Here is a 71,357-nt window from a genome sequence, read left to right as displayed (position 1 = left end):
GGATCATCAAGAACTTCAAGGAGAGAGGTTCAATTGTTGTGAAGAAGGCTTCAGGGCGCCCAAGAAAGTCCAGCTAGCGCCAGGACCGTCTCCTAAAGTTGATTCAGCTGCGGGATCGGGGCACCACCAGTGCAGAGCTTGCTCAGGAATGGCAGCAGGCAGGTGTGAGTGCATCTGCACGCACAGTGAGGCAAAGACTTTTGGAGGATGGCCTGGTGTCAAGAAGGGCAGCGAGGAAGCCACTTCTCTCCAGGAAAAACATCAGGGACAGACTGATACTCTGCAAAAGATACAGGGATTGGACTGCTGAGGACTGGGGTTAAGTCATTTTCTCTGATGAATCCCCTTTCCGATTGTTTGGGGCATCTGGAAAACAGTTTGTCCGGAGAAGACAAGGTGAGCGCTACCATCAGTCCTGTGTCATGCCAACAGTAAAGCATCCTGAGACCATTCATGTGTGGGGTTGCTTCTCAGCCAAGGGAGTGGGCTCACTCACACTTTTGGTACCAACACATCCTCCGAGGGCAACTTCTCCCAACCATCCAAGAACAGTTTGGTGATGACCAATGCCTTTTCCAGCATGACGGAGCACCTTGCCATAAGGCAAACGTGATAACTAAGTGGCTCCGGGAACAAAACATCGACATTTTGGGTCCATGGCCAGGAAACTCCACAGACCTTAATCCCATTGAGAACGTGTGGTCAATCCTCAAGAGGCGGGTGGACAAACAAAAACCCACAAATTCTGACAAACTCCAAGCATTGATTATGCAAGAATGGGCTGCCATCAGTCAGGATGTGGCCCAGAAGTTAATTGACCAGCATGCCAGGGCGGATTGCAGAGGTCTTGAAAAAGAAGGGTCAACACTGCAAATATTGACTCTTTGCATAAACGTAATGTAATTGTCAATAAAAGCCTTTGACACTTTTGGAATGCTTGTAATTATACTTCAATATACCATAGTAACATCTGAGAAAAATATCTAAAAACACTGAAGCAGCAAAACTTTGTGAAGACCAATACTTGTGTCATTCTCAAAACTTTTGACCACGACTGTAGATATATAGGAGGGAGTCTGCGACTGTCCTCGTCTTGGCGTGTGCGTGTGCGTGTGCGTGTGCGTGCAGTAAAACGGAAAGTGAGATGTTCCGTTGATTACTGTCATTACTCTTCAACACATCAGACTTCATCTTCATATCTCTTTGTCCCTTGGAAGACAGATGACTAGTGATGTTTAATGCAGGACTATAGTTGAGTATCCCCCCCTGGTGTTAGCTCTACAGTACTACATGCAGATGGCTGCTGAACATCACGGTGGGATGAAGTGGTGCTGCAGACCAGTGTTTCTCAAACCTGGTCTTTGGGGGACCCAAAGGGGTGACATTTTGTTTTTTGTCCTAGCACTCGCACAACTGATTTAGTGTTGATTAGTGGAATCAGATGTGTAGTGAAATAGCACCCTATTTACAGTTCAGACTCTGCAATGCCACACCAGTCAAGTGGATGGATTATCTTGGCAAATTTGTACACAAGATGTTAGAGAAATAAGCTTTTTGTGCATATGGAAAATTTCTGGGATCTTTTAATTCAGCTCATGAAACATGGGACCAACACTTTACGTGTTGCGTTTATATTTTTGTTCAGTATAAATAGACTAATCTCCCCTCTATCTGTTCCTTTCTTTCTTTCTCTCTTTCTTTCTCTCTTTTTTTTCTCTCTTTCTCCCCTCCTCCTCTGCCAGGTACATCCGCACCATGTACCTGGGCGTCCAGAGTCGTCGTCAGAAGGAGAACCACAGGCGGTTCTACTGGGCCATGATGTACGAGTACGCTGACGTCAACATGCTGCGTCTGCTGGAGACCTTCCTGGAGTCAGCTCCTCAGCTGGTCCTGCAGCTCTGTATCATGATCCAGAGGAACCGGGTCGAGACCCTGCAGTGTAAGAGACAGTGGTTCCCCAGGGCTCCGTATTGCGACCGCTCCGGTTTTGGTTTGACCTCTTCCACCGTTTTTGTTACAAAAAAAAAAAAAAAACTTTAAAACAAGTCAGTTCCTTGTTGATATTTGTACCATAAGCAACTGTCATCACATTTGTCTGATTTTGTAGATTTTTTGTTATGTGCTCTTGGAGTTTCGTTTCTCAGTTTGACGCGAAACTTGCATTTCGATATTTAATTGTTACAAGAGTTTTGAAACATTTTGAATCAAAAGTGTTTCATGTGTGAAAATAGTATGTGAATATTACAACAAATGACAAAATGTTGAGTCTTCTCTATGTGAAGGCAACTATATCACAGCAGTGTATTTGTTGAGATGCAGTATTGTGCAGCGTGGTTGATGGAGCTATAATGCTGGACCCATTTCTCACATTGCAGGTGATGTGAGAGCATAGGCTGTACTGCTGATGTCTCGATCAACATGGACTGTCTTAGGGAAGCAGGACTGGTGTAGTAAACAATATAATGCTGAGACTGAGGATGTCCTAATATGGACACCGTAGTAGTGTGATTCAACCAATCATAATATATCTGAATATCACACTATTTTAGAGCTTATTAACCCCAAAAAAAAATCACTTTATCACCGCACTGTACATGGATATGCACATTAAACATGTTATATTTGAATATTTAATTTAACAGTTTAGTTTAGCTAAAATTAAATGTGGTTAGTTGGATTGTCCTTTGGGTCAGGTTAGGAATTAATGTTAATGTGTCTAGATTAATTATTCATTATGAGTGGAAAACAGATTGACTGTCCTGCAGACACTTCATGCTCCCAGCTCTCTGCTCGGCTCCAGACATTCTTACTGGACTTACAGAACAACACGTTTCACACAGAAATAATCACCTTTTATTCTCTCCATCTTTTTCTATCTACCTTCTGGTGCTCCCTCTTCCTCCCCTCTCTCTCTCTCCCTCTTCCTCCTCTCTCTCTCTCTTCCTCTTCCTCCTCTCTCTCTCTCTTCCTCCTCTCTCTCTCTCTCTCTCTCTCTCTCTCTCTCTCTCTCTCTCTCTCTCTCTCTCTCTCTCTCTCTCTCTCTCTCTCTTCCTCCTCTCGCTATCTCTCTCTCTCTCTCTCTCTCTCTCTCTCTCTATCCCTCTTCCTCCTCTCTCTCTCTCTCGCACTCTCTCTCTTCCTCCTCTCTCTCTCTTCCTCCTCTCTCTTTCTCTCTCACTCTCCCTCGCTCTCTCTCCAACACATTCTTTCTGCTCCCCTGCATTCTCTCTCTCTCTATTTTCCCCTCCTTTTCTTCCTCTCTCTCTCTCTCTCTCTCTGTCTCTCTCTCGCTCTCCTCCTCTCATCCTCCTCCTTTTTCCCCAGGTATGTCTGCGATGGCCTCTCTCCTGTCCCTGTCCTGGGTGCTGGCCTCCTACCACAAGCTCCTGCGTGACTCCCGTGACGACAAGATGAGTATGAGCTACCGTGGGGCCCTGGTACACCTGTTCTGGCGCCTCTTCACCATCTCCTCCCGGGTCCTCTCCTTCGCCCTGTTCGCCTCCGTGTTCCATCTCTACTTCGGCATCTTCGTGGTGATGCACTGGTGCGCCATGGCGTTCTGGGTAATCCACGGCGGGACCGACTTCTGCATGTCCAAGTGGGAGGAGGTTCTGTTCAACATGGTGGTGGGCGTGGTCTACGTGTTCTGCTGGTTGAACGTGCGGGAGGGCCGGACGCGCTACCGTATGGTCACCTACTACACCGTGGTGCTGCTGGAGAACGCCGTGCTCACCGCGCTCTGGTACGCCTACCGCGACCCCGCCACCACCGATGCCTACGCCGGCTCCGCCCTCTGCAGCGTCTTCCTGTGCTTCGCCTCGGGCGTGGCCTGCATGGTTCTCTATTACGGGGTGTTGCACCCAATGGGCCCCGGGCTCCGGGTCCTGGCCTCCTCCTGCTGTGCTGAGCTGCTGTGGGGCCTCCCCCTGCCCCCCGAGGCCGAACCCATGGCCCCCACCCCGGGCCCCCGAGGCTCCCAGGCCACCCCGACACGGGCCTTTGCGGGAGATTACAACGGGCAGGATGAGGAGGCTACGGATACCTGCCTGCCCGTGTTCCAGGTGAGGTCCACAGAGCCGGTGGATGCGGCCGGGAGACCCACCCGGCCAGAGGGGCCCCTCATCAAGATAGACATGCCCAGAAAGCGCTACCCGGCCTGGGACGCACACTTTGTGGACCGCCGGCTGCGCAGGACCATAAACGTGCTGCAGTACATCAGCCCCAACGCGGTGGGCATCAGGTATAGGGATGGGCCCCTTCTCTATGAGCTACTGCAGTACGAGTCCTCTCTCTGAAGGAATGCTCTCCATCCTTCTCCCTCCCTCTCTCTCCCTCTCTCTCTCTCTCTCTCTCTCTCTCTCTCTCTCTCTCTCTCTCTCTCTCTCTCTCTCTCTCTCTCTCTCTCTCTCTCTCTCTCTCTCTCTCTCTCTCTCTCTCTCTCTCTCTCTCTCTCTCTCTCTCTCTCTCTCTCTCTCTCTCTTTCTGTTCTTCCTCTCGCTGGATCTTCTCCTCCGTCTACATCTGGTGCTCTTTCTTTCACCTCCCTCTCAGTCATCCAGTCCCCCTATAGGAGACCTGTGTGTGTGTGTGTGTGTGTGTATGTGTGTGTGTGGGTGTGTGTGTGTGTGTTGTCAACTCTACCAAGAAGCTGTCAAGACTATATACATACATTACTTTATTTTGGGAAAATAAAACATACAGAAAAATGATTAATCTAATATAAAAGATACATAGATTTTTTTTGGAGTGAGATATATAATCCTCTTGGGGCATTATCTGTCCATCTGTGTGTCTGTCTGAGTGTGTATATAAAGTATGACTGTGTAACTATGATGTATGTTCATATACTGTGTTGGTGATGATGAAGATGAAGATGATATTTGCGGGGGGGATTTGTTGTTCCTGTCATGTGACCGATGCAATGCCTGATGGGAATGATGGAGGAGGATTGACGCTGTGGCAGTTCTTTGCACCCAGAGACCAAACTAACTGCCGTATCTTTGCAGAATTGAATTCTTAAAATGGCTGAACACAAATGACAGACTATCAGAGCCAAATAAAGAAGCATCAGACCTACAGTTGAGAAGCACACAGGTATCAGATTACAAAAGGAACGCATGGATACATTTAGGCATTTAAAATGTCTGCACAACATGCGACTAGACTATGAATGTTGATCACCTCCTCCCCAGCCCTGGAAATGTGTCGTATCGTTTCATACTCTCTGCAGAGGTTATCCCTAAGCACAGGTCTAGGACCAGCTCTCTATACACCAATCCACATTTCAACAGTTTGAGGAAAAAATAAGCCAAACTGACCTTGAATCAGAGCTTATAGGCACAAGTTCCCCATAGTGTAACAAACAATGTCCTCTGCTGGTAGCATTCTGTAACAGCATGCTATATGTGGTTATTCTATAGGATGGTTGACAATAAATTCAGTTAAATCCAGTTGAAATTCAAACTGGGTCACATGAGACAAGCATTAGCTTAGACACAACCCTTCTCTCCACTGACATGTCTTTCACCAGTAAGAAAAACAAATAACTTTACATTTCTCTAGCCAAGAAGACAGCACAATGTTTAGAGGTGTTTCTACACAACCGTTGTAGGGTGAAATGTGTTCTGTTTTATAAACGAACAACTGAAATTCTGAATATAGTCAAATATTTAAATAAATCAAATACGTTTAGAGGTCACATGGTGGCTGTTGAAAAGCAACCATCAAACAGCACACTGTGACATGATAATGCACAGAACAGAGGTGTGGTGCAAAGGCTGTCTTTCACTGTTCCTCCAACAACCATGCTGCTAGAGAGAGTCTAGTCTTTCCTCCTCCTCCTCCTCCTCCTCCTCCTCCTCTTTCTCCCTCCTCCTCCTCCCCCACCTGCACATCTTTCATTTCCCTCCTGTTTTCTATTCCTGTCTTTCTTTATGTGCTTTTAACCACGAGGTCGTAGGTTGATCAATAACCACGAGGTCGTAGGTTGAACAATAACCACGAGGTCGTAGGTTGAACAATAACCACGAGGTCGTAGGTTGAACAATAACCACGAGGTCGTAGGGAGAACAATAACCACGAGGTCGTAGGTTGAACAATAACCACGAGGTCGTAGGGAGAACAATAAGCTCATCGGTTTTTCAAACAGAAACCTTGACCAGCATGTGTTGATATGTCATATTGTATTATACTTCAGTCTCATTGTTGTACCCTTTTATTTTGAACTGTTCACATGGTGATGATGATGATGGTGATGATGATGATGGTGGGGGTGATGATGGTGGTGGTGATGATGGTGGTGGTGATAATGATGATACTTTGCCTGAGTGTACCTGTATTTTTGTAAGTTTTTTTTTACTCAACATGTGTGCTCTGAAAGAGAATACTGTATAGCACAGGAGGTTAGTGCCACCTTAATTTTGGGGAACGGGCTCGTGGTAACGGCTGGAGCGGAATCAGTGGAATGGTATCAAATACATCAAAATAAATTCTTTCCATGTGTTTGATGCCATTCCATTCGCGCCGTTCCAGCCATTATTATGAGCCGTCCTCCCCTCAGCAGCCTCCACTGCGTTATAAGGAGGACAGGTCGAGAGAGAGAGAGAGAGAGAGAGGGAGGGAGAGACTGACGGGGCGAGAGGGTCTTGCCAGGGGTGGAAAAGAACACAAGGACAGACTGTGTGGCAGAGAAAGGTATGTGTGTTATTCCCTCACCCAGTCACACAGCCCTGTTGTCTTGCCAACAGTTTGGCTCCATCCCTGGTTGCTGCTCTGCCCTCTCCCCCATCCCATGGTGCCGTTCCCATGACAACCTTCACTTCCTGTTCCTGGGTGCAGAACAGAGTGGTTGCCACGCCAACCTTCACTTCCTGGTTACTAAGGGGCGGGGGGTGGGGGGCGGGGCTGAATGATTGGAGATACTGAAGTGAGGACATCCAATGAGGTGCACTGCCATGCCGAGGTGCTGAAACCTCTGGGTGTAGGCTATAAGACTACAACCATTTAGTCTAGCAATGTTTATCCCATCAAGGTGGTTAGGGCTAAAACTACATACATTCACCATCTTGTTGTGTAGGCTAAGACTAGAAGCATTCAGCCCTGATTATTGGGAGTGACTGGATCAGTTCCAGTGGAACATCGGACTCAGTAATCATCTGTAGAATAGTCCTTCCTGTCGGAATGCAACTTCTTCTTCTACGTTTTCTGACACAGTCAGTGATCCTTTTAGTTTTTATTTTGTATGAAATAAATCAAATGAACAATAAAATGGCACAGTAAAAAAAACACACAAATAAATAAATAAACAGGCCAAACCAGGGATTGGTTCCTCAGGACCAATAGGATCATGTCCACTGAACCAGCTGACTCAGGGGTCTCTCGACGCGGTCATGGGCTATTTAGTGCACTACTTTTGACCAGGCCCCATAGGGCTCTAGTCGAGTCGGTCTAAAGTAGTGCACTACGTAGGGAATAGAGTGCTGTTTGGGACCCGGCCACGGCATGTCCTCACGGAGCTCCATTCGTCCTCATACTGCAATGCATTCTGGTAAACTGTTGTCTTCTCGGATACCGCCAATTGTTTCTGTTTGATTTTATTTTCCCTCACGTGTGCGAGGTCACAGTATGTGCTCTTCGGTGTTTCGGTGGGCAGGTGTGTTTCGTGTGAGTTGGCTGCCTGGTAGGCATCGATTCTATGGTGCATCATTCCCCTCTAAAAAAACATAGACGCTCTCTCTTTACCTATAGATATGGTATATATTGAGGTGTATATTGAGGTATATACTGTATGGATATACTGAGGTATATATTGAGGAATATACAGTAGGGATATACTGAGGTATATATTGATATATATATATTGAGGTATATATTGATTTATATATTGAGGTATAAATTGAGGTATATATTGAGGTATAAATTGAGGTATATATTGAGGTATAAATTGAGGTATATATTGAGGTATAAATTGAGGTATAAATTGAGGTATATACTGTAGGGATACATGATATGATATGTTTAGGCATATTATATAAACTAGGGATATACATCAAAGTCAGGTGCAGATAGCAGATACACTGTGATTCCCTCCATAGGTCATCATCATAGCCTTGTCACGCAGCGGACCAAGGCGCAGCGTGATATGCGTACATACTTTTAATGAGTACTTATTACCAAACACAAAACAACAAAACGATACGTGAAGTCCTAGGTAAATACACCAACACAAACCTACACGGAACAAGATCCCACAATACACTGTGCCAAACAGGCTGCCTAAGTATGGTCCCAATCAGAGACAACAAGCAACAGCTGATTCCCGTTGCCTCTGATTGAGAACCACACCGGCCAACATAGATACACATGAACTAGATCCTAACATAGAAACACAAACACATAGAATCTACACACCCTGGCTCAACATATAAGAGTCCCAGAGCCAGGGCGTGACACCCTCACACCAAACCAGTATATTTCAATCATTATGTATAACTCATACAGCTCCACATACAGATCTTCTCATGGCACATTTCGGCTTTATCTCAGTAGTCGCTACTAACTTCAACCCAAGTACAGAGAAAACAGTTGAGACCCCCCCCACCTTCACCCACCACCTTCACCCTCCCAACTCCACCCCACAGTCACTACACACACACAGGGTGGACAGAGAGGACGAAACAGCAGCGGTCGGTTGGCTTGCTTCTCCTGGTTGTGGTGTTTCTCCAGGTGCTGTTGTCCAGCCAACTACTACTCCAGGTACCAGTGTCTTTCTGTACCTGGGTTTCATGTGCCAGTACAGTAACCAAGGGTGATCACAAATAGCATCCTATTCTCTATGTAGTGCACTACTCTGACCAGGGCCCAGACACTAGTACACTATATAGGCCCGTGGTGTAAAGTAGTGCACTATATAGGGAATAGGGTGCCATTTGGGACTCAACCCAAAGATGACTAGACACCAAACAACGTATCAGACATTGGCCAAAAACAACATAAAGAGGGAAGCTGGTATAACATAATAATAATAATAATAATAATAATAATAATAATAATAATAATAATAATAATAATAATAATAATATTGGAGTTACTGTGCCAATGAAGCTGATTCCAGAACCAGAACCAGAGGTTGGGTTGGCTGTACCCGAGCCTGGGTGAGGTGGATTGGTTCACCCTCAGCTGGATCCAAAACATCCTAGTTGATTCAGCCAGCCGGTTGGTTGGTTTGGAATCTGATCAAGAGAGAATAGATACTGCAGAGAATGTTCCGGTACTCAATACTATTATCAGGTTGGAGAGCTACATCCCAAATGGCACTGTAAAGTAGTGCCCTGTGGAGGGAATAGGATCCATAAAGTAGTGCCCTGTGGAGGGAATAGGATCCATAAAGTAGTGCCCTGTGGAGGGAATAGGATCCATAAAGTAGTGCCCTGTGGAGGGAATAGGATCCATAAAGTAGTGCCCTGTGGAGGGAATAGGATCCATAAAGTAGTGCCCTGTGGAGGGAATAGGATCCATAAAGTAGTGCCCTGTGGAGGGAATAGGATCCATAAAGTAGTGCCCTGTGGAGGGAATAGGATCCATAAAGTAGTGCCCTGTGGAGGGAATAGGATCCATTTGGGAAACGTTTAGGTGTTGGACAGTAACCTGGACAGATGACAGCACAGGACACGTCTAGGTGTTGGACAGATGACAGTGGCATGGACACATCTAGGTATTGGACAGATGACAGCAGTATGGGCAATTGCAGGTGTTGGACCGATGACAGCGCAGGAAAATGTCTAGGTGTTGGACAATTGACAGCGGTATAGACACGTCTAGGTGTTTTTACAGATGACAGTGGTATGGAGACATCTAAGTGTTGGAAAGATGACAGTGGTATGGACACGACTAGGTGTTGGACAGAAGACAGCGGTATGGACAATTGTAGGTGTTGGACCGATGACAGCGCAGGAAAACGTCTAGGTGTTGGACAGATGACAGCAGTATGGACACGTCTAGGTGTTGGACAGATGACAGCACATGACACGTCTAGGTGTTGGACAGATGACAGCACATGACACGTCTAGGTGTTGGACAGATGACAGCACATGACACGTCTAGGTGTTGGACAGATGACAGCAGTATGGACACGTCTAGGTGTTGGACAGATGACAGCACATGACACGTCTAGGTGTTGGACAGATGACAGCAGTATGGACACGTCTAGGTGTTGGACAGATGACAGCAGTATGGACGCGTCTAGGTGTTGGACAGATGACAGCAGCATGGACACGTCTAGGTGTTGGACAGATGACAGCAGTATGGACACGTCTAGGTGTTGGACAGATGACAGCAGTATGGACACGTCTAGGTGCTGGACAGATGACAGCAGTATGGACACGTCTAGGTGTTGGACAGATGACAGCACATGACACGTCTAGGTGTTGGACAGATGACAGCACATGACACGTCTAGGTGTTGGACAGATGACAGCAGTATGGACACGTCTAGGTGTTGGACAGATGACAGCAGTATGGACACGTCTAGGTGTTGGACAGATGACAGCAGTATGGACACGTCTAGGTGTTGGACAGATGACAGCAGTATGGACGCGTCTAGGTGTTGGACAGATGACAGCAGCATGGACACGTCTAGGTGTTGGACAGATGACAGCAGTATGGACACGTCTAGGTGTTGGACAGATGACAGCAGTATGGACACGTCTAGGTGCTGGACAGATGACAGCAGTATGGACATGTCTAGGTGTTGGACAGATGACAGCACATGACACGTCTAGGTGTTGGACAGATGACAGCACATGACACGTCTAGGTGTTGGACAGATGACAGCAGTATGGACACGTCTAGGTGTTGGACAGATGACAGCAGTATGGACACGTCTAGGTGTTGGACAGATGACAGCAGTATGGACACGTCTAGGTGTTGGACAGATGACAGCAGTATGGACACGTCTAGGTGTTTTTCCTCTTCTTCTGTTTCTCCAGATGATGAATGACTTGTTGTACCAACATGTTCATCTTTTTCTTGTCTGTCGTTAGTCTTGTGAACAAAACGTCTGGCCAAATAGAAAAATGCCTGCAAAAAAAGACATGGGAAAGACAAGGTTTTAGAGCAACAGTAAGTGTTTCATGATTGGGCTGAATAGTTCCTGTGAAAACGTTGACAAAGTGTTTCATGATTGGGCTGAATAGTTCCTGTGAAAACGTTGACAAAGTGTTTAATGATTGGGCTGAATAGTTCCACATATCTCCACCATTTGTACGATGACATCATAAGAGATTCCAAAACAACTTTATGAAAAGGCGTAAACTCAGACTCACTCTCTCACCACCTGTTTTTTTTCTTCCCAGTATGCCTAGAGCTCATTGTGAGGTGGCCCGAAAAGATATAAGCATGTTAGTGCTGTCTGTCTCGCACTTCTGTACAATGTCCTTCTCTCACTCTCTCTTTCTGAATTCTTTGAATGCATTAATGCGTAGTTGCTGTATTTGGTTTGGTTTGGTTCTTTGTATCATGGCCTTTATCAGTTCTGAATTAGAGCCAAAATGGATGACAAAAAAAAAAGGTGCATTTTTGTTCATTAATGAATGAACCTGGTGCTGAACGCTGATTCAAAGGTGCTACCACCACAGAGACTGCGGAGTCTCTCGCTGTCTCCCTCCCGCGGGGTTCTCTCTCTCATTCGATCAGAGCATGGCCTTGCCCTCTGCCATCTGAGGGACCTGCCTGCCTGCCTCCAGAAACACTTGCAGACACTCAATGCTCGGGGAGAACAAGCAGAGACCTCAACCCCTCACGGTTTACAGCGAAACACAACTCTTAAAACAAGGTGCGACCACTTTAGGATTTCTCATTCAATCTGCACAAAACAACTACAACAACAACAGCAGTTATCCTGTGTTTAATGCAATGTTTTATTATCATAATGTTTTAAGCTTTTAATTTCAATTGTAAATGATTCAATCTGCACTAGGATTATTTATTTATTTTGTTTCAAGAGGATAAAGTAAAGAAACAAACAAAGATAATTCATAAATCTAAAATAAAATAAATAAATAATAAATAAATAAACCCAGGCCAGAGGTATAAAGCTGTTCTGATCAAAGGAATGTGGGTCAAAGTATAGAAGGTGATTGCTGTGTCGTACTACTCCTGTCGTCTCTGTGTCCTAAACATGTACGTATATATTTCTGTTGTTACTGTAGAATTGGCTGTAATATTTTGTTAAAAGATGGATTTAGTATTCCAATCAAGGTGACTATGGTTATCAATTAAGGTATGAATTGCTGCTGATTTTATTAAAGTGTTATCGATGCCGTTGGGGAATATTGGTTGGTTAAATATTCATTACATTTTTTTAGATTGTGATAGATTGTTAATGTATTTCACAATTCTATTGGGAAACTCCTATATAGTTTGTCTGGGGGTATTCAAAAAGGTTGGCACAATGTCAGTTAGCAAACTCTCTGCTACAAGCCGCAGCATTTTTATGAAAATGAAATACTCAAACAACTGTTGAGACAAATAATGATTTATTAAATATAAAAATGTAAGTAAATAGTTTCATGGAATCCCCGTTCTTTAAAAAAAAAAACAGAAACTGATGTCCACTTGTTCTAAGCCCTTATTTTTGGGAACAATATGAATATTAGGAAACACATGGTGCTAAAGTTCTATTTGTATGTTTTGGTTTTTAGATGAAAAATATGAATATTATGCGGAGAAATGTCATGTCAAGCCTTACTGTAGATTGCCATATCAGGCTGTTCATAATCCCAGAAGAGAAAATACATATAGTCTTTGAAAGTGAAAACAAATATACCAGATTATATTGTATACTGTATTCACCTTTTGACAGATCGAACATGTATATGTACTTATGTGTGTGATGTATGATATAAAACAGTAACGATAGTTTTCCCTGTTTATTAAAGAGTTATTACTAAGTTGCTCTCACTAAGACTTATTATGGACTGGCTGCGGTTCCGGATTTTCAAGGAACCCAAATTCTTGTAGCTATGGAGATGGAGATTTATGTACATTTACATTTACAGTCATTTTAGCAGACGCTCTTATCCAGAGCGACTTACAGTTAGTGAGTGCATACATTATTATTATTTTTATTTATTTTTTCATACTGGCCCCCCCGTGGGAATGTACATGTGCAGGATCCACTTCCCCCTCCAAGTCAATCACTCCGTGACTGAGCACTGACAAACGTAGTTCTTTGTTGTAAACGTAATCTATTGCAACCGTAAGCACGACACAACAGGCGGTCGAGCTAATTCGTGTTATTTTTTTCCAGGAAGGGAGTTAGCCAACATGCAGCTATTTAATGCCTAAACTTAACCCTAACCTTAAAAATGTGGAGTTAATGCCTAAACACTTCGAAATTTGACATTTTGCAACAACTTCGAAATTTGACATTTGTGAAACATGGATGAAGGTCTAATTCTGAAGTGAGACTGTGAGAGCTAGTTGGGATACCCTGTACACACACACACACCCACACTAACAACACACACACAGACCCAGACACATGGCCACGCTCACAGTCCTCTCTGTCACCTTTCACCGCAGATGCGGAAATGGTGGATTGAGACGCATCCAATGCAAAAAAAAGGGATATTTTTTATTTTTATGCTAATTCGATTTCCACAGGGCGCTATATGTACGCAGCATTTCAAACAAGCAAGACAGACAGGCAAGCAAGACAGACAGGCAGTCAAGACAGACAGGCAAGCAAGACAGACAGGCAAGCAAGACAGACAGGCAAGCAAGACAGACAGGCAAGCAAGACAGACAGGCAGTCAAGACAGACAGGCAGTCAAGACAGACAGGCAAGCAAGACAGACAGGCAAGCAAGACAGACAGGCAAGCAAGACAGACAGGCAGTCAAGACAGACAGGCAGTCAAGACAGACAGGCAGTCAAGACAGACAGGCAAGCAAGACAGACAGGCAAGCAAGACAGACAGGCAGTCAAGACAGACAGGCAGGCAAGACAGACAGGCAGTCAAGACAGACAGGCAAGCAAGACAGACAGGCAGTCAAGACAGACAGGCAAGCAAGACAGACAGGCAGTCAAGACAGACAGGCAGTCAAGACAGACAGGCAAGCAAGACAGACAGGCAGTCAAGACAGACAGGCAGTCAAGACAGACAGGCAGTCAAGACAGACAGGCAGTCAAGACAGACAGGCAAGCAAGACAGACAGGCAGTCAAGACAGACAGGCAGTCAAGACAGACAGGCAGTCAAGACAGACAGGCAAGCAAGACAGACAGGCAGTCAAGACAGACAGGCAGTCAAGACAGACAGGCAGTCAAGACAGACAGGCAAGCAAGACAGACAGGCAGTCAAGACAGACAGGCAGTCAAGACAGACAGGCAGTCAAGACAGACAGGCAAGCAAGACAGACAGGCAGTCAAGACAGACAGGCAGTCAAGACAGACAGGCAGTCAAGACAGACAGGCAGTCAAGACAGACAGGCAGTCAAGACAGACAGGCAGTCAAGACAGACAGGCAGTCAAGACAGACAGGCAAGTCAAGACAGACAGGCAATCAAGACAGACAGGCAGTCAAGACAGACAGGCAGTCAAGACAGACAGGCAGTCAAGACAGACAGGCAGTCAAGACAGACAGGCAGTCAAGACAGACAGGCAGTCAAGACAGACAGGCAGTCAAGACAGACAGGCAAGCAAGACAGACAGGCAGTCAAGACAGACAGGCAGTCAAGACAGACAGGCAGTCAAGACAGACAGGCAAGCAAGACAGACAGGCAGTCAAGACAGACAGGCAGTCAAGACAGACAGGCAGTCAAGACAGACAGGCAGTCAAGACAGACAGGCAGTCAAGACAGACAGGCAGTCAAGACAGACAGGCAAGCAAGACAGACAGGCAGTCAAGACAGACAGGCAACGTCAAGACAGACAGGCAGTCAAGACAGACAGGCAGTCAAGACAGACAGGCAAGCAAGACAGACAGGCAGTCAAGACAGACAGGCAGTCAAGACAGACAGGCAGTCAAGACAGACAGGCAGTCAAGACAGACAGGCAGTCAAGACAGACAGGCAGTCAAGACAGACAGGCAAGCAAGACAGACAGGCAGTCAAGACAGACAGGCAGTCAAGACAGACAGGCAGCAGCAAGACAGACAGGCAGTCAAGACAGACAGGCAAGCAAGACAGACAGGCAGTCAAGACAGACAGGCAGTCAAGACAGACAGGCAGTCAAGACAGACAGGCAGTCAAGACAGACAGGCAAGCAAGACAGACAGGCAGTCAAGACAGACAGGCAAGCAAGACAGACAGGCAGTCAAGACAGACAGGCAGTCAAGACAGACAGGCAGTCAAGACAGACAGGCAAGCAAGACAGACAGGCAGTCAAGACAGACAGGCAGTCAAGACAGACAGGCAGTCAAGACAGACAGGCAGTCAAGACAGACAGGCAGTCAAGACAGACAGGCAGTCAAGACAGACAGGCAAGCAAGACAGACAGGCAGTCAAGACAGACAGGCAGTCAAGACAGACAGGCAGTCAAGACAGACAGGCAAGCAAGACAGACAGGCAGTCAAGACAGACAGGCAGTCAAGACAGACAGGCAGTCAAGACAGACAGGCAGTCAAGACAGACAGGCAGTCAAGACAGACAGGCAAGCAAGACAGACAGGCAGTCAAGACAGACAGGCAGTCAAGACAGACAGGCAGTCAAGACAGACAGGCAGTCAAGACAGACAGGCAAGCAAGACAGACAGGCAGTCAAGACAGACAGGCAGTCAAGACAGACAGGCAAGCAAGACAGACAGGCAGTCAAGACAGACAGGCAGTCAAGACAGACAGGCAGTCAAGACAGACAGGCAGTCAAGACAGACAGGCAAGCAAGACAGACAGGCAGTCAAGACAGACAGGCAGTCAAGACAGACAGGCAGTCAAGACAGACAGGCAAGCAAGACAGACAGGCAGTCAAGACAGACAGGCAGTCAAGACAGACAGGCAAGCAAGACAGACAGGCAGTCAAGACAGACAGGCAGTCAAGACAGACAGGCAGTCAAGACAGACAGGCAAGCAAGACAGACAGGCAGTCAAGACAGACAGGCAAGCAAGACAGACAGGCAGTCAAGACAGACAGGCAGTCAAGACAGACAGGCAGTCAAGACAGACAGGCAGTCAAGACAGACAGGCAAGCAAGACAGACAGGCAGTCAAGACAGACAGGCAGTCAAGACAGACAGGCAGTCAGGCAAGCAAGACAGACAGGCAGTCAACACAGACAGGCAGTCAAGACAGACAGGCAAGCAAGACAGACAGGCAGTCAAGACAGACAGGCAGTCAAGACAGACAGGCAGTCAAGACAGACAGGCAGTCAAGACAGACAGGCAAGCAAGACAGACAGGCAGTCAAGACAGACAGGCAGTCAAGACAGACAGGCAAGCAAGACAGACAGGCAGTCAAGACAGACAGGCAGTCAAGACAGACAGGCAGTCAAGACAGACAGGCAGTCAAGACAGACAGGCAAGCAAGACAGACAGGCAGTCAAGACAGACAGGCAAGCAAGACAGACAGGCAGTCAAGACAGACAGGCAAGCAAGACAGACAGGCAAGCAAGACAGACAGGCAGTCAAGACAGACAGGCAGTCAAGACAGACAGGCAAGCAAGACAGACAGGCAAGCAAGACAGACAGGCAGTCAAGACAGACAGGCAGTCAAGACAGACAGGCAAGCAAGACAGACAGGCAAGCAAGACAGACAGGCAGTCAAGACAGACAGGCAGTCAAGACAGACAGGCAAGCAAGACAGACAGGCAAGCAAGACAGACAGGCAGTCAAGACAGACAGGCAGTCAAGACAGACAGGCAGTCAAAATAGATTTTGTGTGCAAAAATGGGCTATTGGGAGGCAGCGTAACTATAAAGATGACATCATCACACTATTCGCTTCAGACGACTCCCGTGAGTGACACTTGTGGGCCTAACCGTTCAGACGTTTTCGTGAGAAAACTGATTTTCGGGATGTCTCCTGGTCTGACAAACACCGCTGTAGCTCTGCCCCCATTCCACCGCAGATACGGAAGGCCGACATCGGCGGATTGTAACGCAGCCCATGCAAGAAACGGATATCTCTAGCCACTGGTGGATTTACCATCAGGCCTCACATCATCAAGGGGCCTGTCATGCCAAATAACGTCCCCCAATGGGATTAGATCAACTATGAGCGTCCGTTGCTATATCAAAATAATACATAACATTCTGGAGATCGTTACAGCCCAAATTAAGATTTTTCCATCCCCACTAAGTAAACAAAGCTGATTTCCGCATCAATTTCACTGTTCAAACAACTTTTGTTTAGCTAATAAGATGAAAACATTACTTCGAACTGCTTTTGGGAACCTTGGTAACATTTCAACATGAAATCCATGTCTTAAACGTTGCTACGTTTCTGAAATGGCAAAGGAAACGTGTAATCTGCTTGACACATTGTTACTTACCTTACAGATCACGAAGTCAGCTAATTTTTCACTCCATTTATATGCAACTCCGTTTGATTCACACACTGGCTTGTCTGGCTGGCATGTTTTTATTTTAAACTGCCCTTCTCTTATCTATACTAAAATAATATTATTTCAGTAGTCCTCTATTATGATCAAAAAAAAAATATTAAGTGTATTCGGAAAGTATTCAGACCCTGTGACTTTTTCCACATTTTGTAACTTTACAGCCTTATTCTAACATGGATTAATTAAAACATTTCCCTCATCAATCTACACACAATACCCCATAATGACAAAGCGAAAACAGGTTTTTAGAAATGTTTGCAAATGTATTAATTTTTTTAAAATATGAATAAAAAAATGAAATACCTTATTTCCATAAGTATTCAGACCCTTTGCTATGAGACTCGAAATTGAGCTCAGGTGCATCCTGTTTCCATGGATCATCCTTAAGATGTTTCTACAACGTGATTGGAGTCCACCTGTTGACAGTGCATGACAAGAGCAAAAACCAAGCCATGAGGTCTAAGGAATTGTCCGTAGAGCTCCGAGACAGGATTGTGTCGAGGCACAGATCTGGGGAAGGGTACCAAAAAATGTCTGCAGCATTGAAGGTCCCCAAGAACACAGTGGCCTCCATCTTTCTTAAATGGAAGAAGTTTGGAACCACCAAGACTCTTCCTAGAGCTGGCCGCCCGGCCAAACTGAGAAATTAGGGGAGAAGGGCCTTGGTCAAGGAGGTGACCAAGAACCAGATGGTCCAGAGTTCCTCTGTGGAGATGGGAGAACCTTCCAGAAGGACAACCATCTCTGCAGCACTCCACCAATCAGGCCTTTATGGTAGAATGGCCAGACGGAAGCCTCTCCTCAGTAAAAGTCACATGACAGCCCGCTTGGAGTTTGCCAAAAGGCACCTAAAGGACTCTCAGACCATGAGAAACAAGATTCTCTAGTCTGATGAAACCAAGATTGAACTCTTTGGCCTGAATGCCAATCGTCACGTCTGGAGGAAACCTGGCACCATCCCTACGGTGAAGCATGGTGGTGACAGCGTCATGCTGTGGGGATGTTTTTCAGTGGCAGGGACTGGGAGACTAGTCAGGATCGAGGCAAAGATGAACAGAGCAAAGTACAGACAGATCCTTGATGAAAACCTGCTCCAGAGCGCTTAGGACCTCAGACTGGGGCGAAGGTTCACCTTCCGACAGGACAACGACCCTAAGCACACAGCCAAGACAACGCAGGAGTGGCTTCGGGACAAGTCTCTGAATATCCTTGAGTGGCCCAGCCAGAGCCGGGACTTGAACATCTCTGGAGAGACCTGGAAATAGCTGTGCAGCAACGCTCCCCATCCAACCTGACAGAGCTTGAGAGGATCTGCAGAGAAGAATGGAAGAAACTCCCCAAATACAGGTGTGCCAAGCTTGTAGCGTCATACCCAAGAAGACTCGAGGCTGTAATCGCTGCCAAAGGTGCTTCAAAAAAGTACTGAGTAAAGGATCTGAATACTTAAGTAAATGTAATATTTCAGTTTATTTTTTATACATTTGCAAAAATTTCTAAAAACCTGTTTTTGCTTTGTCATTATGGGGTATTGTGTGTAGATTGATGAGGGGGGGAAAACAATTTAATCCATTTTAGAATAAGGCTGTAACGTAACAAAATGTGGGAAAAGTCAAGGGGTCTGAATACTTTGCAAATGCACTGTTTATCTCCCATAGCTCAGCAGTACCCCCTTGTGGTTGAATATATATATGTATCTATTGTAGGTCCTACGATACAACAATGAATAATTTCGAACTAACAAATACCATCAAGGGATAACTTACTGTGAAACAGCTGTGAAAACCAACCTGGCAATATTTAAGAATGTAATATTAATAAATATTAATATTAATATATAAACGTTGATATTTTTTGTTACAGTTGTGTCATTCATTTATTTTCACAGATATTTTAGACACTCACATGCAATAATACACTAAAATACTGAACTCTGGGGTGGAATTTTTATTTCACCTTTATTTAACCAGGTAAGCCAGTTGAGAACAAGTTCTCATTTACAACTGCGACCTGGCCAAGATAAAGCAAAGCAGTGTAATAAAAACAACACAGAGTTACATATGGGGTAAAAAACATAAAGTCAAAAATACAACAGAAAATATATATACAGTGCTATGACAAGGTATTTGCCACCTTTCTAATTTTCTCTACTTTTGCATATTTGTGATACTGAATGTTATCAGATCTTCAACCAAAACCTAATATTAGATAAAGGGAACATAAGTGAACAAATAACACAACAATTACATTTTTATTTCATTTATTTCATAAACAAAGTTATGCAACACCCAATTGCCCTGTGTGAAAAAGTACAGCATAACTACCATTTCTTGCTTTCTCAAATGTCAACCAAAGCTTAACATACTTTGTCTCATGGGCTTCACTGAAGTGTAGGGGGTCAGTGCTTTCAGTGGTCGACCGTCCAACTGCTCCAACTGGAGAAGATTGTTGGCTTCCACCGAGGTAACCCTAGGAAGACAAAGAGAAAAATATCAGTGTTAGGGAAACTAAAACTAGCTTCAGGTTACCTCCTCATCCTTCTCAGTCCGTGCCTGAAGGTGGTTCTCGAAGGCATTCTGATCTGGTTCGACAACTTCCACCACATCAGGTGGGGTTTCAGTGATCTGAAAGTACGTTATACAAAAATAGCAATAGACAAACAACAACACTAAGTCAATCACACATTTTAAAGACTACAGTATTTGCAAAAAAAGTATTTAGTCAGCCACCAATTGTGCAAGTTCTACCACTTAAAAAGATGAGAGAGGCCTGTAATTTTCATCATAGATACACGTCAACTATGACAGACAAAATGCGGGGAAAAAATACAGAAAATCACATTGTAGGATTTTTTATGAATTTATTTGCAAATTATGGTGGAAAATAAGTATTTGGTCAATAACAAAAGTTTCTCAATACTTTGTTATATACCCTTTGTTGGCAATGACACAGGTCAAACGTTTTCTGTAAGTCTTCACAAGGTTTTCACACACTGTTGCTGGTATTTTGGCCCATTCCTCCATGCAGATCTCCTCTAGAGCAGTGATGTTTTGGGGCTGTCGCTGGGCAACACGGACTTTCAACTCCCTCCAAAGATTTTCTATGGGGTTGAGATCAGGAGACTGGCTAGGCCACTCCAGGACCTTGAAATGCTTCTTACGAAGCCACTCCTTCGTTGCCCGGGCGGTGTGTTTGGGATCATTGTCATGCTGAAAGACCCAGCCACGTTTCATCTTCAATGCCCTTGCTGATGGAAGGAGGTTTTCACTCAAAATCTCACGATACATGGCCCCATTCATTCTTTCCTTTACACGGATCAGTCGTCCTGGTCCCTTTGCAGAAAAACAGCCCCAAAGCATGATGTTTCCACCCCCATGCTTCACAGTAGGTATGGTGTTCTTTGGATGCAACTCAGCATTCTTTGTCCTCCAAACACGACGAGTTGAGTTTTTACCAAAAAGTTATATTTTGGTTTCATCTGACCATATGACATTCTCCCAATCCTCTTCTGGATCATCCAAATGCACTCTAGCAAACTTCAGACGGGCCTGGACATGTACTGGCTTAAGCAGGGGGACACGTCTAGCACTGCAGGATTTGAGTCCCTGGCGGCGTAGTGTGTTACTGATGGTAGGCTTTGTGACTTTGGTCCCAGCTCTCTGCAGGTCATTCACTAGGTCCCCCCGTGTGGTTCTGGGATTTTTGCTCACCGTTCTTGTGATCATTTTGACCCCACGGGGTGAGATCTTGCGTGGAGCCCCAGGACAGGTGTCTTTTATACTGATAACAAGTTCAAACAGGTGCCATTAATACAGGTAACGAGTGGAGGACAGAGGAGCCTCTTAAAGAAGAAGTTACAGGTCTGTGAGAGCCAGAAATCTTGCTTGTTTGTAGGTGACCAAATACTTATTTTCCACCATAATTTCCAAATAAATTCATAAAAAATCCTAAAATGTGATTTTCTGGAAAAAAAATTCTCAATTTGTCTGTCATAGTTGACGTGTACCTATGATGAAATTTACAGGCCTCTCTCATCTTTTTAAGTGGGAGAACTTGCACAATTGGTGGCTGACTAAATACTTTTTCTTCCCAACTGTACAATTGCATTGTTTACCTCAGTCAACAGCTGCGGTTCCCGTCCGTACAGCAGGCGATAGGGCGAGTACTCTGGAGACATGGATGCTGCTGCCTAACAAGTTGGAAGACGAGTTGTTGAAATACTGCACTGCTGTCTTTCTCTGTTTCTCTCTCTCTGTCTTTCACTCTCTTCCCATCTCTCGCCCTCTCTCACTTTCATCCTTTCTTTCTCACTTTCTTCCTCTGTCTGTCTGTCTGTCTGTCTGTCTGTCTGTCTGTCTGTCTGTCTGTCTGTCTGTCTGTGTCTCTGTCTAGCGAAGACACCTAGTTAAGGGCAGTTGGAATTACCATAATTGCTTACACCTATCCACTTGATTGTTCAGGGTTACCTTATAGCTAAGATACCTCAATATGACAGACATATAACTAAATGTTTAGCTAGCAACATGTAATGACCACCTAGCTAAATGGAAAATGGCTGTTTAAAAAAATGGTTGTACATAAATCCTTCCAGTGTTCTAATTGATGTTAACTGCTTAACATTACCCTGAATTGTGAATTTCTCTGCCCCCCCCTACAAATGTTGCGCCTCTTGTCGAGATCAGTGGTGCCTTCATAGTACTTTGCCTGGTTGAAAATATAAAATACAAACTTCTCGAGGGATGCCATTGAAGTGCAAGATACATACAAACAGAAAGCTACAATAACAGCTAGCTAGTTAATGTTAGCTGAATAAAACGGTCTGGCTAACTAGCTAGCTAGTTGACTAGGCAGGCTGAGGTACATAAGTAGCTAGCAATGTCAATCTAAAAAACAGCTTAATTTATTTATTCCCTTTAACAATACTCTCTAATATAACGACAAATATATGGTAAAGTAATCGTTTTTATTTTCCCAGTCTTTTCGGTCCTCTGAAGCAGTAGTAGTTAGCAGGTATTCACCATAAAAAAAACACCGTCCTTGGACAGCGATTCTGAGGTAATAATTTTGCCCGCATCCTCCTCATTAAATAGGCCGGTCAGAATTTTGCTAGTTCTAGCAACAGCCCTAGCAACGGAAGCTAGAGCTTACCGAATCCCATTGTGACGCAGCGGGGCACACTTTTTGGCAGGAGGACACTATTTGGCAGGGGGACACTTTTTGGCAGGGGGAGACTATTTGGCAGGGGGACACTTTTTGGCAGGGGGACACTATTTGGCATGAAAGGCCTCATGAGTTGGGCTTAAAAATATATATGTATTTAAATAAATTATCCGTTGGTGGCCTCATGCTCCGCTTGAGGCAAAATAAATAAATATTTTTTTTTTGCATGGTCTCAATCCACCGCATCCGTCGATGTCGGCCTTCCGCATCTGCAGTGGAAGGTGGCAGAGCTACTGCGGTGTTTGTCAGACCAGGAGACATCCTGAAAATTGGTCTTCTCACAAAAACGTCTGTAGTGTTTGAACGGTTTGGCTACAAATTAATATGACCTCTCTATGAAAAGATGAGACTCTCACGAACACGATGGTGTTCTCCATTTTGCTCTATGTCTGAAGGTAACCCGTTACCCGGGTTCGAAAAATGACAGGGCATTTCCACGTCAAATGTATACAGGTAATTCCAGGGTAAAAAAATATTGTTATTCTTTCCTGAGCTTTTTAATATCTCTCAGACACAGGACAGACACTTCAAAACATACTTCCTTTTGATTAAATATGTTTTCCCATGTATGAATCTGTTATTCAATGTGTTTCTATGGGCTAATAGTATTAAGGGCAAATGTTTCATCAAATATATTTATATTTATATATATATATATATAGAGATTTTTTACACCTATAGGGGTACTAAAATTCCAAATCAAAAAGCGAAATTATCCTTGGTATGACCATCTTAAAACAGTTCCGTATGTTAGCTTAGTAGTAGTCTCGCGTCGCAGTCACGCCTCCCTTGGAGGTCTGGAGAACGTTGTATCGCAAAAACGCTTTGAATGGTCAGCTGACTCCCAGCAGCAAGATTTTGATTGGATGTTAAAAAAACAAAAAACAGAGTGGACTGCATTTTGTAGGCTACCCTTTGCCAAATAAAAAAAAAGTTTTTTTTGTTTAGGAGTGCAAGGGCGAATTGAGTTATTGCACACACACACACTTCATAAAGTAGGCATTCCCTAACGGAAATATGCAAATAAATGCTAGAACGCACCGATAGGATCTCACTAGCTCGTGCTTGGCTCTGCCCATCTCCTTGCTTGTTCTGCCCACTATGATTCATTTGCTCCCATTGGAAACCACAGGCTCTGGTCTATCTTGGGTTAGTTAGAAAACAAAATCTTTAGTAAGACAGAGGGGTGCTGTTTCGCTCGGTAAGCCTCATGTCTACCAGATGCATCAAACTCTTTGCATTCCGGGAAAGTAATTCACTGTCAATGGAGCAGTCCAGAACACTGCGTCTGGGGATCCCACACTAGGCTGCGGTGCGTTCTCTGGACCTCATGCATTCAATATTTTCAACTTGTGCATTGCTTTACCATGCGGTGGTACAAACAGAAGTTCATAAACAGTCAAGCCAGTTAGCTAGCTAGCTATCTAACTACAAAGCTAACCACTTTGCTAGATAGCTTAGCTAAGAAATTGCCAGCTTTCCAGCTAATTATTTCATATTCAACTGACCAGGTAATCCAATCCTATTGGCAATGTATTTCCATGCAGCATTTTTAGCATGGAGGTCCCGGTAGCAATCGGCGCTTGGGTCAAACATGGGAGGGAACCCAGAGAAAGCGAGAATGACCTACTCCTCCATGCTGTAAACCTTTCTGCAGCCTTGCGAAGGACATGTGCATCAAGTACAGGGAAATGTCGACTAGACATCTGTCAAAAACAACATATGGCAAAACGCCTGCGCATCTGGTGGACATATGGCATTAGGATGCTTTCTCCAGTGAGATAAGTAGTTTCAACCACTTATTGTGAAATGAAGGAAAGTTGGTGGGTGCACTGTTTGGATGCTGGAATTATTTTTGATGGATGTGTGAAGATAACCTACTTTTTTGAGGTGGTTTGACAATCAGATGAAAACATCATGACTGGTTGTGTTAATGGCACATTAAAAGGTAATACATTTTTACAGGGGGGTACTGTAGCTTAAACAGACAGATTTTTATTGGGTTGTTTTATTGTGCTAATTTGATTTCCGTGGGGGCACAGACATTAAATATATACTGAATTAATATATAAATGCAGCATGTAAAGTGTTGGTCCCATGTTTCATGAGCTGAAATAAAAGATCCCTGAAATTTTCCATATGCACAAAAAGCTTATTTCTCTCAAATGTTGTGCACAAATTTGTTTACATCCCTGTTAGTGAGCATTTCTCCTTAGCCAATATAATCCATCCACCTGACAGGTGTGGCATATCAAGAAGCTGATTAAACAGCATGATCATTACACAGGTGCATGCTGGGGACAATAAAAGGCCACTCTAAAATGTGCAGTTTTGTCACACAACACAATGCCACAGATGTCTCCAGTTTTGAGGGAGCGTGCAATTGGCATTCTGACTGCAGGAATGTCCACCAAAACTGTTGCCAGAGAATGTAATGTTAATTTCTCCACCATAAGCTGCCGACATCGTCATTTTAGAGAATTTGGGAAAACTCATTCTGATTGGCTGGGCCTGGCTCCCCAGTGGATGGGCCTGGCTCCCAAGTGGGTGGGGCCTATGCCCTCCCAGGCCCACCCATGGCTGCGCCCCTGCCCAGTCATGTGAAATCCATAGATTAGTGCCTAATTAATTATTTCAATTGACTGATTTCCTTATATGAACGGAAACTCAGTAAAATCGTTGATGTTGCGTTTATATTTTTGTTTAGTATAGATCAGTGCTGCATTGACCACCATGACCATCGTCTCACTGGCACCACCTGCTGGCTTCTCAAACTTCCGTTTCAGGGGATGAAGGCGCCGCCGCTGACTGTTTCATTCGAATAGTTAGATCAGATACATATATGTAGCATCTATAGTGTCGTCGTGAGTTAGAAATCGTTTTCAATTGATTGGCAATTTCTACAGATATTGGACACACATTGTTCGGAACCTTAATGTCAGATGTCCTCTTGTTCCAGTCGGCGTGTTTTTGTATTCGCACTTCATTCTCGCTCAACCTGTAAAATCTGTCAAACATCAGGAGAGGAGCCAGGTAGGATGCTAGATACATTTTAAATCTAAATTGGTATTGTGGGACGTGTTGGTTAACCGATGTATCTGACAAAGACATCATCAGCTTGGTTACACGTTCTGCTGCAGCACATACGCAGCTAGCTAGTTATTGTTAGCTAACATTAGATAGGAAGTTAACGTTAGCTCGCTAACTAAATCTGTCATTTGTTGATAACAACTGAACGATGGTCCACCGCACGCTACTTTATTCTGTTACCAGTATAGCCTTCTGTCAGGAATCAAAGATACATGCTTGTATGAGCTAAAATGATCAAACATCAGCCTATTAGCTAGCTAGATGCATAGCCAGTAGCTAACGTTAGGGGAGCTAGCTAAGAGCGTAGGCTGTGGTTTATGCCGCGTTCAAAACAACTGCGTACTCGGAAATTTCCGACTTCAGTGCGTTCAAAACAACTGGGAATTCGGAAAAAAAACTATCTCCAACTGGGAAAAATCGATTTGAACGGTCATCCAACTCGGGAACTCGGGCCTCTTTCTAGAGCTCAGACCTGAAGAACACTGACGTCATGATTTTACCTAAAAGTTCGCAGTTCTGAACGCTGCATTAGGGCTGTCACTCCTATCTTATGGTGCTTTCAATACAAATAATGCCGCGTTCAAAACAACTGGGAACTCTGAAATCTCTGCCTTCCGAACGTTCAAAACACCTGGGAACTCGGATAAAAACGAGCTCCGACTGGGGAAATCGATTTGAATGGTCATCCAACTTGGGAACCCGGACCTCTTTATAGAGCTTTGACTTTCCGATCTGAAGGTCATGATTTGACCTCGTATTTTCAGTTCCCAGTTTTTGTGAACCCGGCATAGTTATTCGTAAAAAAGCCAATCATGACGTCAGTGATAATTTGACAGATACATAACTTATGACATTTGGCTGTGGTAACTTTTGCCGCTTTCAAAACAACGGGGAACTCGAAAATCTCCGACTTCAGTGAGTTCAAGACAACTTGGGGGGGAAAAAAAGCTCCTTCTGAGAAACATATTTTGAAAAGGTCATCCAACTCAGAATTCCAAGTCAAACTCTGGCATCTGTGCTTTCAATACAACAGTGAACTTGGAATCTTAAGGTCGGAAAGTCCGAATTCTTGAAAAATGCCAGTGTCTGACTTGGAATTCTGAGTTGGAGCTCGTTTTTTCCCAGTTGTCTTGAAAGCACCATTTGATTACCAGTAAGTTGGCACCAAGCGCATGTAGCTAGCTAGGTGGCCAAAGCTAGTATTGCAAGCACCTGATGTCTATCAAACATTAAATTTCCTGTAGCTCAGTTGGTAGAGCATGGCGCTTGCAACGCCAGGGTTGTGGGTTCGTTTCCCACGGGGGGCCAGTATAAAAATGTATGCACTCACTAACTGTAAGTCGCTCTGGATAAGAGCGTCTGCTAAATGACTAAAATGTAAAAAATAAACTGCATCCCCTGGTTGAAAAGAAACAGGCTGCTCGACTCCCCGGGAAGTGGGAAAACAGTAGCAAGTGCAACTGAGTGGACTATCCTGGTTAATTAACAAATACAAAAGGCTAGCTAACTCACACTATCGCCTCATGGTAGGCTGTCTGTCTGTGTCTCTGTTTTTTTTAGGAAATGGAGTTTGCGGAGCTGATTAAGACCCCCAGAGTGGATGGGGTGGTGCTGAGGAGGCCCTTCCTGCCCACGGTGGAGGGAACTCTCTGTCTAACAGGACATCACCTCATACTGAGCTCTAGACAGGACAACACCGAGGAACTCTGGCTGTTGCATGCTAACATCGACGCCATAGAGAAGAGGTGCGTCTGTGTGTAGGGGGGATATTTGGGGTTAGGGTCTTGCTAGTAGGTGTAAAGACCTAAGTGTCAGGATCAGGGTGAGGGGGGGGGTCAATGTTAGGATCAGGGGTGATGGTAAGGAGGGGGTCAGGGTTAGGAAGGGGTGAGGGGGTCATGGTTATGGTCAGTGTTAACCCTCTCCTCCCCCCTGTCTGCAGGTTTGTGGGGTCTCTGGGCACCATCATAGTCAAGTGCAAAGACCTCAGGGTGATTCAGCTGGATATCCCTGGCATGGAGGAGTGCCTCAACGTCGCCAGCTCCATCGAGGTGAGGAGAGACTACAGTCGCCATGTTTTATATTGGAACCGCAAAAGGAATGAATAGGAACAATGCAGAAGGACCAGTAAACTAGGCTCTGGTGTCGATCCCACCATGGGGATACACCTCCAGAGGAGTTTCTGTGGTTATAATCTCGTTCCCAGACACTTCCGCCTAAATGCGTGAAGAGTCTGGTGGACCAACGCATCAAACTTGGCCTTTGTTAGCCGATGCAGAGAGCCGAAAGAACCCCCCCGGCGCCAATAGAATTGGCTTAATCTACCCACCAATCATCTCCGACAACACCTTCCCCCTAACTCCCCCCCGCCCCCCCGTACGCTAGCAAACCACAAGCACAGAGCCACGCCTCAGTCGTGTGATTCACTAACATTAAAATAACTAATACTTTACTCAGTAGGTCCCATAGAATTATATGGTCTCTCCTACTAAGGCCAACTTTGAGTGGTTGATATCCCAGGTTTATATGTGCAATAGCCTGGGGAGGAGGTTACTATGGTTCTCACAAGTTGTGGTCCCCCTTCTCTATGACGTGTGCACTCGTTCACTATAAAGTGCATCATCAACATAATATATCTCCTCTCTCTTTCCTCTAGGCTCTGTCCACTCTGGACTCTGTCTCGTTGATGTACCCGTTCTTCTACCGGCCCATGTTTCAGGTCATCGAGGATGGATGGAACTCTTTCCTTTCAGAGGACGCCTTCAAAGACCTGGAGTCCATGGTAATGTAGGGCTGCTGGGACCTGCTCCGATAATACACTGAGTGGACAAAACATTAGGAACCCTTTCCTAATATTGAGTTGCACCCCCCCTTTTGCCCTCAGAACGGCCTCAATTCATCAGGGTATGGACTCTACAAGGTTTAGAAAGCGTTCGACAGGGATGCTGGCCCACGTTGACTCCAATGCTTCTCACGGTTGTGTCAAGTTGGCTGGATGTCCTTTGGGTGGTGGACCATTCATGACACACACGGAAAACTGTTGAGCAGCGTTACAGTTCTTGACACAAACCGGTGCTCCTGGCATCTACTACCATACCCCGTTCAAAGGCACTTAAATATTTTGTCTTGCCCATTCACCCTCTAAATGGCACAGATACACTATCCATGTCTCAAGGCTTAGAAATTATTCTATAACCTGTCTCCTCCCCTTCATCTACACTGATTGAAGTGGATTTAACAAGTGACATCAATAAGGGATCATAGCTTTCACCTGGATTCACCTTGTCAGTCTGTCATGAAAGAGCTATGTGTTCTTAATGTTTTGTACACTCAGTGTAGATTGAGCTAATTACCATTGCATGTTAAATGGCTGTTTCTAATTGCCACTGGATGTTAAATGGCTGTTTCTAATTGCCACTGGATGTTAAATGGCTGTTTCTAATAGCCACTGGATGTTAAATGGCTGTTTCTAATTGCCACTGGATGTTAAATGGCTGTTTCTTTTAGATCTAGATGTTTTGGTTTCCAGGTTTATTTGTCAAATAAGGAAAAAAGCTCTTGGGGTTCATTATGTTCATTTTCAATAGTTGTAAATAATGTTCTGTCAAATCAAATGTATTTTATAAAGCCCTTTTACATCGGCAGATGTCACAGTGCTATACAGAAACCCAGCCTAAAACCCAGCTTTCCTTAAGTATTTTAATGATCAAGTCCCTCCACCCCACCCTCTCCTCTCCCTCCACCCCACCCTCTCCTCTCCTCTCCTCTCCTCTCCCTCCCTCCACCCCACCCTCTCCTCTCCCTCCACCCTCTCCTCTCCTCTCCTCTCCCTCCCTCCCTCCCTCCCTCCATCCTAGACTGAAGAGTGGCGTCTGAGTGATGTGAATAAGGACTACAGTGTGTGTTCCTCCTACCCTCCCCTGGTGGCCGTACCTAAAGATGTGGATGACGACACCCTAAGGAAAGCTGCCGCCTTCCGCCACGGGGGGCGCTTCCCCGTTCTCAGCTACTATCACAAGAAGAACGGCATGGTGAGAGGAGAGCACAGCACCATGGGAAATGGAGTTCACAGTCACTGTTCTCGCCCACCATGTTCATCATTTGTGTGCCAGAATGACTTGAGGTCTCTTGGCTTTTCAACATATTAAACCCCAACTGAAATGGTCTATTTGAGTCAGATCTTAAAGGGGAAACTCCACCCAAAAACTATATTTTGGAATTTGTTTCATTCGTCCATTGTTGATATAGTCCCAAAAATGTTTTGCATGTCAGCAATCAAGTTTTCAACGTAAATAAAAATACAGAAATACAGCCAGTATGATAGTTTTTGGGTGGCGTTTTCCTTTAAGCCTGTAAATGTAGAAAAAGTATAATCTTTCTGTATGGACATAAATAAATTTACATTTTAGTCACTTAGCAGGCATTCTTATCCAGTGACTTGGTCAGATAAAACCATAGCAAGAGTGAAATATAACAACCTAATTAACCAATCAAAATGCTCCATTTCTGTCTTCCTCTGTGGTGTCTACTCCTTGACCCCTGACCTCTAATCCCTGTCCCCAGGTGATGATGCGTTCAGGCCAGCCTCTGACCGGCACCAACGGGCGTCGCTGTAAGGAAGACGAGAAGTTGATCAACGCCACGTTGCGGGCGGGGAAACGCGGCTACATCATCGACACGCGTACCGTCGGCGTAGCGCAGCAGGCCAAGGCACGGGGAGGAGGGTTCGAATCAGAGGCCAACTACCCACAGTGGAGGAGGATTCACAAGGCTATAGAGAGGTGATGGAGGTGATGGATGGAAGGGAGGGAGAGGTATACGATAACTGATCTAATAGAGAATGATAGAGGCCTCTACTAGCCAAAAGCCTGTATTAGCATGGGCAGCACCATTTGAGATCAGCCAATTTATTATACTTGTGAGCAAACATTCCATAACTGCAGGTGGCAAAAAAAATCACCAACCTTGGCTTTATACCTGTTCCAACAACACACTCCAGGTGGCAGTGTGCACCCTTTCAGTTTGTTTACCAACATAGAAGAAGAAAAATGGACTACTTCAAAATGGAAATTGCCTCCCTGGCGCTGCCTGTGCACTCACAGACGGCGTAATGGAAATGATACAGACGGGTTAGCTGACAACGTCACAAGAAACGATGTGCGCGCGTCGACGGGGCGGAAGGCCGTGTGGTGTTATGGTTCTGGACGGTCAGATCGCTACCAACAATGACAAGAAGATGCCATGTGGGGAATCGTAGGTGGCTCGTTTTACCTTTTGACTCATGTCACATCAATGCTAATATGGCAAAAAAATTATTGCTTGTTAGCTAGCTAACCAACAACTGTAACGATGTATTTGAGAGACAACAAGTCACCAACTCGGCTACTTCCTGTGCCTCGACCTGTTGCTTTGGCCTGTTGTCTCCGAGGTTTTACCTTGTTTTATTTTGTTTCATGTATGTTTGTGTCAACACTTGCTACCAACTAGCCAGCTAGCTAGCTAGGTTGCAATGGAGCCCACTTCTTCTGGAATAGCTAACGAACGTTTCCAGCGCTGTAGAAGCTGTGTTTTATTACTCTCTTGTCCAGGACAGTATTGAAAATCCGGAGTTCCAATGTGGCAATTGTTGGCTAGCGGAGGATTACAGGAATGAGGTGGCTATGCTTAGCAAGCAAATCTTAATTCTGCGCAAACTTATGCGGAAAACGCAAATTGGAACTTTCTTGTTCTCAACTCCTGTTGCTGGACGCCGCTCGGGCCTGATGGATGTTTCCCCGCCTTGTCATCTGTCCCTATCCGAATGGGCTGTGCTACCTGGAACTTGCCTGCCAAGGAAGTCGTCTCCATCTGCTTCTCCTCCTCCATCTTTTAATGGAGTAGACGGAGAACAGCAAGAAGATTGTTCGAATCAGCGCTGGTCCCATGTCACAAGTTGTGGAAACTGAAGGCAGCGGCATGCTGCTAAGCGGACTGGAGTGACTGCGAGAGGTCCGGAGCAGATCGACATGAGGAATAGCTTTCGCTGCACTGGTGCCTGATCTACCGGCGCCTTCATAGCTGGAATTGTCTGCGTTGGCGATGCTGACTGCAACGACACTGACGCCAGCAGCGGCTATGTCGTCGAGTTCGGCTCCTTTCCCTCTCTCTGGATCTGATGGGTCACTGCCTGCTGTGGGAGGTCTGGACCTATCGCCGGGAGCAGCGGGCGTACGCTATCCTGCTTCTCGTGGACCCGTGAAAGGTTCAACAAATTGTGTGAGGGGTGGGAATGGGCGGATTTCTCCATTCCCTTCTCCGGCCGTTGTATTGGGCAGTTCAATGGTGAGAAATGTCTCAGTCCCTGGAGCAAAAACGTTGTGGTATCCAGGAGCACGAGTACAGGACATCAATAAGCTGCTCCCAAACATTTTAAAACCAGCATCAGGAAATTGAGTCTATCATTGTTCATGTGGGATTCAATGACATTATGAAGGGCAGCTCAGAACAGCTGAAGATGGATTTTAAAGAACTGATTGGGTCACTGCTTGACACCAACAAACGCCCCATAATATCTGGCCCACTGCCCTCCCTAAATCGTGGTTTTATTGACCATTTTGATACCTTCTGGAAACAAAGCTCGTTTTATAAGGAGGATGGGATCCACCCAAATCAGTTGGGTTCCAGGATCCTTACACAGCATTATAAGGCTGCGTTGAGACAATTACTTATCAATGACCCAAATTCAGCTCAGTTAATCCCTAGCATTGTGTCGCTGAGTTGTCATAACCTACCAGGGTAGTTACAAACAGCACAGGAATGAAATCATCATGTATTGATCACATCTTTACTAATGCTGCAGAAATTTGCTTAAAAGCAGTATCCAGATCCATCGGTTGGTAGAGCGTGGCGCTTGCAACGCCAGGGTTGTGGGTTCGATTCCCACGGGGGGCCAGTGTGAAAAAATAAAAATTATGTATGCACTCACTAACTGTAAGTCGCTCTGGATAAGAGCGTCTGCTAAATGACTAAAATGTAAATGTAAAAATGTGATCACAATATAGTAGCCATATCTAGGAAAACCAAAGTTCCAAAGGCTGGGCCTAATATAGTGTATAAGAGGTCATACAATACGTTTTGTAGTGATTCCTATGTTGGTCCGTGGTGTGTAATGAGGAGCAAACAGACACTGCACTTGACACATTTATGAAATTGCTTATTCCAGTTCCTAATAAGCATGCACCCATTAAGAAAATGACGGTTAAATCCCATTGGAATGATGAGGAATTGAAAAATTGTATATTTGAGAGGGATGAGGCAAATAAGTCTAGCAGCACAACCGATTGGCAAACATACTGCAAATTGAGAAATCATTTGACTAAACTGAATAAAAATAAGAAGAAACTACACTATGAAACAAAGATAAAAGACATAAAGAATGATAGTAAAAAGCTTAAATGAAATTTTGGGCAAAAAGGCAAACTCAGCTCCATCATTCATTGAATCAGATGGCTCACTCATCACAAAACCCACTGATATTGCCAACTGCTTTAATGATTTTTTTCATTGGCAAGATTAGCAAACGTAGGCATGACATGCCAGCAACAAACGCTGACACTACACATCCCAGTATATCTGACCAAATTATGAAAGACAAGCATTGTAAGTTTAAATTCCGTAAAGTGAGTATTTTCCAGGAGAGCCTGATAAAGCTGGTAGAAGCCTGTAATGACCTCCCATCTCCTCTCTCCCCCCAGGTCCAGTATTCTCCAGGAGAGCCTGATAAAGCTGGTAGAAGCCTGTAATGACCTCCCATCTCCTCTCTCCCCCCAGGTCCAGTATTCTCCAGGAGAGCCTGATAAAGCTGGTAGAAGCCTGTAATGACCTCACATCTCCTCTCTCCCCCCCAGGTCCAGTATTCTCCAGGAGAGCCTGATAAAGCTGGTAGAAGCCTGTAATGACCATAGCCACAGTATGGACCGCTGGCTCAGTAAACTAGAGGCTTCTAACTGGCAGACTCACGTCAAGGAGATCCTCACTACTGCCTGTCTGGCTGCTCAGTGCATTGACAGGTAGGTAACTACTGTAGACATCTCTCTCTGTTTCTCCATCTCTCTGTTTCTATCTCTCTATATCTGTCTGTTTCTGTCTCTCCTTCTCTATATCTCTCTGTCTCTCTCTCTCTCTCTCTCTCTCTGTCTCTGTCTCTGTCTCTGTCTCTGTCTCTGTCTCTGTCTCTGTCTCTGTCTGTCTCTCTGTCTCTGTCTGTCTCTCTCTCTGTCTCTCTGTCTCTGTCTCTGTCTCTGTCTGTCTCTCTGTCTCTGTCTGTCTCTCTCTCTGTCTCTCTGTCTCTCTGTCTCTCTGTCTCTGTCTGTCTCTCTCTCTCTGTCTCTGTCTCTGTCTCTGTCTCTGTCTCTGTCTCTGTCTCTGTCTGTCTCTCTGTCTCTGTCTGTCTGTCTCTCTCTCTCTCTCTGTCTCTGTCTGTCTGTCTGTCTGTCTGTCTGTCTGTCTGTCTGTCTCTGTCTCTCTCTGTTTCTATCACTCTCTCTCTCTGTTTCTATCTCTCTATATCTGCCTGTTTCTGTCTCTCTTTCTCTCACTGTTTCTCTATCTCTCTGTTTCTCTATATCTCTGTCTCTCTCTCTCTCTCTTTAAGTTAAACTCAATTAACCATTCTCGCTCTGGCGGCTGTGTGTCTCAGGGAGGGTGCGTCAGTACTTGTGCATGGGACAGAAGGGACGGACTCGACCCTACAGGTGACGTCTCTAGCTCAGATCATCCTGGACCCGGCCTGCAGGACCATACAGGGATTCCAAGCTTTAGTGGAGAGAGAGTGGCTCCAGGTAACACACAGACAGACAGACACTCTGAGCCTGAGCTATCCTGACAGTAAACCCTCAAAGGTTTCAAAACAATACAGACATTTCAAGTGTTATATTATCAGCTATGTACATTGTTTTAGCAATGTGCAAGTAGTTGTAGTATGAATATTGGGGGAAGATAAACAAACAGATAAATATTGGTTGTATTTACAATGTTTGTGCTCCACTGGTTGCCCTTTTGTCATGGCAACGGGCCACAAATATTGCTGCTGTGATGGCACATTGCAGTATTTCGCCTAACAGATATGGGAGTTGATCAATATTTGATTTGTTTTCAAATTCTTTGTGAGTCAAGGAACAGAAACAGAACCGGGAACGAAAGCGATCCATACCGTTCCGGAACAGAAACTTTATTTTAGAAGCATGGGAACCAGTTAATAACGTTCTAAGTTCCAGTCATTTTTTTGTAGTCCCACAAAAAATGCAACCAAGCGCCTATGCGAAGCCCTCACTCTGTCACTCAGAAACCTATTCCAGTGTCTGCCTGCAAGATGAACATCCTTGCCAGTGTGTGTGAGTGTTCAGGCTACCTGCCCCTCCCCCTTCCGAAGCACAGGCTACTGTACTGACATTACAAGCATGATTCAGAAGATGGGGAGAGAGATTTTTAATTAGCTAGAGAAGAATGGATTAACTTTTTCAATGCTAGTTATGGATACTATAGGCGTAGTTTTCACGTTTCTCTATCCGCACTGATTGGTGAAGTAATTTTAATGAGCTAAATGTAAAAAACGGTTGATTTCACATGTTAAAAAAAAGGAACAGGAAAAAACTAAATAAACCGGTAAAAGATTTTCGGGGTCGAACCGTTTAGGGCCAGATAGCGTTCCAGTTTGCTCAGTTTTTTGTTTGATTCCTTCCAGTGTGTCAAGTAATGATCTTTTTGCTTTCTCATAATTTGGTAGGGTCTAATTGTGTTGCTGTCCTGGGACTCTGTGGGGTCTGTTTGTGTTTGTGAACAGAGCCCCAGAACCAGCTGGCTGAGGGGACTCTTCTCCAGGTTCATCTCTCTGTAGGTGATGGCTTTGTGGGGGAATTTGTGGGCATCGCTTCCTTTTAGGAGGTTGTAGAATTGAACAGTTATTTTCTGGATTTTGATAACTAGTGGGTATAGTCCTAATTCTGCTCTGCATGCATTGTTTAGGGTTTTGCGTTGTACACAAAGTATATTTTTGTAGAATTCTGCATGCGGTCTCCATTGGGAGTTTGTCCCATTTTGTGAATTATTGGTTGGTGAGTGGATCCCAGACCTCACAACTATAGAGGGCAATCGGTTCAATAACTGATTTAAGTATTTTTAGCAAGATCAATTTGGATGGCGACTTTTATGTTCCTTTTGATGGCATAGAAGGCCCTTCTTGCCTTGTCTCTCAGATCGTTCACAGCTTTGTGGAAGTTACCTGTGGCACTGATGTTTAGGCCGAGGTATGTACAGTTTTTAGTGTGCTCTAGGGCAACAGTGTCTAGATGGAATTTGTATTTGTGGTCCTGGCAACTGGACCTTTTTTTGGAACACTATTATTTTTGTCTTACTGAGATTTACTGTGAGGTCGAAGGAATTGTCCGTAGAGCTCCGAGACAGGATTGTGTCGAGGCACAGATCTGGGGAAGGTTACCAAATCATTTCTGCAGCATTGAAGGTCCCCAAGAACACAGTGCCCTCCATAATTCTTAAATGGAAGAAGTTTGGAACCACCAAAACTCTTCCTAGAGCTGGCCGCCCGCCCAAACTGAGCAATCGGGGGAGAAGGACCTTACTCAGGGAGGTGACCAAGAACCCGATGGTCACTCTGACAGAGCTCCAGAGTTCTTCTGTGGAGATGGAACCTTCCAGAAGGACAACCATCTCTGCAGCACTCCACCAAAGGCCTTTATGGTAGAGTGGCCAGACGGAAGCCACTCCTCAGTTAAAGGCACATGACAGCCCGCTTGGAATTTGCCAAAAAGCACATAAAGACAAGATTGAACTCTATAGCCTGAATGCGAAGGGTCTGGAGGAAACCTACGGTGAAGCATGGTGGTGGCAGCATCATGCTGTGGGGATGTTTTGCAGCGGCAGGGACTGGGAGACTAGTCAGGATCGAGGGAAAGATGAACAGAGCAAAGTACAGAGAGATCCTTGATGAAAACCTGCTCCAGAGCACTCAGGACCTCAGAGTGGGGTGAAGGTTCACCTTCCAACAGGACAACGACCCTAAGCACACAGCCAAGACAAGGCAGGAGTGGCTTCGGGACAAGTCTCTGAATGTCCTTGAGTGGCCCAGCCAGAGCCTGGACTTGAACCTGTTCGAACATCTCTGGAGAGACCTGAAAATTACTATGGGATATTGTGTGTAGATTGTTGAGGGGGAGGGGGGGAAACAATTTCATCTATTTTAGAATAAGTCTGTAACGTAACAAAGTGGAAAAAGTAAAGCGGTCTGAATACTTTCCGACTGTAATACACTTAGAAATGTCCTTGTTTTTGAAAGAAAAGCAAACATTTTTGTCCATTAAAATAACATCAAATTGATCAGAAATACAGTGTAGACATTGTTAATGTTGTAAATGGCTATTGTAGCTGGAAACGGCTGATTTTTTAATGGATTATCTACATAGGCGTACAGAGGCCCATTATCAGCAACCATCAGTCCTGTGTTCCAATGGCACGTTGTGTTTGCTAATCCAAGTTTATCATTTTAAAAGGCTAATTGATCATTAGAAAACCCTTTCGCAATTATGTTAGCACAGCTGAAAACTGTTGTTCTGATTTAAAGAAGCAATAAAACTGCCCTTCTTGAGACTAGTTGAGTATCTGGAGCATCAGCAATTGTTGGTTCGATTACAGGCTCAAAATGGCCAGAAACAAAGAACTTTCTTCTGAAACTCATCAGTCTATTCTTGTTCTGAGAAATGAAGGCTATTCCATGTGAAAATTGCCAAGAAACTGAAGATCTCATACAACGCTGTGTACTACTCCCTTCACAGAACAGCGCAAACTGGCTCTAACCAGAATAGAAAGAAGAGTGGGAGGCCCCAGTGCACAACTGAGCAAGAGGACAAATACATTAGTGTTTGAGAAACAGACGCCTCACAGGTCCTCAACTGGCAGCTTCATTAAATAGTACCAGCGAAATACCAGTCTCAACGTCAACAGTGAAGAGGCGACTCTGGGATGCTGACCTTCTAGGCAGAGTTGCAAAGAAAAAGCCATATCTCAGACTGGCCAATAAAAAGAAAATATTAAGATGGGCAAAAGAACACAGGCACTGGATAGAGGAAAATTCGAAAAAGGTGTTATGGACAGACAAATCGAAGTTTGAGGTGTTCGGATCACAAAGAAGAACATTTGTGAGACTCAGACCAAATGAAAATATGCTGGAGGAGTGCTTGATGACATCTGTAAAGCATGGTGGAGGCAATGTGATGTTCTGGGGCTGCTCTGGTGGTGGTAAAGTGGGAGATTTGTACAGGGTAAAAGGGATCTTGAAGAAGGAAGGTTATCACTCCATTTTGCAACGCTATGCCATACCCTGTGGACGGCGCTTGATTGGAACCAATTTCCTCCTACAACAGGACAATGACCTAAAGCACAGCTCCAAACTATGCAATAACTATTTAGGGAAGAAGCAGTCAGCTGGTATTCTGTCTATAATGTAGTGGCCAGCACAGTCACCGGATCTCGACCCTATTGAGCTGTTGTGTGGGCAGCTTGACCGTATGGTACGTAAGAAGTGCCCATCAAGCCAATCCAACTTGTGGGAGGTGCTTCAGGAAATATGGGGTGAAATCTCTTCAGATTACCTCAACAAATTGACAACTAGAATGCCAAAGGTCTGTAAGGCTGTAATTGCTGCAAATTGAGGATTATTTGACAAAAGCAGTTTGAAGGACACAATTATTATTTCAATTAATAATCATTATTTCTAACCTTGTCAATGACTACATGTCCCATTCATTTTGCTATATTTCCTATTCAAACTAATTTCATGTATGTTTTCATGGAAAACAAGGACGTTTCTAAGTGACCCCAAACTTTTGAACAGTAGTGTATGTTGAAGAGGGTGGGGCTCAAGCTGCATCCCTGTCTCACCCCACGGCCCTGTGGAAAAACATCTGTGTGTTTTGTGTACATTTATTTTATAATATCGTAGGTTTTCCCTCCACCGCTTTCCATCAGTTTATACATCAGGCTTTTTTTTTTTAAAGCAACAAAGTATGAGAATATGTTGTTTTGGTTTGTCAATATAGCCTTGTTCATATTTGGCAATTTTTTTAATTACTCATTCAATTATTTTTTTGCATATCGTATTCAAATCTGTTCTTTTTCCTGCAGTCTGAACAGTCAAAAAGCACATGGAATATGATATTTCAAGCCAAATTTCAAATCACCTTCGTAGGTCAAATCTGATTTATTTGCCCTTAAGTGGTTTTTAGACTGTTATTTGGCTTGTTGCTGGCTAGCTACTCTTTTGACAGTTTGACAAGAACATGTGGAAGCTAACTAGCTTGTTTACAAACAAATTAGTGATTGTGGCTAGCCAAAAAGGACTCGTTTTGAAAGTTGGATCATCTTTTACTTTGGGGTTTTAAAATTGTTCTTACACTGATTTTCACCATTCAAAGCAACTGGGAAACATCCATAGCAGGCATTGTTGTCACCTTCGCTTGCTATATAACTTCTGAGTGATACGAATCATGAGCACCACCACCAATTGGCCTACACCACTGTGTACACATCGTTACTATGACAACTAGCATAGCCATGTCAGCAAATGACTGTTGTCTGAACACTCACATCCGATTTGGTCACTTGTAACTTGCTGTTTAGACAGTCAGTATTCCAAAACGGATTTGAAAAACAACTGATTTGAGAATTAAGGCCTGCAGTGTGAACAAGGCTTAAGGTTGTGCAGGGTGTATACGTGGTCTGTGAAACAATATTTTGGTAAGAAGCCAATTTGACATTTCCTCAGGACATTGTTTTCACTGAGGAAATGTTGGAGTCTGCAGAGGATTTTTCATTCAGAGACTGCTGTTGAAACAGATTCCATGGTAATTAATGGGGTCAAATTTGTCTCCCACTTTTGTGGATTGGGGTGATCAGACCTTGCTTCCAAATATTGGGGAAGATGCCAGAACTTAGGATAATGTTGAAGAGTTTAAGAATAGCCTGTTTTGAATTTGTTGTCTGTATATTTTATCATTTCATTTAGTATACCATCAACACCACAGGCCTTTTTTGGGTTGGAGGGTTTATATTATGTCCTGTAGCTCATCCAATGTAATTGGAGAATCCAGTGGGTTCTGGTAATCTCTAATAGCGGATTCTATGTTTTGTAAACGGTCATGTATATGTTTTTGCTCATGGTTCTTTGTTATATGTCTCTCCCTCCTCCATCTAGGCGGGCCATCCGTTCCAGCAGCGTTGTTCCCAGTCAGCCTACAGTAACAGTAAGCCCCGTTGTGAAGCCCCGGTGTTCCTGCTCTTCCTAGACTGTGTGTGGCAGATCCTCCGCCAGTTTCCCTGCTCCTTCCAGTTCTCGCAACACTTCCTGGTTCTGCTCTTCGAACACGCCTACGCCTCGCAGTTCGGGACCTTCATGGGTAACAGTGCTTCCGAGAGGTCAGTCAGAGAATTACGTCCTGAGAGTCATACGTTATGTTTAGTTATGACTTATTCCACATTGTTGTTGTGTTACAGCCTGAATTCAAAATAAGATTAAATGTATTTATTTTCTCACCCGTCTGCACACAATACCCCATAATAACAAAGTGAAAACATGTTTTTGGAAATGTTAGCAAATGTATTGAAAATTAAATACAGAAATATCTCTTTTACATAGGTATTCACACCCCTGAGTCAATACATGTTAGAATCACCTTTGGCAGCGATTACAGTTGTGTGTCTTTCTGGGTAAGTCTCTAAGAGCTTTCCACACCTGGATTGTGCAATATTTGCACATTATTCTTTAAAGAATTCTTCATGTTCTATCAAGTTGATCATCGCTAGAAAACCCTTTTCAAGTCTTGCCATAGATTTTCAAGCCAATTTAAGACAAAACTGTAACTAGGCCACTCAGGAACATTCAATGTCTTCTTGGTGAGCAACTCCAGTGTATATTTGGCCTTGTGTTTCAGGTTATTGTCCTGCTGAAAGGTGATTTAGTCTCCTAGTGTCTGTTGAAAAGCAGACTGAACCAAGTTTTCCTCTAGGAGAAAAAAAACTCCCTAGTCCTTGTTGATGACAAGCATACCCATAACAGGATGCAGCCACCACCACGCTTGAAAATATGAAGAGTGGTACTCAGTGATGTGTTGTGTTGGATTTGCCCCAAACAAAACGCTTTGTATTCAGGACATAAAGTGAATGTCTTTGCCACATTTCTTTTGCAGATTTACTTTAATGCAAACAGGATGCATGTTTTGGAATATTTTTATTCTTTACAGGATTCTTTCTTTTCATTCTGTCATTTAGGTTAGTATTGTGGAGTAACTACAATGTTGTTGATCCATCCTCAGTTTTCTCCTATCACAGCCATTAAACTCTAACAGTTTTAAAGTCACCATTGACCTCATGGTGAAATCCCTGAGCGGTTTCCTTCCTCTACGACAACTGAGTTAGGAAGGACGCCTGTATCTTTGTAGGGACTGTATTGATACACCATTCAAAGTGTAATTAATAACTTCACCGTGCTCAAAGGGATATTCAATGTCTGCTTTTTTTTATTTTTACCCATCTACCAATAGGTGCCCTTCTTTGCTGGGCGTTGGAAAACCTCCCTGGTCTTTGTGGTTGAATCTGTGGTTGAAATTCACTGCTCGACTGAGGAACCTTACAGATAATATTATGTCTGAGGTACAGAGATGAGGTAGTCATTCAAAAATCATGTTAAACACTATTATTGCACACAGTGACTCCATGCTATTTATTATATGACAAAAGGGTGGAATACTTATTTACTCAAGACATTTCAGCTTTTCATTTTTAATTAATTTGTAAACATTTCTAAAAAACTTAATTCCACTTTGACATTATGGGGTATTGTGTGTGTGGGCCAGTGACAAATAAATCTCAAATTCAGGCTGTAACAACAAAATGTGGAAAAGGTCAAAGGGTGTGAATACTTCCTGAAGACACTGTATATCTACATGTCATCCATGATATTCCCTTTATAGTGCTGTACATTTGACCAGGGCCCATACAGTACATTGCCAGTTCTGCTGTTTCCCCTGACCTTTAACCTGTGACCTGGTCAGCCAGTCACAGGTCAGCGTTACCTCCGACAGAGTCAGCCAGAGAGTGTGTGGTCTACAGGGGATAATCTCTGTTCACTGGGGATACACAAGTTACTGCTCAAGTTCCCCCTCTAAGTCTGACACTAATACGTCTTTAAAGACCCACTGAACAGGCCGATTGGCATGTTTTTCTGTTGCTCATAAAAATAAAAAATAAAGATTTCAGTCTTGGAGGTGTGTTTCCTGACCGATTCCACGTTTGGGTAATAATGTTTGTCCCCCATGAAACACTGCCTATTTCACTTCCTCAAAATCCCCAGAATGAATCGAAGATAACTCAAGGAAGCAGTCATTAATTCTGATGTTCTTTTCCGAAGTTGTTTGGTGCAGCAAATGGACATCGTCAAATCAAAACCCAACCTTTTTTAATTTACCAGTTGTGACTCATGGATGTGAAAAATTATCCTATTTACACTTTGTAGTCAATTTTGACACCTAGAATAACTGTTTCTGTTTTAATATCGATGCCATGAGCCGTTTTCAAAGTTTTTTTTTTATTGTTTTTTTTTAAAGGCAGTCCCTCTTTAAGAGTGCATCCTAAATGGTACCCTATTCCCTTTATAGTGCACTACGTGCTCTGCTCCCTATTCCCTTTATAGTGCACTACGTGCTCTGCTCAAAAGTAGTGCCATCTGGGACGCAGCCGTGCGCGTCACTCAGGGGGAGTCTGTGCTGACTGGAGTGTGTTCACCTGCTGTTCCAGCTCCACCTGCCTTACCTCCAGCTGGGGGAATTTATCCTTCAGTTCTCTGTGCTGGGAAGTTGACTTTTCTCTTGGGGTTGGTCGTCTGTGGGGTTATTTAATGAAGAGGTCTGGTCTGACCCGCTCGGGGTGGGGGTATCTTTCTCAAGGGAGAGCTTCTCCTGCTGAGCTATTTCTTTGATTAGGTGAAAGTCCAGCTGGAACTGTTTGGTGTTGCCCTGTACCAATACTGTTCCAGATTTAGTCCTCGTTGTCTAGTATCCTGAGTTTCCACCCGTCGCTAACACCCCTCCTCTTAACAGAGGGGTAGTGTGCTAGTATAGCACTGTGCCATGCCAGGGGATGGTCTGTGTGGAAGATAAGGTTGCTTATGTTCCCATTTTTATAAAAGTCAACAAAAAGTGTCTCTTGAGTTCCCATAAGGAGCTTCATTCTGTACTCTTTTCGTGTCTTTTCATTATTTACATACACATTTTAATGACCTCTGAACAACGGGAGGGGGGGTGCTTCTGGGCCTGGAAATGATTGATTTCCCACTGTTTATCCCCCCCCCACACTTCTGTCTCTCCCTCTCTCCCTCCACCCCCCAGGTCTAAGTTGAACCTGTCTCAGAAGACGGTCTCTCTGTGGTCGTGGGTGAACCGGCCCCAGGAAGTGGAGAGGCTGTCTAACCCGCTCTACGAGGCCAACTGTCTGGTTATATGGCCCTCTGTAGCCCCTCAGAGCCTGCTACTATGGGAGGGTAAGAACCTTGCTCCATTCCTGACCCCTGATCCCTGACCTCTGACCAAACGTTCTGCCCACTCCCAGGTCGGTGTTTCAGTCTATTCACGAGTAGAGTGCGTTTAGGGGAGCTCGACACTTACTCATTCGGACAAACGACTTGCAACATCAAAAATTCCAAACCACATTTTGTGTGAGAGCAGTTTTTTATTTTTAGGTTGGGAGTTACTGTTAATGTTACAAAATATCTGTTGTTGTGCAACATTGTGACCAATTATTATAAAATATTGTAGTCAGGCAACATATGAAATGTGAATAGGCAACATTTCATTCCGAAGTCGGAGTTTATTTTCTCTCACTTCAGATCAAATAATGTCCACCATTGATTTCAATAAATGTTGCGTTGTTTTTTGCTTGGTTGCGTCATATTTCTTTGCATACTTTCTGTTGCTTGCATTGATGCATGCTTCAAAATATGTACATACGGAGTACACGTTCGAGAAGTGCCCTCCGTGCTCCGTTTTGCATACTTTGATTTGGACTCATACTCCCATGCTCCAATGTGCGTGCTCGGAGCACGGTGGCATGCATTTTGAGGAACGCCCCATGTGTGTGTTTAGCGTGTTTTTTTATCATGTGTCATCATACTGCCTGCTCTCTTCATCCTCCTCCCTCATTTCCTCAATCTCTCCTGGTCACCTTCTTTCAGTCTCGCTCTTCCTACATATACTCACCAGGAGGGGGCAGTGTGCTGCTTGGTGTTTTAAAACCACTAAACCAGGAGGGGGCAGTGTGCTGCTTGGTGTTTTAAAACCACTAAACCAGGAGGGGGCAGTGTGCTGCTTGGTGTTTTAGAACCACTAAACCAGGAGGGGGCAGTGTGCTGCTTGCGTGTTTTTAGAACCACCTCTCTAAACCAGGAGGGGGCAGTGTGCTGCTTGGTGTTTTAAAACCACCGAACCAGGAGGGGGCAGTGTGCTGCTTGGTGTTTTAGAACCACTAAACCAGACCAGAAATAAAACAACTTTCGGAAGAGTCAACAACGACAGGCATGTGTGTGTCAGGGCTCGAACATACAGGGGAGGTTTTTGGGAACTCTCCAGGCCAGTCGATAAACAGGGGAGGTTTTTGGAAACTCTCCAGGCCAGTCGATAATCCCTGTCAGTGGCCAGTGGAAAAAAATATTGTAATAATTATATTTTTAATCTAGGCTATATAATTGATTTTTTTAAAAACAGATGGATTCCCGAAGCTGTTCGTTATGTTGATTTTAATTTATCGCGCGCGCTGCACACATATATAGATAATCTGTCGGTCAGAGAGAGAGTGCACAAACAGATGTTTTTTGCGTGGAGCGAAGGCCGACAGCGACAGGGTACGAAATATGTTCCAAGTTTATATCTACCAGTAAATGCTAAGGCAGGAATGCGTATGCAAACCAGGTATTTAAAAAGTTCAGTCTCTTAATATTTTTATGCGCAATTCAGTCTTTCATGGAATAGCCTACCTTGAAAATCAGACATTTCCTCTAGGCTATTTGGTCCTTGAAAAGTCCTTGGAAGTTGGTAGCCAATTTAGAAATTCTACTGCTCCAATATAATTATTCCGTGATTTTCATTTCTGATCCGTTTTTTATGAGAGATGTAGGCACTTTTTGTCTGTTTCCCGCCGTTTTAATTCAAAGGTGTTGCACCAGTCTGTTATTATGAATGTTGGCTTCAACTTGGTTTTCCATACAAAGCGTTCCATTATAAAGGAACCAGGTTTTGGGTCTCTTTCTTGTTTTGAAACATGCCACAGTAACCCTTCTAACGCTTCCAACATCTCAAATGGAGAGACTGATCGCTACATGGACAGTGTGTTTGTGTCGGGAGCATGTTGTCTATTTAGTCAGGCAATGGCCATATTATCCTGACATATTGCGGAACGTAAAAATAATGTGAATGTCAATGCATAATGCCATTTGTGTAGGCCTAATTAAAAAATTCATTATTCTTAAAGTGGTAATGCATACTTTTTTTGCTACATTTTTGGGGGATTTTTTTTCTTCTATAGGCTATTACAACAAATATCAAATCTAGGTCCTTGAAAATGTATAATTAAGTGCTTAGAAAAAGTCATTGAATTTGACTTGCCAATGTCTGTATGAACTCTGTATAGGCTACCTGCTCAGCCTGCAAATGAAAGATAAAATCCCCTGCTATTGAAATTATGCACGCATCATATGCCTTCCTGTCAGATCTTGACCCAGGCCAGTGTATTCAGGCCGGTAGCTGTCAGTTTGCACTGGCCCGGTGTGCCCCTGGCCCGGTGTGCCCCTGGCCCGGTGTGCCCCTGGCAAATTTACCTGAATGTCAGGCCCTGCTGTGTGAGGTGCGCGTAGGGCTGTTATGGCTCAACAAGCTCTGTCTCACATCAGAAGTAATGTTCATCAGTGGTTCTCAAACGGGTTAAGGTTTGGGTAGGCTTTAAACAAAAATAAAAAAATAAACAACTTTCTATCACTGGATTTGAACATGCAAGTAAACTGCAAAGAATTCCAGTTGCCTGAAACTGATCTGTCTAGTTCCTCTGGATTGTTTAAATGAAAGACAGACCATTTATGAAAGTCAGGCAAGATTATTTTTGTAACCAATAGCAACCAAAATACAAAGAATTCCAGTACTAATCTTTCTGGTTCCTCTATGTGAAGGTGAAAACAGGCAGTATATGCCACCTCTGTGTGTAAAATAGCTAGGTTCATTAAAATTTTCGGATAAGTAATCGGGCAACCCAAAGATACTCCTAACTTGACTAATGGGCAAGTGCCTTTCAGAGTTTAATGTAAATCCCTGGACAGGCTTACGAAGCTCATATTACCAGACGTCACTGAATTCCACCCTGGCATTATCTCCATAGCTGGGATGGTAGCTATTTGTGGCACGTTGACTGACTCTCTCTCTGCCCCCCTCCTCCAAAGTGTCCTGCGTGGTTAGCTTATTATAGGACGTCCTTACGGATATTGGGGTGTCCTCACTCACTGTCACTGTGTAGTAGGGATGTCTCCACAGAAGGTTACGTGCTAATTACCGATGTCCACCAGATACATATGCGTTTTTGTTTTGCCGGATGTCTAGGCCGCATTTTCCGCACTTGACACCCAAGTGCTTCTCTTTTCAACTAGCTAAAAGCTATTGGAGTCTGTGTGTTATAGATATACAGTGGGGGGGGAGTATTTAGTCAGCCACCAATTGTGCAAGTTCTCCCACTTAAAAAGCTGAGAGAGGCCTGTAATTTTCATCATAGGTACACGTCAACTATGACAGACAAATTGAGAAGAAAAAAATCCAGAAAATCACATTGTAGGATCTTTTAATTAATTTATTTGCTAATTATGGTGGAAAATAAGTATTTGATCACCTACAAACAAGCAAGATTTCTGGCTCTCACAGACCTGTAACTTCTTCTTTAAGAGGCTCCTCTGTCCTCCACTCGTTACCTGTATTAATGGCACCTGTTTGAACTTGTTATCAGTATAAAAGACACCTGTCCACAACCTCAAACAGTCCCACTCCAAACTCCACTATGGCCAAGACCAAAGAGCTGTCAAAGGACACCAGAAACAAAATTGTAGACCTGCACCAGGCTGGGAAGACTGAATCTGCAATAGGTAAGCAGCTTGGTTTGAAGAAATCAACTGTGGGAGCAATTATTAGGAAATGGAAGACATACAAGACCACTGATAATCTCCCTCGATCTGGGGCTCCACGCAAGATCTCACCCCGTGGGGTCAAAATGATCACAAGAACGGTGAGCAAAAATCCCAGAACCACATGGGGGGACCTAGTGAATGACCTGCAGAGAGCTGGGACCAAAGTAACAAAGCCTACCATCAGTAACACTCTACGCCGCCAGGGACTCAAATCCTGCAGTGCCAGACGTGTCCCCCTGCTTAAGCCAGTACATGTCCAGGCCCGTCTGAAGTTTGCTAGAGTGCATTTAGATGATCCAGAAGAGGATTGGGAGAATGTCATATGGTCAGATGAAACCAAAATAGAACTTTTTGGTAAAAACTCAACTCGTCGTGTTTGGAGGACAAAGAATGCCGAGTTGCATCCAAAGAACACCATACCTACTGTGAAGCATGGGGGTGGAAACATCATGCTTTGGGGCTGTTTTTCTGCAATGGGACAAGGACGACTGATCCGTGTAAAGGAAAGAATGAATGGGGCCATGTATCGTGAGATTTTGAGTGAAAACCTCCTTCCATCAGCAAGGGCATTGAAGATGAAACGTGGCTGGGTCTTTCAGCATGACAATGATCCCAAACACACCGCCCGGGCAACGAAGGAGTGGCTTCGTAAGAAGCATTTCAAGGTCCTGGAGTGGCCTAGCCAGTCTCCAGATCTCAACCCCATAGAACATCTTTGGAGGGAGTTGAAAGTCCTTGTTGCCCAGCGACAGCCCCAAAACATCACTGCTCTAGAGGAGATCTGCATGGAGGAATGGGCCAAAATAACAGCAACAGTGTGTGAAAACCTTGTGAAGACTTACAGAAAACGTTTGACTTGTGTCATTGCCTTTACACGGATCAGTCAAGGACAGCTTTTTTCCATCTACGTAACATTGCAAAAATCAGAAATTTTCTGTCCAAAAATGATGCAGAAAAATTGATCCATGCATTTGTTACTTCTAGATTGGACTACTGCAATGCTCTATTTTCCGGCTACCCGGATAAAGCACTAAATAAACTTCAGTTAGTGCTAAAACGGCTGCTAGAATCCTGACTAGAACCAAGAAATTTGATCATATTACTCCAGTGCTAGCTTCCCTACACTGGCTTCCTGTTAAGGCAAGGGCTGATTTCAAGGTTTTACTGTTAACCTATAAAGCGTTACATGGGCTTGCTCCTACCTATCTTCCGAGTTGGTGGCCTGCCGTACATACCAATACGTACGCGTACGGTCACAAGACGCAGGCCTCCTAATTGTCCCTAGAATTTCTAAGCAAACAGCGGGAGGCAGGGCTTTCTCCTATAGATCTCCATTTTTATGGAACAGTCTGCCTACCCATGTGAGAGACGCAGACTCGGTCTCAACCTTTAAGTCTTTACTGAAGACTTATCTCTTCAGTAGGTCATATGATTGAGTGTAGTCTGGCCCAGGAGTGTGAAGGTGAACGGAAAGGCTGGAGCAACGAACAGCCCTTGCTGTCTCTGCCGTGGCCGCTTCCCTCTCCACTGGGGTTCTCTGCCTCTAACCCTGTTGCAGGGGCTGAGTCACTGGCTTGCTGGTGCTCTTTCATGCCGTCCCTGGGAGGGGTGCGTCACTTGAGTGGGTTGAGTTACTGACGTGATCTTCCTGTCAGCGTTGGCGCCCCCCCTTGGTTTGTGCTGTGGTGGAGACCTCTGTGGGCTATACTCGGCCTTGTCTCAGGATTGTAAGTTGGTGGTTGGGGATATCCCTCTAGTGAAACGTCGGGGCTGTGCTTTGGCGGAGTGGGTGGGGTTATATCCTTCCTGTTTGGCCCTGTCCGGGGTTTTCTTCGGATGGGGCCACAGTGTCTCCCGGACCGCTCCTGTCTCAGCCTCCAGTATTTATGCTGCAGTAGTTTGTGTGTCGGGGGGCTGGGGTTAGTTGGTTATACCTGGAGTACTTCTCCTGTCTTATCCAGTGTCCTGTGTGAATTTAAGTATGCTCTCTCTAATTCTCTCGCGTTCTCTTTCTCTCTGAGAACCTGAGCCCTAGGACCATACGTGCAGGACTACCGGGCATGATGACACCTTGCTGTCCCCAGTCCGCCTGGCCTTGCTGCTATTCCAGTTTCAACTGTTCTGCCTACGGCTACGCAAACCCCTACCTGTCCCAGACCTGCTGTTTTCAACTCTAAATGATCGGCTATGAAAAGCCAACTGAGAGACCTGAGCCCTAGGACCATACGTCGGGACTACCGGCCGTGGTGACTCCTTGCTGTCCCCAGTCCGCCTGGCCTTGCTGCTATTCCAGTTTAAACTGTTCTGCCTGCGGTTATGGAACCCCTACCTGTCCCAGACCTGCTGTTTTAAACTCTAATGATCGGCTATGAAAAGCCAACTGAGATTTATTCCTGATTTTATTTGACCATGCTTGTCACTTATGAACATTTTTGAACATCTTGGCATGGTTCTGTTATAATACCCCCACCGGCACAGCCAGAAGAGGACTGGCCACCCCTCATAGCCTGGTTCCTCTCTAGGTTTCTTCCTAGGTTTTGCCTTTCTAGGGAGTTTTTCTTAGCCACCGTGCTTCTACACCTGCATTACTAGCTGTTTGGGGTTTTAGGCTGGGTTTCTGTACAGCACTTCGAGATATTAGCTGATGTAAGAAGGGCTATATAAAATAAAATTGATTGAAAAATTGATTGATTGCCAACAAAGGGTATATAACAAAGTATTGAGAAACTTTTGTTATTGACCAAATACTTATTTTCCACCATAATTTGCAAATAAATTCATTAAAAATCCTACAATGTGATTTTCTGGATTTTTTTCCCTCATTTTGTCTGTCATAGTTGACGTGTACCTATGATGAAAATTACAGGCCTCTCTCATCTTTTTAAGTGGGAGAACTTGGACCATTGGTGGCTGACTAAATACTTTTTTCCCCCACTGTAGCAGTTCATTGTCTATTACTGTTCAACTGTCTCTCTCTCTCTCTCTCTCTCTCTCTCTCTCTCTCTCTCTCTCTCTCTCTCTCTCTCTCTCTCTCTCTCTCTCTCTCTGGCTCTCTGGCTCTCTGGCTCTCTGGCTCTCTCTTCCCCTCTCTCTCTCTCTTTCGCTCTCTCTCTGTCTCTGTCTCTGGCTCTCTCTTTGGCTCTCCCCCCCTCCAGGTGTGTTCCTGCGTTGGAAGCGCAGCTCCAGGTGTCTGGACGAGGCATATGATGAGATGGTTCATATCATACAGTACAACAAGGAGCTGCAGAATAAAGTCAACAACCTCAGGAGACAGCTGGCCCAACTGGAGACTGAGGACCCTCTGCTGCAAACACCATAGGAGAGGAGAGGAGAGGTGGAGATGAGTAGGGGTGGAGGAGAGGGAGGAGGAGAGGAGAGGAGGAGAGAGGAGAGGGAGGAGGAGAGGAGAGGTGGAGATGAGTAGGGGTGAAGGAGATGAGTAGGGGTGAAGGAGCGGTGGAGAGGAGATGAGTAGGGGTGAAGGAGAGGAGAGGTGGGGAGGAGAGGAGAGGGAGGAGGAGAGGAGAAAGGGCGGTGAAGGAGAGGAGAAAGGGCAGTGAAGGAGAGGAGAAAGAGAGGTGAAGGAGGGGAGAGGTGGAGATGAGTAGGGGTGAAGGAAAGGAGATGAGTAGGGGTGAAGGAGAGGAGAGGAGAGGTGAGGTGAAGGAGAGGAGAGGTGGGGAGGAGAGGAGAGGGAGCGGAAGAGGAGGGAGAAGGAGAGGACGAAGATTAGAGGAGAGGAGACAACACTAGGTTACTACTCAATAGAGACCTGAGGCTGTATCTATCAAACATCTTGGACAGGAGGGACCTGATCCTAGATCAGCACTGTTATTTATTATTATATAAAAGGCTAAACTGATGCTCACGGTCCCAGAAGAAGAGAAAGAAAACCCAGGGAAAGACATGAACAGGGACGGGGTAGAGGGACTGGGTGCGAGAGACCGAGGCCCTTTTTGAATACTTTAAAAATGCTTGCTCATCTTTAAGTAATGCAGTAGATTCCTTGCTTTACACCAATCCACAGGGAGGGAGAGACTGTATGTATGTACGTACATATTACAGACACGTATAGATATGTTCGTCATGCTAGCCCCGGTCACCGGCTGCCCAACCTTTAGTAACCCCACACCTAAAACACAGAGTAGACTCACGTTCACGCACCTCAGCCAGATTATGAAAGGTTCTGATTGCTGGGATACGAGGACACTTTGTAGCACTACTCTGAGTAACCATGGCAACACGTGCCAGTGTGCTTTGGACACACAGACACGCTGACCAACTTATGATTTATTACATTCCAAAAATCTGGAGGTTTGAAAATACAAATGTTGAAAAAATTAAAACATATCGTCGCTGTCTAAAATAAAACCATATATCTCCAAAATGGAAACTTTTCATCAAATTGAGAGAAGAAAATACTACATTTAACCATAGTCTTGGTACATGTTACTACTGCCATTGCTGTTCTGCTTTAAAATAGCTTTTTGGGAGAGGTATTTCATGTGTAATATTGTTATTATACTAGCTAACTACAGTAGATGGAAACTTAATTATGTTGTATATTTAACACTATGATGTACCTGTTTTGTAAGTTTTAATTGACTTGCTGTCTTCATCGGCCAAAATGTCTTAAGATAGCAGTATAGGGTGGTCAACAGGGTTGGGGTTCATTCCATTTCAATCCAGAAAGTAAACCAAATTCCCGAATGTTCCTAGTTAAAATGCATTGAAGAAAATTGGAATTGGAATTGGAATTTCAGTGCACTTCCTGAATTTAAATGGAATTGACCCCAAACCTTGGTGGCCCTTCGATCACCTCTGACCAGAACATCGACCGTCATCTTCTGTTCATTTCCTGATGATTCTACATGTTGAGTCGCCGCCGGACGTTGACACCCAGCGGGGCTAACATCCTTCTGCTTTCTGGTGTGTTTCAGTTAGAAGACCCACAGTAAAAAAAAAAATACTGACACTTGAGGTTGAGCGATCAGTCATCTTATGACGTGACACAAAGCGACATAAACATTCATAAACCTCTTATTTCCTATGTCATACATGTTTGCCCAAAGTAACACATGTTTCTGTCAGGTGTAATGCAGTGGTGTCCATAGCAACCCTCCATGCATCCCAAATGGGAAAGGGCAACACCTAGTCCATATAGTACACTCTGGACCATTACCTACAGTTTAGTCATTTAGCAGACGCTCTTATCCAGAGAGACTTACAGTTAAGCGAGTGCATACATTTTTCGTACTGGTCTCCCCCCCGTGGGAATCGAACCCACAACCCTGCCGTTGCAAGCGCCACGCTCTACCAACTGAGCTACAGGAGGCCTTAACATAGGGAAATAGGATACCATGCAGTACACGGGTATTCCTTGATTTTGTCGTCCTTAAATCTATGAACAGTGTAGCTACACTGTCTTGATAATGTGACCGACTGGCTACTGTAGGGGTGGGGGCAGCCTGCGTTCTGCTAAGTCAGGGTTGGGTAGCCACGCCAACGCCACCGTAGGGGGGGGCAGCCTGCGTTCTGCTAAGTCAGGGTTGGGTAGCCACGCCAACGCCACCGTAGGGGGGGGCAGCCTGCGTTCTGCTAAGTCAGGGTTGGGTAGCCACGCCAACGCCACCGTAGGGGGGCAGCCTGCGTTCTGCTAAGTCAGGGTTGGGTAGCCACGCCAACGCCACCGTAGGGGGGGGCAGCCTGCGTTCTGCTAAGTCAGGGTTGGGTAGCCACGCCAATGCCACCGTAGGGGGGGGCAGCCTGCGTTCTGCTAAGTCAGGGTTGGGTAGCCACGCCAATGCCACCGTAGGGGGGGGGGGCAGCCTGCGTTCTGCTAAGTCAGGGTTGGGTAGCCACGCCAACGCCACCGTAGGGGGGGGCAGCCTGCGTTCTGCTAAGTCAGGGTTGGGTAGCCACGCCAACGCCACTGTCATTTGGGAAAAGCTATTATCTATTTTTCCATTGACCGACTTAAGAGACAGATCTGGATCTGTATGTTGAAAGAGTTTCTGAAAAGGGGTCAACGTTTGATGTCTGCTCATATATATATATATATATATAGTCTTGTAAACATATATAATGATTTGCATGTATGAATGGCTTTTAGGTGGTCAAACTAGTTAAGGCTTCAGAATGACATAGGAAAGAGCTGTACATACCAGCCTATATCTGTGTCCACTATTATCACGTGGGTTATTATTAGGCTCATACTACACTATAAATAAAAAAATAAAATAAAAAAATACCATATATTATTGCTGTTATTAGACACAAGTTCTACTTTTTATTCTTCTCATGTTCTGATTGACAGTCACACCTCTGATCCTTACGGGACAAAATATTCTGTTTAATCAAAGTAAAATATTTTAGTTTTTCTATCGTCTCTGTTTAGTTTCTTCTTCTGTCTTTTGAAATGAACCTTTTATTGTGTGATTTAAATTAAATAGAATGTTTATAGGGCATTAAAATATGATTTGTGCTAAAGGCATTGATGTGTCCCACGTGTGTCTGTTGTGTCTGTGTTTCCGTCCCAATACTTATTTCAGACAGGTTTTAGGGACTGGCCCCAATGACGTTGTCAGCTTCACACCGGACAGGCGTACACTACATGACCGAAAGTATGTGGACACCTGCTCGTCGAACATCTCATTCCAACATCATGGGCATTTATATGGAGTTGGTCCCCCCCTTTGCTGCTATAACAGCCTCCACTCTTCTGGGAAGGCTTTCCACTAGATGTTGGAACATTGCTGGGGGGACTTGCTTCCATTCTGCCACGAGCGTTAGTCAGCGTTCCAATTCATGTTCGATGGGGTTGAGGTCAGGGCTCTGTGCAGGCCAGTCAAGTTCTTCCATGCTGATCTCGACAAACCATTTCTGTATGGACCTCGCTTCCACTAAACCCAGATTCGTCCGTCAGACTGCCAGATGGTGAAGTGTGATTCATCACTCCAGAGAACACGTTTCCACTGCTCCAGAGTCCAATGGCAGCGAGCTTTACACCACTCCAGCCGATGCTTGGCATTGGGCCATGGAAACCCATTTCATGAAGCTCCCGAAGAACAGTTATTGTGCTGACGTTGCTTCCAGAGGCAGTTTGGAACTCAGTAGTGAGTGTTGCAAGCGAGGACAGCTGATATTTACACGCTTCAGCCCTCGGCAGTCCCGTTCTGTGATCTTGTGTGGCCTACCACTTCACGGCCGAGCCGTTGTTGCTCCTAGACGTTTCCACTTCACAATAACAGCACTTACAGTTGACCGGGGCAGCTCTAGCAGGGCAGGAATTTTACGAACTGACTTGTTGGAAAGGTGGCATCCTATGACGGTGCCACATTGAAAGTCACTGAGCTCTTCAGTAAGGGCATTCTACTACCAATGTTTGTCTATGGAGATTGCATGGCTGTGTGCTCGATTTTATACACCTGTCAGCAACGGGTGTGGCTGAAATAGCCAAATCCACTCATTTGAAGGGGAGCCCACATACTATTGTATTTACAGTGCATTCAGAAAGTATTCAGGCCCCTTCCCTTTTTCCACATTTTGTAACGTTTCAGCCTTATTCTAAAATGGATAAAATAAACATGTTCCTCATCAATCTACACACAATACCTCATAATGACAAAGCGAAAACAGGTTTTCAGAAATGTTTGCAAATGTATAAAACAATTAAAACAGATACCTTATTTACATAAGTATTCAGACCCTTTGCTATGAGGTTCGAAATTGAGCTCAGATGCATCCTGTTTCCATTGAGCATCCTTGAAATGTTTCTACAACTTGATTGGAGTCCACCTGTGGTAAATTCAAATAATTGGACATATAAGGTCCCACACTTGACAGTGCATGTCAGAGCAAAAACCAAGCCATGAGGTCGAAGGAATTGTCCATAGAGCTCCGAGACAGGATTGTGTCGAGGCACAGATCTGGGGAAGGGTACCAAAAAATGTCTGCAGCATTGAAGGTCCCCAAGAACACAGTGGCCTCCATCATTCTTAAATGGAAGAAGTTTGGAACCACCAAGACTCTTCCTAGAGCTGGCCGCCCGGCCAAACTGAGAAATTGGGGGAGAAGGGCCTTGGTCAGGGAGGTGACCAAGAACCCGATGGTCACTGACAAAGCTCCAGAGTTCCTCTGTGGAGGTGGGAGAACCTTCCAGATGGACAACCATCCCTGCAGAACTCCACCAATCAGGCCTTTATGGTAGAGCGGCCAGACTGAAGCCACTCTTCAGTAAAAGGCACATGACAGCCCACTTGGAATTTGCCAAAAGGCACCTAAAGGACTCTCAGACCATGAGAAACAAGATTCTCTGGTCTGATGAAACCAAGATTGAACTCTTTGGCCTGAATGCCAAGCGTGAAGTCTGGAGGAAACCAGGCATCATCCCTACGGTGAAGCATGGTGGTGGCAGCATCATGATGTGGGGATGTTTTTCAGTGGCAGGGACTGGAATACGAGTCAGGTTTGAGGGAAAGATGAACGGAGCAAAGTACAGAGAGATCCTTGATGAAAACCTGCTCCACAGCGCTCAGGACCTCAGACTGGGGCGAAGGTTCACCTTCCAACAGGACAACGACCCTAAGCACACAGCCAAGACAACGCAGGAGTGGCTTCAGGACAAGTCTCTGAATGTCCTTGACTGGCCCAGCCAGAGCCCGGACTTGAACCTGATCTAACATCTCTGGAGAGACCTGAAAATAGCTGTGCAGCGACACTCCCAATCCAACCTGACAGAGCTTGAGAGGATCTTCAGAGAAGAATGGGAGAAACTCCCCAAATACAGGTTTGCCAAGCTTGTAGCGTCATACCCAAGAAGACTCGAGGCTGTAATCGTTGCCAAAGGTGCTTCAACAAAGTACTGAGTAAAGGGTCTGAATACTTATGTAAATGTGATATTTCTGGGGGGGGTTATGTCAATTTGCCCAAAAATCTAAAAACCTTATTTTGCTTTGTCATTATGTGTAGATTGATGAATACTTTTTTAAAATAAATTTTTGAATAAGTCTGTAATGTAAAGAAAGGAAAAAGTTAAGGGGTGTGAATACTTTCCGAATGCACTGAGTCACTGGTGGTAGAAAGAAACAGAAGACACACCGTCCTATACGCAGACCAACACACACACACACACACACACACACACCGTCCAACACACACACACACACACCGTCCTATACGCAGACCAACACACACACACACACACCGTCCAACACACACACACACACACACCGTCCAAAACACACACACACACACACACACACACACCGTCCAACACACACACAGACACACACACACACCGTCCAACACACACACACACACACACACACACCGTCCAAAACACACACACACACACACACACACACCCGTCCAAAACACACACACACACACACACCGTCCTATACGCAGACCAACACACACACACCGTCCAAAACACACACACACACACCGTCCTATACGCAGACCAACACACACACACACACACACACACCGTCCAACACACACACACACACACACACACACACCGTCCAAAACACACACACACACACCGTCCTATACGCAGACCAACACACACACACACCGTCCAACACACACACACACACCGTCCTATACGCAGACCAACACACACACACACCGTCCTATACGCAGACCAACACACACACACACACCGTCCAAAACACACACACACACACCGTCCTATACGCAGACCAACACACACACACACATACCGTCCTATACACAGACCAACACACACACACACACACCGTCCTATACACAGACCAACACGCACACACACACACCGTCCTATACGCAGACCAACACACACACACACACCGTCCTATACGCAGACCAACACACACACACACCGTCCTATACGCAGACCAACACACACATACACACACCGTCCTATACACAGACCAACACACACACACACACACCGTCCTATACGCAGACCAACACACACACACACACACACACACCGTCCTATACACAGACCAACACACACACACACACACACACCGTCCTATACGCAGACCAACACACACACACACACACACACCGTCCTATACGCAGACCAACACACACACACACACCGTCCAACACACACACACACACACACACCGTCCTATACACAGACCAACACACACACACACACCGTCCTATACGCAGACCAACACACACACACACACCGTCCAACACACACACACACACACACACACACCGTCCTATACGCAGACCAACACACACACACACACCGTCCTATACACAGACCAACACACACACACCGTCCTATACGCAGACCAACACACACACACACACACCGTCCTATACGCAGACCAACACACACACACCGTCCTATACATTTACATCATCATTACATTTTAGTCATTTAGCAGACGCTCTTATCCAGAGCGACTTACAGGAGCAATTAGGGTTAAGTGCCTTGCTCAAGGGCACATTTACGTCATTTAGCAGACGCTCTTATCCAGAGCGACTCACCAATTGGTGCGTTCACCCTATAGCCAGTGGGATGACCACTTTACAATTTTGGGGGGTAGAAGGATTACTTTATCCTATCCCAGGTATTCCTTAAAGAGGTGGGGTTTCAAATGTCTCCGGAAGGTGGTGAGCGACTCCGCTGTGTGTGTGGGGGGGTGTAGAAGGATTACTTTATCCAATCCCAGGTATTCCTTAAAGAGGTGGGGTTTCAAATGTCTCCGGAAGGTGGTGAGCGACTCCGCTGTGTGGGGGGTGGGGGGTAGAAGGATTACTTTATCCTATCCCAGGTATTCCTTAAAGAGGTGGGGTTTCAAATGTCACCGGAAGGTGGTGAGCGACTCCGCTGTGTGTGTGTGGGGGTAGAAGGATTACTTTATCCTATCCCAGGTATTCCTTAAAGAGGTGGGGTTTCAAATGTCTCCGGAAGGTGGTGAGCGACTCCGCTGTGTGTGTGGGGGGGTAGAAGGATTGCTTTATCCTATCCCAGGTATTCCTTAAAGAGGTGGGGTTTCAAATGTCTCCGGAAGGTGGTGAGTGACTCCGCTGTCCTGGCGTCGTGAGGGAGCTTGTTCCACCATTGGGGTGCCAGAGCAGCGAACAGTTTTGACTGGGCTGAGCGGGAACTATGCTTCCGCAGAGGAAGGGAGCCAGCAGGCCAGAGGTGGATGAACGCAATGTCCTCGTTTGGGTGTAGGGACTGATCAGAGCCCGAAGGTACAGAGGTGCCGTTCCCCTCGCTGCTCCAAAGGCAAGCACCATGGTCTTGTAACGGATGCGAGCTTCAACTGGAAGCCAGTGGAGTGTGCGGAGGAGGGGGTGACGTGAGAGAACTTGGGAAGGTTGAACACCAGACGGGCTGCGGCATTCTGGATGAGTTGTAGGGGTTTAATGGCACATGCAGGGAGGCCAGCCAACAGCGAGTTGCAGTAATCCAGACGGGAGATGACAAGTGCCTGGATTAGGACCTGTGCCGCTTCCTGTGTAAGGCAGGGTCGTACTCTCCGAATGTTGTAGAGCATGAACCTGCAGGAGCGGGTCACCGCCTTGATGTTAGCGGAGAACGACAGGGTGTTGTCCAGGGTCACGCCAAGGCTCTTCGCACTCTGGGAGGAGGACACAACGGAGTTGTCCACAGTGATGGCGAGATCATGGAACGGGCAGTCCTTCCCCGGGAGGAAGAGCAGCTCCGTCTTGCCAGGGTTCAGCTTGAGGTGGTGATCCGTCATCCATACTGATATGTCTGCCAGACATGCAGAGATGCGGTTCGCCACCTGGTTATCAGAAGGGGGAAAGGAGAAGATTAGTTGTGTATCGTCAGCGTAGCAATGATAGGAGAGGCCGTGTGAGGATATGACAGAGCCAAGTGACTTGGTGTATAGGGAGAAAAGGAGAGGGCCTAGAACTGAGCCCTGGGGGACACCAGTGGTGAGAGCACGTGGTGCGGAGACAGCTTCTCGCCACGCCACTTGGTAGGAGCGACCGGTCAGGTAGGACGCAATCCAGGAGTGAGCCGCGCCGGAGATGCCCAGCTCGGAGAGGGTGGAGAGGAGGATCTGATGGTTCACAGTATCAAAGGCAGCAGACAGGTCTAGAAGGACAAGAGCAGAGGAGAGAGAGTTAGCTTTAGCAGTGCGGAGAGTCTCCGTGACACAGAGAAGAGCAGTCTCAGTTGAATGACCAGTCCTGAAACCTGATTGGTTTGGATCAAGAAGGTCATTCTGAGAGAGATAGCAAGAGAGTTGGCTAAAGACGGCACGCTCAATAGTTTTGGAAAGAAAAGAAAGAAGGGATACTGGTCTGTAGTTGTTGACATCAGTGGGGTCGAGTGTTGGTTTTTTGAGAAGGGGAGCAACTCTCGCTCTCTTGAAGACGGAAGGGACATGGCCAGCGGTCAAGGATGAGTTGATCAGCGAGGTGAGGTAGGGGAGAAGGTCACCGGAGATGGTCTGGAGAAGGGAGGAGGGGATGGGGTCAAGCGGGCAGGTTGTTGGGCGGCCTGCAGTCACAAGTCGCAGGATTTTATCTGGAGAGAGAGGGGAGAAAGAAGTCAAAGCATAGGGTAGGGCAGTGTGAGCAGGACCAGCAGTGTCATTAGACTTAACAAACGAGGATCGGATGTCGTCAACCTTCTTTTCAAAGTGGTTGACAAAGTCATCCACAGAGAGAGAGGAGGGGGGGAGGATTCAGGAGGGAGGAAAATGTGGCAAAGAGCTTCCTAGGGTTAGAGGCAGATGCTTGGAATTTAGAGTGGTAGAAGGTGGCCTTAGCAGCAGAAACAGATGAAGAAAATGTAGAGAGGAGGGAGTGAAAAGATGCCAGGTCGGCAGGGAGTTTAGTTTTCTTCCATTTCCGCTCCGCTGCCCGGAGCTCTGTTCTGTGAGCTCGCAATGAGTCATCAAGCCACGGAGCTGGAGGGGAGGACCGAGCCGGCCGGGAGGATAGGGGACACAGAGAGTCAAAGGATGCAGAAAGGGAGGAGAGGAGGGTTGAGGAGGCAGAATCAGGAGATTGGAGGGAGAAGGATTGAGCAGAGGGAAGAGATGATAGGATGGAAGAGGAGAGAGTAGTGGGAGAGAGAGAGCGAAGGTTGCGGCGGCGCATTACCATCTGTGTAGGGGCAGAGTGAGTAGTGTGGGAGGAGAGCGAGAGAGAAAAGGAAACAAAGTAGTGGTCGGAGACATGGAGGGGAGTTGCAGTGAGATTAGTAGAGGAGCAGCATCTAGTGAAGATGAGGTCAAGCGTGTTGCCTGCCTTGTGAGTAGGGGGGGACGGTGAGAGGGTGAGGTCAAAAGAGGAGAGGAGTGGAAAGAAGGAGGCAGAGAGAAATGAGTCAAATGTGGACATAGGGAGGTTGAAATCCCCCAAAACTGTGAGGGGTGAGCCATCCTCAGGAAAGGAACTTATCAAGGCGTCAAGCTCATTGATGAACTCTCCAAGGGAACCTGGAGGGCGATAGATGACAAGGATATTAAGCTTAAATGGGCTATACGCAGACCAACACACACACCTCCCCAGTCAGGTCTTTCGTTCACCGTGTGTGTGTGTGTTTTATAACCGAATGGGACAGCTGATACCTAATGGCAGTTAGTGGGGGTATATTTATTCCTCAATCACTCCATCAGATGATACATTCCTCATGAAGCTACACGTGTTGGAGTAGTGGAGGGGAATAGAGGGGTGTTGTCCCTAGTGTTAGTGTTGGAGGGGAATAGAGGGGTGTTGTCCCTAGTGTTAGTGTTGGAGGGGAATAGAGGGGTGTTGTCCCTAGTGTTAGTGTTGGAGGGGAATAGAGGGGTGTTGTCCCTAGTGTTAGTGTTGGAGGGGAATAGAGGGGTGTTGTCCCTAGTGTTGGAGGGGAATAGAGGGGTGTTTTCCCTAGTGTTAGTGTTGGAGGGTAATAGAGGGGTGTTGTCCCTAGTGTTGGAGGGTAATAGAGGGGTGTTTTCCCTAGTGTTGGAGGGAATAGAGGGGTGTTTTCCCTAGTGTTAGTGTTGGAGGGTAATAGAGGGGTGTTGTCCCTAGTGTTGGAGGGTAATAGAGGGGTGTTGTCCCTAGTGTTGGAGGGTAATAGAGGGGTGTGGTCCCTAGTGTTAGTGTTGGAGGGTAATAGAGGGGTGTTGTCCCTAGTGTTGGAGGGAATAGAGGGGTGTGGTCCCTAGTGTTAGTGTTGGAGGGAATAGAGGGGTGTTGTCCCTAGTGTTGGAGGGTAATAGAGGGGTGTTGTCCCTAGTGTTAGTGTTGGAGGGTAATAGAGGGGTGTTGTCCCTAGTGTTGGAGGGTAATAGAGGGGTGTTTTCCCTAGTGTTTGTTGGAGGGTAATAGAGGGGTGTTGTCCCTAGTGTTGGAGGGTAATAGAGGGGTGTGGTCCCTAGTGTTGGAGGGTAATAGAGGGGTGTTTTCCCTAGTGTTGGAGGGTAATAGAGGGGTGTTTTCCCTAGTGTTGGAGGGTAATAGAGGGGTGTGGTCCCTAGTGTTAGTGTTGGAGGGTAATAGAGGGGGGTTGTCCCTAGTGTTAGTGTTGGAGGGTAATAGAGGGGGGTTGTCCCTAGTGTTGGAGGGGAATAGAGGGGTGTGGTCCCTAGTGTTAGTGTTGGAGGGTAATAGAGGGGGGTTGTCCCTAGTGTTAGTGTTGGAGGGGAATAGAGGGGTGTTGTCCCTAGTGTTAGTGTTGGAGGGAATAGAGGGGTGTTGTCCCTAGTGTTGGAGGGAATAGAGGGGTGTTTTCCCTAGTGTTAGTGTTGGAGGGTAATAGAGGGGTGTTGTCCCTAGTGTTGGAGGGTAATAGAGGGGTGTTTTCCCTAGTGTTGGAGGGGAATAGAGGGGTGTTTTCCCTAGTGTTAGTGTTGGAGGGTAATAGAGGGGTGTTGTCCCTAGTGTTGGAGGGTAATAGAGGGATGATGTCCCTAGTGTTGGAGGGTAATAGAGGGGTGTGGTCCCTAGTGTTAGTGTTGGAGGGTAATAGAGGGGGGTTGTCCCTAGTGTTAGTGTTGGAGGGTAATAGAGGGGTGTTGTCCCTAGTGTTGGAGGGGAATAGAGGGGTGTTGTCCCTAGTGTTAGTTTTGGAGGGTAATAGAGGGGTGTTGTCCCTAGTGTTTGGAGGGTAATAGAAGGGGTGTTGTCCCTAGTGTTGTGTTGGAGGGGAATAGAGGGGTCTTTTCCCTAGTGTTAGTGTTGGAGGGAATAGAGGGGTGTTGTCCCTAGTGTTAGTGTTGGAGGGAATAGAGGGGTGTTTTCCCTAGTGTTGGAGGGGAATAGAGGGGTGTTTTCCCTAGTGTTAGTGTTGGAGGGTAATAGAGGGGTGTTGTCCCTAGTGTTGGAGGGTAATAGAGGGGTATTTGTCCCTAGTGTTGGAGGGTAATAGAGGGGTGTTTTCCCTAGTGTTAGTGTTGGAGGGTAATAGAGGGGTGTTGTCCCTAGTGTTGGAGGGTAATAGAGGGGGTGTTGTCCCTAGTGTTTTTGGAGGGTAATAGAGGGGTGTTGTCCCTAGTGTTGGAGGGTAATAGAAGGGTGTTGTCCCTAGTGTTAGTGTTGGAGGGGTAATAGAGGGGGTGTTGTCCCTAGTGTTAGTGTTGGAGGGGAATAGAGGGGTGTTGTCCCTAGTGTTAGTGTTGGAGGGGATAGAGGGGTGTTGTCCCTAGTGTTGGAGGGGAATAGAGGGGTGTGGTCCCTAGTGTTAGTGTTGGAGGGTAATAGAGGGGGGTTGTCCCTAGTGTTAGTGTTGGAGGGGAATAGAGGGGTGTTGTCCCAAGTGTTAGTGTTGGAGGGGAATAGAGGGGTGTTGTCCCTAGTGTTGGAGGGGAATAGAGGGGTGTTTTCCCTAGTGTTAGTGTTGGAGGGTAATAGAGGGGTGTTGTCCCTAGTGTTGGAGGGTAATAGAGGGGTGTTTTCCCTAGTGTTGTAGGGTAATAGAGGGGTGTTGTCCCTAGTGTTGAAAGGGTAATAGAGGGGTGTGGTCCCTAGTGTTAGTGTTGGAGGGTAATAGAGGGGGGTTGTCCCTAGTGTTAGTGTTGGAGGGTAATAGAGGGGGGTTGTCCCTAGTGTTGGAGGGGAATAGAGGGGTGTGGTCCCTAGTGTTAGTGTTGGAGGGTAATAGAGGGGGGTTGTCCCTAGTGTTAGTGTTGGAGGGGAATAGAGGGGTGTTGTCCCTAGTGTTAGTGTTGGAGGGGAATAGAGGGGTGTTGTCCCTAGTGTTGGAGGGGAATAGAGGGGTGTTTTCCCTAGTGTTAGTGTTGGAGGGTAATAGAGGGGTGTTGTCCCTAGTGTTGGAGGGTAATAGAGGGGTGTTTTCCCTAGTGTTGGAGGGGAATAGAGGGGTGTTTTCCCTAGTGTTAGTGTTGGAGGGTAATAGAGGGGTGTTGTCCCTAGTGATGGAGGGTAATAGAGGGGTGTTGTCCCTAGTGTTGGAGGGTAATAGAGGGGTGTTGTCCCTAGTGTTGGAGGGTAATAGAGGGGTGTGGTCCCTAGTGTTAGTGTTGGAGGGTAATAGAGGGGGGTTGTCCCTAGTGTTAGTGTTGGAGGGTAATAGAGGGGGGTTGTCCCTAGAGTTGGAGGGGAATAGAGGGGTGTGGTCCCTAGTGTTAGTGTTGGAGGGTAATAGAGGGGGGTTGTCCCTAGTGTTAGTTTTGGAGTGGAATAGAGGGGTGTTGTCCCTAGTGTTGGAGGGGAATAGAGGGGTGTTTTCCCTAGTGTTAGTGTTGGAGGGTAATAGAGGGGTGTTGTCCCTAGTGTTGGAGGGTAATAGAGGGCTGTTTTCCCTAGTGTTGGAGGGGAATAGAGGGGTGTTTTCCCTAGTGTTAGTGTTGGAGGGTAATAGAGGGGTGTTGTCCCTAGTGTTGGAGGGTAATAGAGGGGTGTTGTCCCTAGTGTTGGAGGGTAATAGAGGGGTGATGTCCCTAGTGTTGGAGGGTAATAGAGGGGTGTGGTCCCTAGTGTTAGTGTTGGAGGGTAATAGAGGGGGGTTGTCCCTAGTGTTAGTGTTGGAGGGTAATAGAGGGGGGTTGTCCCTAGTGTTGGAGGGGAATAGAGGGGTGTGGTCCCTAGTGTTAGTGTTGGAGGGTAATAGAGGGGGGTTGTCCCTAGTGTTAGTGTTGGAGGGTAATAGAGGGGTGTTGTCCCTAGTGTTGGAGGGGAATAGAGGGGTGTTTTCCCTAGTGTTAGTTTTGGAGGGTAATAGAGGGGTGTTGTCCCTAGTGTTGGAGGGTAATAGAAGGGTGTTGTCCCTAGTGTTAGTGTTGGAGGGGAATAGAGGGGTGTTGTCCCTAGTGTTAGTGTTGGAGGGGAATAGAGGGGTGTTGTCCCTAGTGTTAGTGTTGGAGGGGAATAGAGGGGTGTTGTCCCTAGTGTTGGAGGGGAATAGAGGGGTGTTTTCCCTAGTGTTAGTGTTGGAGGGTAATAGAGGGGTGTTGTCCCTAGTGTTGGAGGGTAATAGAGGGGTGTTTTCCCTAGTGTTGGAGGGGAATAGAGGGGTGTTTTCCCTAGTGTTAGTGTTAGAGGGTAATAGAGGGGTGTTGTCCCTAGTGTTGGAGGGTAATAGAGGGGTGTTGTCCCTAGTGTTGGAGGGTAATAGAGGGGTGTTGTCCCTAGTGTTGGAGGGTTATAGAGGGGTGTGGTCCCTAGTGTTAGTGTTGGAGGGTTATAGAGGGGTGTGGTCCCTAGTGTTAGTGTTGGAGGGTAATAGAGGGGGGTTGTCCCTAGTGTTAGTGTTGGAGGGGAATAGAGGGGTGTTGTCCCTAGTGTTAGTGTTGGAGGGGAATATAGGGGTGTTGTCCCTAGTGTTGGAGGGGAATAGAGGGGTGTTTTCCCTAGTGTTAGTGTTGGAGGGTAATAGAGGGGTGTTGTCCCTAGTGTTGGAGGGTAATAGAGGGGTGTTTTCCCTAGTGTTGGAGGGGAATAGAGGGGTGTTTTCCCTAGTGTTAGTGTTGGAGGGTAATAGAGGGGTGTTGTCCCTAGTGTTGGAGGGTAATAGAGGGGTGTTGTCCCTAGTGTTGGAGGGTAATAGAGGGGTGTTGTCCCTAGTGTTGGAGGGTAATAGAGGGGTGTGGTCCCTAGTGTTAGTGTTGGAGGGTAATAGAGGGGGGTTGTCCCTAGTGTTAGTGTTGGAGGGTAATAGAGGGGGGTTGTCCCTAGTGTTGGAGGGGAATATAGGGGTGTGGTCCCTAGTGTTAGTGTTGGAGGGTAATAGAGGGGGGTTGTCCCTAGTGTTAGTGTTGGAGGGGAATAGGGGGGTGTTGTCCCTAGTGTTGGAGGGGAATAGAGGGGTGTTTTCCCTAGTGTTAGTGTTGGAGGGTAATAGAGGGGTGTTTTCCCTAGTGTTGGAGGGGAATAGAGGGGTGTTTTCCCTAGTTGTCACGATCGCCAATGAAGTATGACCAAAGCGCAGCGTTGGGAGTGAACATGATGATTTTTAATTTTGAAACACACGACAAAACAAAACACGATCCGTGACGTCCTCAGTTACACCGACTGAATAAAGAACAAAAACCCACAACCACAAGGTGAACACAGACATTTAAATATGGCTCCCAATCAGAGATAACGAGCCGACAGCTGACACTCGTTACCTCCGATTGGGAGTCACTGACCAAACATAGAACGCGAACACCTAGACACTACCCACAGTACACAACACACGGAAATCTACACACCCTGACTAAACACAAAAGTCCTAGAACCAGAGTGTGACAGTACCCCCCCAAAGGCGCGGACTGCGACCGCGCCTAACTACAAGCAAACAGGGGAGGGCTGGGTGGGCATTCCTCCTCGGCGGCGCTCCGGCTCGGGCTTCCTCCCCACTTCCTCTCCAACCCCCCAAAGTACCCCTGGTCCTGCCTAGCCCCGCTGGCCGGAACCGGACTGACGACACGCGCCCCTGGCTTGGTGCGTGGATCCTGGCTGGACGGCTCTGGCGGATCCCGGCTGGACGGCTCTGGCGGATCCCGGCTGGACGGCTCTGGCGGATCCCGGCTGGACGGCTCTGGCGGATCCCGGCTGGACGGCTCTGGCGGATCCTGGCTGGACTGCTCTGGCGGATCCTGGCTGGAAGGCTCTGGCGGATCCCGGCTGGAAGGCTCTGGCGGATCCCGGCTGGACGGCTCTGGCGGATCCCGGCTGGACGGCTCTGGCGGATCCTGGCTGGACGGCTCTGGCGGATCCTGGCTGGACGGCTCTGGCGGATCCTGGCTGGACGGCTCATGGCTGGCTGACGGATCTGGCTGCTCATGGCTGGCTGACGGATCTGGCTGCTCGTGGATGGCTGACGGATCTGGCTGCTCATGGCTGGCTGGACGGATCTGGCTGCTCATGGCTGGCGGAAGGATCTGGCTGCTCATGGCTGGCGGAAGGCTCTGGCTGATCCTGTCTGGCGGAAGGCTCTGGCTGATCCTGTCTGGCGGACGGCTCTGGCTGGACAGGGCTGACGACGCACCCCGTAGGCTCGGGGCGTTGAGCAGGGACAGGCAGAACCGCACTGGGGACACACACCCCTGGCCCTACACGGGGATCAGGAACGGGCCGGACCGGACTGGAAACACCCCCCAGTACCTCTCGCCGTGCCTCCACACTTTCCATCCCCTTCGTAACCAGTGGCCCCCTTAAACTGGCGGCCATATCTGCCAACCTCTTGCACTCCTCCGGGCCGTACACCTTCTGCCCCGACGTCGTGAGCCCCCCCCTAAAAATTTTCTGGGGGTCTCTCCTCTCGGTGGACCAGGCCTCCATAGTCCTCTCCCAACCTTCGCTCTTCTGGCTCCACCACCCGTTATCCAACTGCTGCTTGGTCTCGTTGTGGTGGGTTTTTCTGTCACGATCGCCAATGAAGTATGACCAAAGCGCAGCGTTGGGAGTGAACATGATGATTCTTAATTTTGAAACACACGACAAAACAAAACACGATCCGTGACGTCCTCAGTTACACCGACTGAATAAAGAACAAAAACCCACAACCACAAGGTGAACACAGACATTTAAATATGGCTCCCAATCAGAGATAACGAGCCGACAGCTGACACTCGTTACCTCCGATTGGGAGTCACTGACCAAACATAGAACGCGAACACCTAGACACTACCCACAGTACACAACACACGGAAATCTACACACCCTGACTAAACACAAAAAGTCCTAGAACCAGAGTGTGACACTAGTGTTAGTGTTGGAGGGTAATAGAGGGGTGTTGTCCCTAGTGTTGGAGGGTAATAGAGGGGTGTTGTCCCTAGTGTTGGAGGGTAATAGAGGGGTGTTGTCCCTAGTGTTGGAGGGTAATAGAGGGGGGTTGTCCCTAGTGTTAGTGTTGGAGGGTAATAGAGGGGGGTTGTCCCTAGTGTTAGTGTTGGAGGGTAATAGAGGGGGGTTGTCCCTAGTGTTGGAGGGGAATAGAGGGGTGTGGTCCCTAGTGTTAGTGTTGGAGGGTAATAGAGGGGGGTTGTCCCTAGTGTTAGTGTTGGAGGGTAATAGAGGGGTGTTGTCCCTAGTGTTGGAGGGGAATAGAGGGGTGTTTTCCCTAGTGTTAGTTTTGGAGGGTAATAGAGGGGTGTTGTCCCTAGTGTTGGAGGGTAATAGAAGGGTGTTGTCCCTAGTGTTGGAGGGGAATAGAGGGGTGTTTTCCCTAGTGTTGGAGGGGAATAGAGGGGTGTGGTCCCTAGTGTTGGAGGGTAATAGAGGGGTGTTTTCCCTAGTGTTGGAGGGTAATAGAGGGGGGTTGTCCCTAGTGTTGGAGGGGAATAGAGGGGTGTTTTCCCTAGTGTTGGAGGGTAATAGAGGGGTGTTTTCCCTAGTGTCGGAGGGGAATAGAGGGGTGTGGTCCCTAGTGTTAGTGTTGGAGGGTAATAGAGGGGGGTTGTCCCTAGTGTTGGAGGGGAATAGAGGGGTGTTTTCCCTAGTGTTAGTGTTGGAGGGTAATAGAGGGGTGTTGTCCCTAGTGTTAGTGTTGGAGGGTAATAGAGGGGGGTTGTCCCTAGTGTTGGAGGGTAATAGAGGGGTGTGGTCCCTAGTGTTAGTGTTGGAGGGTAATAGAGGAGTGTTTTCCCTAGTGTTGGAGGGTAATAGAGGAGTGTTGTCCCTAGTGTTAGTGTTGGAGGGTAATAGAGGAGTGTTGACCCTAGTGTTGGAGGGTAATAGAGGAGTGTTGTCCCTAGTGTTAGTGTTGGAGGGTAATAGAGGAGTGTTGTCCCTAGTGTTGGAGGGTAATAGAGGAGTGTTGTCCCTAGTGTTGGAGGGGAATAGAGGGGTGTTGTCCCTAGTGTTGGAGGGTAATAGAGGGGGGTTGTCCCTAGTGTTAGTGTTGGAGGGGAATTGAGGGGTGTTGTCCCTAGTGTTGGAGGGTAATAGAGTGGGGTTGTCCCTAGTGTTAGTGTTGGAGGGTAATAGAGGGGTGTTGTCCCTAGTGTTAGTGTTGGAGGGTAATAGAGGAGTGTTGTCCCTAGTGTTAGTTTTGGAGGGGAATAGAGGGGGGTTGTCCCTAGTGTTAGTGTTGGAGGGTAATAGAGGAGTGTTGTCCCTAGTGTTGGAGGGTAATAGATGGGTGTTGTCCCTAGTGTTGGAGGGTAATAGAGGGGGGTTGTCCCTAGTGTTAGTGTTGGAGGGGAATTGAGGGGTGTTGTCCCTAGTGTTAGTGTTGGAGGGTAATAGAGGAGTGTTGTCCCTAGTGTTGGAGGGTAATAGAGGGGTGTTGTCCCTAGTGTTAGTGTTGGAGGGTAATAGAGGAGTGTTGTCCCTAGTGTTGGAGGTAATAGTGTTGGAGGATAGAGGGGTGTTGTCCCTAGTGTTGGAGGGTAATAGAGGGGGGTTGTCCCTAGTGTTAGTGTTGGAGGGGAATTGAGGGGTGTTGTCCCTAGTGTTGGAGGGTAATAGAGGGGGGTTGTCCCTAGTGTTAGTGTTGGAGGGTAATAGAGGGGTGTTGTCCCTAGTGTTAGTTTTGGAGGGGAATAGAGGGGGGTTGTCCCTAGTGTTAGTGTTGGAGGGTAATAGAGGAGTGTTGTCCCTAGTGTTGGAGGGTAATAGATGGGTGTTGTCCCTAGTGTTGGAGGGTAATAGAGGGGGGTTGTCCCTAGTGTTAGTGTTGGAGGGGAATTGAGGGGTGTTGTCCCTAGTGTTGGAGGGTAATAGAGGGGGGTTATCCCTAGTGTTAGTGTTGGAGGGTAATAGAGGGGTGTTGTCCCTAGTGTTAGTGTTGGAGGGTAATAGAGGAGTGTTGTCCCTAGTGTTGGAGGGTAATAGAGGGGGGTTGGCCCTAGTGTTAGTGTTGGAGGGTAATAGAGGAGTGCTGTCCCTAGTGTTGGAGGGTAATAGAGGGGGGTTGTCCCTAGTGTTGGAGGGTAATAGAGGGGGGTTGTCCCTAGTGTTAGTGTTGGAGGGTAATAGAGGAGTGTTGTCACTAGTGTTGGAGGGTAATAGAGGAGTGTTGTCCCTAGTGTTAGTGTTGGAGGGTAATAGAGGAGTGTTGACCCTAGTGTTGGAGGGTAATAGAGGAGTGTTGTCCCTAGTGTTAGTGTTGGAGGGTAATAGAGGAGTGTTGTCCCTAGTGTTGGAGGGTAATAGAGGAGTGTTGTCCCTAGTGTTGGAGGGGAATAGAGGGGTGTTGTCCCTAGTGTTGGAGGGTAATAGAGGGGGGTTGTCCCTAGTGTTAGTGTTGGAGGGGAATTGAGGGGTGTTGTCCCTAGTGTTGGAGGGTAATAGAGTGGGGTTGTCCCTAGTGTTAGTGTTGGAGGGTAATAGAGGGGTGTTGTCCCTAGTGTTAGTGTTGGAGGGTAATAGAGGAGTGTTGTCCCTAGTGTTAGTTTTGGAGGGGAATAAAGGGGGGTTGTCCCTAGTGTTAGTGTTGGAGGGTAATAGAGGAGTGTTGTCCCTAGTGTTGGAGGGTAATAGATGGGTGTTGTCCCTAGTGTTGGAGGGTAATAGAGGGGGGTTGTCCCTAGTGTTAGTGTTGGAGGGGAATTGAGGGGTGTTGTCCCTAGTGTTGGAGGTTAATAGAGGGGTGTTGTCCCTAGTGTTAGTGTTGGAGGGTAATAGAGGAGTGTTGTCCCTAGTGTTGGAGGGTAATAGAGGGGGGTTGGCCCTAGTGTTAGTGTTGGAGGGTAATAGAGGAGTGCTGTCCCTAGTGTTGGAGGGTAATAGAGGGGGGTTGTCCCTAGTGTTGGAGGGTAATAGAGGGGGGTTGTCCCTAGTGTTAGTGTTGGAGGGTAATAGAGGAGTGTTGTCACTAGTGTTGGAGGGTAATAGAGGGGGGTTGTCCCTAGTGTTGGAGGGTAATAGAGGGGGGTTGTCCCTAGTGTTAGTGTTGGAGGGTAATAGACGGGTGTTGTCCCTAGTGTTAGTGTTGGAGGGTAATAGAGGGGTGTGGTCCCTAGTGTTGGAGGGTAATAGAGGGGTGTGGTCCCTAGTGTTGGAGGGTAATAGACGGGTGTTGTCCCTAGTGTTAGTGTTGGAGGGTAATAGAGGGGTGTGGTCCCTAGTGTTGGAGGGTAATAGAGGGGTGTGGTCCCTAGTGTTGGAGGGTAATAGAGGAGTGTTGTCCCTAGTGTTGGAGGGTAATAGAGGAGTGTTGTCCCTAGTGTTGGAGGGTAATAGAGGGGTGATGTCCCTAGTGTTGGAGGGTAATAGAGGGGTGTGGTCCCTAGTGTTAGTGTTGGAGGGTAATAGAGGGGGGTTGTCCCTAGTGTTAGTGTTGGAGGGTAATAGAGGGGGTTGTCCCTAGTGTTGGAGGGGAATAGAGGGGTGTGGTCCCTAGTGTTAGTGTTGGAGGGTAATAGAGGGGGTTGTCCCTAGTGTTAGTGTTGGAGGGTAATAGAGGGGTGTTGTCCCTAGTGTTGGAGGGGAATAGAGGGGTGTTTTCCCTAGTGTTAGTTTTGGAGGGTAATAGAGGGGTGTTGTCCCTAGTGTTGGAGGGTAATAGAAGGGTGTTGTCCCTAGTGTTGGAGGGGAATAGAGGGGTGTTTTCCCTAGTGTTGGAGGGGAATAGAGGGGTGTGGTCCCTAGTGTTGGAGGGTAATAGAGGGGTGTTTTCCCTAGTGTTGGAGGGTAATAGAGGGGGGTTGTCCCTAGTGTTAGTGTTGGAGGGTAATAGAGGGGTGTTTTCCCTAGTGTTGGAGGGTAATAGAGGGGTGTTTTCCCTAGTGTTGGAGGGTAATAGAGGGGTGTTTTCCCTAGTGTTGGAGGGGAATAGAGGGGTGTGGTCCCTAGTGTTAGTGTTGGAGGGTAATAGAGGGGGGTTGTCCCTAGTGTTGGAGGGGAATAGAGGGGTGTTTTCCCTAGTGTTG

The 71,357-nt window shown here is 46.2% G+C and overlaps 2 protein-coding genes and 1 long non-coding RNA gene across 5 annotated transcripts in view; all 3 read left to right on the top strand.

Moving 5' to 3' along the window:
- Window positions 1-4,355, top strand: part of LOC121552254 (XK-related protein 6) — a 186,602-nt gene extending 182,247 nt beyond the window's left edge. The window contains exons 2-3 of the mRNA XM_041865015.1: window positions 1,743-1,939; window positions 3,325-4,355. Of these exons, the coding sequence (XP_041720949.1) occupies window positions 1,743-1,939; window positions 3,325-4,295 (1,168 nt within the window). The 3' untranslated portion in view covers window positions 4,296-4,355. The remainder of the gene's footprint in view (window positions 1-1,742; window positions 1,940-3,324) is intronic.
- A 4,245-nt stretch (window positions 4,356-8,600) lies between these two features.
- Window positions 8,601-12,914, top strand: LOC121552436. Of its 2 annotated transcripts, none has more exons than XR_005997198.2 (2): window positions 8,601-10,883; window positions 10,956-12,914. It is a non-coding gene; the product is annotated as an uncharacterized LOC121552436 (long non-coding RNA). The 2 variants fall into 2 exon arrangements; XR_005997197.2 differs by having other exon boundaries at window positions 8,601-10,919.
- Window positions 12,915-25,539: 12,625 nt separating this feature from the next.
- On the top strand, window positions 25,540-50,611 carry mtmr9 (myotubularin related protein 9). Of its 2 annotated transcripts, none has more exons than XM_041866066.2 (11): window positions 25,540-25,796; window positions 27,414-27,598; window positions 27,796-27,904; window positions 28,510-28,635; window positions 29,711-29,884; window positions 30,417-30,634; window positions 33,740-33,901; window positions 34,531-34,672; window positions 40,096-40,316; window positions 43,283-43,434; window positions 50,262-50,611. In XM_041866066.2, the coding sequence occupies exons 2-11, from the start codon at window positions 27,417-27,419 to the stop codon at window positions 50,423-50,425; spliced, it is 1,650 nt and encodes a 549-aa protein (XP_041722000.1). In that variant the 5' UTR covers window positions 25,540-25,796; window positions 27,414-27,416; the 3' UTR covers window positions 50,426-50,611. The 2 variants fall into 2 exon arrangements, with proteins under 2 accessions (XP_041722000.1, XP_041721999.1); XM_041866065.2 differs by having other exon boundaries at window positions 27,384-27,598.
- The last annotated feature ends 20,746 nt before the right edge of the window (window positions 50,612-71,357 follow it).

Source organism: Coregonus clupeaformis, unplaced genomic scaffold, assembly GCF_020615455.1.
Source record: "Coregonus clupeaformis isolate EN_2021a unplaced genomic scaffold, ASM2061545v1 scaf0160, whole genome shotgun sequence".
Lineage (NCBI taxonomy): Eukaryota > Metazoa > Chordata > Actinopteri > Salmoniformes > Salmonidae > Coregonus > Coregonus clupeaformis.
The sequence above is the reverse complement of the archived record's forward strand: the minus strand, read 5'-3'. Positions and strand labels throughout refer to the sequence as shown.

What these genes read in the sequence shown, in the direction of transcription:
- mtmr9 (XM_041866066.2), top strand. Translation starts at nt 27,417, where the DNA reads ATGGAGTTTGCGGAGCTGATTAAGACCCCCAGAGTGGATGGGGTGGTG. An exon ending in ATCGACGCCATAGAGAAGAG is followed by an intron (nt 27,599 to 27,795) that starts GTGCGTCTGTGT and finishes CCCTGTCTGCAG; the next exon opens with GTTTGTGGGGTCTCTGGGCA. An exon ending in ATTCACAAGGCTATAGAGAG is followed by an intron (nt 30,635 to 33,739) that starts GTGATGGAGGTG and finishes TCTCCCCCCCAG; the next exon opens with GTCCAGTATTCTCCAGGAGA.